General features: G+C 33.7%; 4 protein-coding genes across 9 annotated transcripts in view; 3 read left to right on the top strand and 1 right to left on the bottom strand.

Moving 5' to 3' along the window:
- Positions 1–1,440: 1,440 nt before the first annotated feature.
- LOC128188945 (uncharacterized) lies at positions 1,441–27,779 on the top strand. 2 transcript variants are annotated; one of them, XM_052860278.1, is made up of 4 exons: positions 1,441–1,690; positions 1,811–2,097; positions 19,781–20,068; positions 24,873–27,779. In XM_052860278.1, the coding sequence occupies exons 2-4, from the start codon at positions 2,001–2,003 to the stop codon at positions 25,241–25,243; spliced, it is 756 nt and encodes a 251-aa protein (XP_052716238.1). In that variant the 5' UTR covers positions 1,441–1,690; positions 1,811–2,000; the 3' UTR covers positions 25,244–27,779. The 2 variants fall into 2 exon arrangements, with proteins under 2 accessions (XP_052716238.1, XP_052716237.1); XM_052860277.1 differs by having other exon boundaries at positions 1,441–2,097.
- Positions 27,780–28,398: 619 nt separating this feature from the next.
- On the top strand, positions 28,399–37,328 carry LOC128190089 (uncharacterized). Of its 2 annotated transcripts, XM_052861999.1 has the most exons (10): positions 28,399–28,550; positions 30,817–31,090; positions 31,509–31,619; positions 32,643–32,670; positions 33,048–33,098; positions 33,802–33,858; positions 34,656–34,765; positions 35,019–35,063; positions 35,174–35,293; positions 35,425–37,328. In XM_052861999.1, the coding sequence occupies exons 2-10, from the start codon at positions 30,877–30,879 to the stop codon at positions 36,615–36,617; spliced, it is 1,929 nt and encodes a 642-aa protein (XP_052717959.1). In that variant the 5' UTR covers positions 28,399–28,550; positions 30,817–30,876; the 3' UTR covers positions 36,618–37,328. The 2 variants fall into 2 exon arrangements, with proteins under 2 accessions (XP_052717959.1, XP_052717960.1); XM_052862000.1 differs by lacking the exon at positions 28,399–28,550 and having other exon boundaries at positions 30,004–31,090.
- A 1,350-nt stretch (positions 37,329–38,678) lies between these two features.
- On the top strand, positions 38,679–49,123 carry LOC128190853 (uncharacterized). The gene is made up of 3 exons (XM_052863065.1): positions 38,679–38,688; positions 46,625–47,866; positions 48,842–49,123. The coding sequence occupies exons 1-3, from the start codon at positions 38,679–38,681 to the stop codon at positions 48,940–48,942; spliced, it is 1,353 nt and encodes a 450-aa protein (XP_052719025.1). The 3' UTR covers positions 48,943–49,123.
- A 22,561-nt stretch (positions 49,124–71,684) lies between these two features.
- The window catches only part of LOC128189260 (uncharacterized), a 1,641-nt gene continuing 1,236 nt past the window's right edge, over positions 71,685–72,089 (bottom strand). For all 4 annotated transcript variants that reach the window (XM_052860813.1, XM_052860812.1, XM_052860810.1 and 1 more), the window contains one exon: positions 71,685–72,089. This exon is cut by the window's right edge. In XM_052860813.1, coding sequence (XP_052716773.1) covers positions 71,850–72,089 — 240 coding nt within the window. In that variant the 3' untranslated portion in view covers positions 71,685–71,849.

Below are 72,089 nucleotides of genomic sequence, written 5' to 3' on the forward strand. Positions count from 1 at the left end.
GGTAATTGATATGTCCACAAGTGGAGAATAAGTGTTTATTTAAAAAAAAAATTAAAGAACAAATCTAAACTCTGCAAATGACAAATCGTTTATTTTTAAGAAAACTACGCCGATATTCTGTTTATCATTAGATTTGATAAAATTTTAAAAACCAATGTGTAGCCAAAAATAAAGTTTTGCTGTGGGAATGGAGTTAAATGAATGCGTTTGTCGGTAAAGGAATTGAAATACATTATACTAATGACATGTTTCCTTTTCAAACATATTTTTTAAATAGTAATGTTTTGATTAAAACATTTAATTAAGAAAAATATTAAGAAAGGCAAAGGTGGTTGAAATAAATTAAGTTAGAATTAAATAGGGATGCAGGCATTCATTTAGGAGTTGGTCGCTCAAAATTTAACAATCAGATCTACCTTAATCGTTTGAAATGAAGTCATAAACTATGCCATATATAGTAAAGGAAAATCCTACATTTTTTTCAAATTTGAATATATTATAGTACTAAATTTTTAAACAGAGCTCTGATTTATACAGTGTAAAAAGGCCAAGATAAACCAGTTATCTTAATATTGGTATATGGGGAGTCGTTTATGGAAGATCGTTGTTGTTTCGTAACATTCAGAAATTGCTTATATACGGTGTATATAATTATTATTATCACCAATTAATTACTTCTGAACTTTGCAACATTTCTTTAATATGAAATGCCAGTAACGCAGGTTCATTATGAGGATATATGAGTATAGACGTTTTTATGAAATTAAGTTTGTTTACTGCATGTATGTATGAGCGAAATTAAAACAGGAGAGTTTATGAGTGGGGCTGTAAGATAATGAACACTTCCAGGAAACAATGTAAACAAGCTGTCGGTGTGAGTTCTAGGGAAATATTACACCAATTTATTATACAAGAACCCTCTTAAAATGTGATGAAGCGTCTACATATAACCGAACCTTTTCCTCAAAGAAAATAAAACAATACTATCAAGTTTCCATCTAATATTGGTCTTTGTAACTGATATCAACAAGCTTAATAACAAACGTGATCAACTTGCCTTTAGCTTTTGGACTATGACGTCTTAATGGGGGTAGGTACTAATGTACTACAAGAAAACAGTATCAAATAAGGTTATAAAACCATCTCGATGTCTGACTCTTCATCATTATGACTACATACGGGAAGATTTTATATTCGATTTATTACACAGAAGTCACCCGATTATGCTATGCGATAAAGACGCTGCCAGCAGGCGAAGTCATCTTTAGCTATTTCAGTACTTGGAGTGCTAGTGACATCATTTTACGTGGAGTTGAAGATTGAACGAAGAGTCAGAGGAATACTTATTAAAGGAGGAACTAAAAAGTGTTTCAAAAGTTTATATCCAATGGCATCAAAATGAACAAGTTGATAAAGCATCCTTTGACATTTAGGAGATCATAATCCCTACATCAGGACCCGTCATCTTCTTTTGTATCGCTCGTTTTATGATCATTAGAGTTAATGAGGTAAAATTGAACGAATAAATTTCAATCTATTTCAGACAAAAGCTTGTCGCTCGCTCACAGCCGCCGCGGGTTTTACTCGTGAAGATCAGAGAACACATCACGCTGGAGATCTTGGGTCGGGATCCGGCAAAAGTCGGGATATCTGGAGATGTCCTTTCCTTAAGCCCCGTATTGTCTTCAAGGTACTACGTGCCGTTGGCATTTGTCTTATGAAGTCTTAATTTTGTAAGAGAATCGATTGACGAGTTATTAATTAACACCTTTAAGTTCCGTGCTATCTCGATCAAACCTTTCAATACCAGAGACGAAGCTCTGCAAGAGAAGTGTGGATCTCTGGGTGACCGTATTTGATGTCGTCTGAGGAGTTTAAACAGAGCTCATGACACCACCTGCACGTTACAGCGTAATCACACTGATTCTGGATAAGATTAAAGTTTAGTTCCGTCAGGACCAAGCTGTGCCTTCACTCCCTGGGCATTCGTTAAGGATGGGATGATGATGACGACCATGACAGCGTGGATGATGACGATTGTCCTCCATGCAGTGATCAGCGTGTGCTTGCCCATCAATGCCCGGATGTACGTGCAAGGTGAGTGTTTCACTATCCGGTCAAAATAAGCACTCTGTGAAAATGCAAGGTATATTTGGTTTACCTGTATGCAGATTAAAGTAATATACTTTATAACCCATCACTGAATAACATAATTAAAAATCAAAAGTGTAAAAGGTGATCATAGATATGGTTTTTTTTTATCAGTTAGTGGTGGGGAAATACTGCCTTTTTCTTTGATGTCAAATTCGTATTTAACATTTTTCTCTCTGACAATTTGGTTTTAACATTTTTCGATGGAAATTTAGTTCAATGATTTTTGTTTTAAATGAATGCAATATTTCATGGTTTTTCGAGTCATGTCGATTTATTTACAAAGCTTAAACATGTTTGGACTTTTCTGTCTACTAAGTTTTCATTGGCTGATATTTATAAAATAATGTATATAACGTTGAATTCATTATTAAGATTAAGCTCAAATATATGATTTATAGATAATTATATATTTATTACATTTGAGTCAGAGGTTGTAATATTATCTCATTAACAGTTCCCTATTTTTGTTGATATTCAATCCCTTTTTTACTTGTTCTTTCTATACAATATCTAATCCCTTCATTCACTCTGAATCACTCTGAATGGATTGTCCTATACTTTGCGTTGGTCACGCGTGGTAGAAATGGAAACATTTGGCTTGTATTTTACAGATTTAACCTTTTATTTTAGAAGCCTAAAACAGTTAAGTCGTTTGATTGATTTATTAATTTGAGGTTTTAATTACCGATTCATCAGTCGATTTTGATTGGTTTTATGCTATAAAATACTGCTCTTTTTAAAATAAACTTAAAAATAAAATATGATATAAACATCGTCATGAAGGTTGAATCGTTTTACTATAGAACTCAATTTTTCTAAAAAATGTTTTCTTTTACACAAGATATGTTGCACTTTAGTAAACTACAACAACAGCATGTCCGACAGCAATGGAAAATACTTGAAACAGCTGCCAACGAGAATAAAACAGAACAACATAATGAGCACTATAGTGGTAGTTTTGGGTCTGAGTTTTAGGCGGATGTCGTTATTTGTGAGCATCTTGAGCTGTGTGGTGAAATCCTGAGAGGCGAGTGTTCGGATCGTTGTTCTGTGTACCAAACGGAAGGGGAGAGCACCTGTCGTCATGTTTGTTTTTATTAAATGGCAATCACAATCCATGCAGTCATTAACGAAAAATGTCAGAAATGCAAAATCAGATGTTTTAAAAGGCCTTCACTAGAAGGAATACATCGATGCCCTACAACTGAGTTAAAAGCTTTGATCAGCTGTTATGAGTTGTAGATGGTAATAGAGTGCATTTAAAAACGCGTGTTGAACAGAATCACAGTTTAAAAATGAGTTAAACACAGAGTGTAAGAGGGTGAAAATAAGGATAAATATTAATTGCTTTTACATTTATTATTTATTAGACCCCAAGTTAGACAGGCACGTTGCTGTATCAGGTTTTTGGGGTTTTTTTAAATTATTAAATAATTCATAAATTCACAATTTAACTACATTAATAACATGTTCCGTGTTTAAAGCTGTTTCCTGATTAACTGTACTTCTGGCACTACAATATTCTATCTCTCCATTGACGTTCAGGCACACCTTAGAAATGTTTACCTGTTACCTTATGATGTATGTCACATGAACAGGTGGAGCTAGTATTAGCATACACAGCATGCTCAGAATGCCAGTATTTTCATATAAGATCATTAAACTATGTAAGATTCTTAACATGGGTGGAAACTCAAAGCAAACCAACGACAAGAGCTGTTTGTTATAGTTTATTGTCATTATTAATCAGATCTATAGTTGGTTTTCCTCTGCACAAGAATGAGCCTATTTCAAACAAAAAATACATATTCAATTTACTATTCAATTTAGTATATAAATTCACAAATATGGTAATAGGAAAAGTGTTTGTTTTTTATAATACAGTATCTATTTAACAATTACTTAAATAAACACCATTTAATATTAATATACGAATAATGCTACTAAAATAATATCTAAAACTATTGTTTGAAGTCATGAGCATTTCTCCGTTTGAAGTTGTAATTAACAGAATCAATCAAAATAAATGCGCGCTCCACCCAGTATTACCTTATTGAGACGCACTTGTACGAATTAAAATACTTTGCTTTATGACATGGTATTTTTTTCAAAACAAACAAATACTCTTTTCAATACTAAATAAACAACACCATTTTTGGTAACTTTTTCGAATAGTCTTTTTCTAATAGTCAATTAAAACAACCGTGAACTAGACATCATTGAAATGGTGACCATCTCAAACCGCCGGCTGGAATGCTCACATTAGAATAAAAAGAATTGTATAGGACTTTGCTTTGACCACAACCTCTGGCTTAGATATTTTGCAATTGACAAAGAAGTTACTGCTAACCCCTTACCTACGGTCATTTTTGTGGTTAAATTTGGGCAAGATTGGGTAAGAGGGAGAGGAACTATGGAAATCAAAAAAATCTGCGAGGACAGTCACATTTGACCTACACACATGATTCAAGGTCACTACCAAAAAGCACTTTTATGTATACTGTGAGCAAGATAGGGCCATGGGTAGAGAGCAGATAGCAAAGATAAGAAATTTCAACGAGGTCTAATATATTCTTGCCCTTTGACCTAGAAATATAGTTGAAAGTCACTGCATAACCTTTGACCAATGGCACACTCAAGGTAAGATATGAGCCAAGACAATGATTTTACATATAACCATGGTATGATCTTTATCCTACAGAAACTTGGTTCATGGTCAATTCACACTCTTTACTTACATGCTCTCTGGATGAAAAGTACGAGTCAGACTGGACCAAGTTGAGAACAGCCAAGTGGTGTCGGACGGACGGACGGACGGACGGGCGAACTCATCACTCTAGGGCGCTCTATATCATTAACTATATTGTAAATAGCGCTGCATGTGTTGATGCACACTAAAAACAAAATTGGTCTATTATTTGGTATATATATATAGATTATTACGAAACTGCATCTTAAGCGGGTGCCACTTTGGCACTGGAATAATTATCCGACACAATGTCAAATCCTGGTTATTATGTGTGATATATTGACCTTTCCATATGAAAATAATACTTCCTATAGGAGAAATAAATTTCCTACAGGAAATTTTTAAAAATCCTAAAGGATTCTCTAGAATTTTTTATAGGAAATAGAGATTTCAAATCGGATTTTAAAATTCTACGGGAGTTTTGTACAAATCCTACCTGAATTTAAATTTCTTATGGGAAAATTTTTCCTGTAAATTTATTTTTTAAAAGGTAAATATCTTACCTGCAAGGTAAGATACACGTATAACAAAGTTGCTGTGGATTCTGTAAGCAATGGTCTATCATATGGCATAGTTGAATTTTTCGATACATGCAGCTTAGAAGGGTGCATAAAACGCCACATTGATACTGGCATAATTATCCTGCACAGTGCTATTATCATTATATGAAAATCCCATAAATCCAACACTTTATTGTATTTTTGCTGTCGAAGATGGTCATTTCTGCCTGAACTGATATAAACAATACCTTGCATAGCTGCAGGCATGGTGCTCACTGGTCTGAAAAATTTGGATGGACGATAAGAATGCTACTGTGCGATCTATTGAAAAACTATACATGCATATGAAAGTGCGCTGTTTCCTTATTTAATGTTTCATTTCTTCTATGTGTATATTTTCCTTTGTTTTATCTCTTTTATTTTACTGAAATTGACTCTTTGTCCTTCTGTCTGTCATATTGGATAAGGTCATCAGTTTCTTTGATATCCTTTTGTAATTATCCTAGAAGACTGGTGGATATGTCTTGCTAACAATGTTTGGATGTCCAAAATATTCCTCTATTGGCCTGACTGGTGGAAGTCTTTTGAAAGCCAATTTTTGCAGAGAGTTTAGAGCAAAAGTGAAGACAAATACCATGCCACTTTTCTGTTCGGATGGGAAAGCTGTCCGTCATTTCTGTTCTAAAAAATAACCTTGCTTGGAGTTTTTTTGTTATCAAATGTTATGAAAATGGTTTTAGCTAGGATGTCATGGTGTGCAATTAACTAACACGGACCAGGATCATACATTTATATACTAGCAAATGCTTTGTTAAAATCAATGAAGTTGGCATACAATGTTAAGGTCCATTCATTACTCTGCTTCAAATTTTGCCTTAAGAAAAAGATCTTGTCTGAAATATGCCGTTCCTTTCTAGAACCTTTCTTGTCTGTTACGGCGGTGTGAGTCTGCTGCAAAGGCCATTCTGTTCAATGTGGCTTTGATGCGAATTGTGTTGATAACTGTCTTCATCATCCAGTTATTTGTGTCTGTCAGATCAACGTTCTAACATAATGGTAATATTGATAAGAATGTTTTGATGCTTTTAGGGCGATTTCTCAGTTTTAAGTCAACAAATTGGTAAACGATCAAATCGGCGTCAAAATTCCGAATGGATTTGTATTATAAAGTATTGTAATGGGTATTAGTAAAACTCTATTTTATTAGAGTTTTGTTTCATAAATTTCAAGATCCAGAACACAATGGACGTATAAAGGCATGTTATTAGATATACGGGTACATCTGATTTAAAATAACCACCATAAAAGTTTTACGTTGACACATTTCATGGGGTTCTTTACTGCTTTTTGTGTTCCACTGAAAAACATAAGTTCTCTACAAGCCACAAAAGCCCAAAGGCCACATAGCGATACTCGCATATATTGCTGTAAAAACATATTCCCAACCAAAATGTACTGAATTAATGATGTATGCAATTATAGGGCTTCATACAATACACCAATACTAGTACACAATATTATAAATGCATGCAGATTGTAAATTAGTTCACACTTAATTTAATTCATACATTCTGTGTAATAGTCGAGACACGATTTCAACCTACGAAATCTGTTTTCTGATGTAAGAACAAGTCGACAACTACCGATCCTATAGCTACAGTAATGATGTAAGTACTAAACCTATATCTTGATGCATGTATGATCTCAGTATTTTGAGTTTTTATGTTTTGCTTTTGATCTGCTTTTCATCCAAGTGACTGTGGAAAAGAGTTCCGAGCTCCATGATGGACAAAACAATAAAACAATTCACGACTAATTACGACAATGTTTTCGGCATTTGCATGCTGCGGGGTTTGTGGGAGATTGGTCTCAGGGTTCCGTCTTTGATCTCTTTTGATAATGTGGGAGAATCAAGAAAAAATATCTACATAGGTATATTCCTGTGAACCTGATGAGTTTTCCTCACGATACAGATCACAAGCAGACGACAAATCACACCTTTAATCCGGGTTCTGTCGGAACAGCCTCCAGCTAATGATTCCACGTAATCAGTTTATTCAGCTTATGTAGATCATTGCAATCAACTCGATCTTGTAGTCACAGCTTACACCCAAACATATGACTAAGAGTGCATTTTATTCATGATAATGTTCATCTTATTCAATCAACGTCATTAAACTCAAATCAGCAACGATGCTAATCTTTTCTGAAGTGTTTGAAGTTCCCAGTGATGGAATAAAAATGTTTTCAGGTCCAGATCGACCAGGCAGTCTCAATTTAACAAATATCCCCAAAGTTCTTAGAGGTACAACGTCGTTGTACTTTACGATAACACAGAGACCGCTGCAGTCGTCAGCGTAATCGCTGTATGGTCATCAGTGAGACTGTATTGGACATCTTCTATGTCCATCGTCAGGGAGTACCATCACCAATGGACCTTAGTTAAACGCAGAAAAAGCCTTTTCACTTGTTGACTTCTCTCAGATAGTGCTTGGTTTTTACAGTTAGTCGATACTTCCCCTTTTGAGTGAAGCGACTCCGCCATGTCGGACGTTTGAGTTCTGGTATCATCCCGAGCCCGACCATTGTCGTCTCACAAGACGACGGCTGATTTCCGGGATCGATGTTCTTTACCGCTCGAATGTCCCTTTATTTAGAGTTCTAATGATCTAAGTCAACACACGCCCGTCGGTCTGTTTCTACTTGCTTCCTCTGTGTTCTAACGATTTATTTGGAATCACAGAGTCCCATTGTTTACCTTCTCAAATATGACTATATTAATATTATGCTTTAAAGTTAATATATTGATTGTTTTCAGATACCGGATTTTGATTTCTGGTGCAGACTCGACTGCGGTGGCAGGGGACAGTTTCAAATTTATTTTTACATACTAGCTTAATTAAACTTCAGTGCTATTAAGTAGTTTTTATTTCTTGCATTTGTTGGAATTTGAATGTTTTGAAAATCTTCCTAAGTACTCGGTGTTTTAGGAGGACTCGATGGTCATGACCGTTTTAAGACTGTATTGATCTCTTTTAGAAGAAGAGCTCTGTATAAAAATATAGAAAAAAAAACCCCAAATTTAAAAAGTCAACATTTCTGGATTTTCTCTTTCGTTTATAACTGTTTATAGGTAAACGAATCCTATCTTGAATATTTAAGTAGATCTGACGGTCAATTTGTTGACCGCCTAGCCTCCTTAAAGTTCGACACGAGCACTGACGAAGCGGGGTACGGCAGGTCTTAGGTAGTATGGGCATGGGTATGCAATAAGGTGGTAAGACGTAAGTAACACGTCATCAGGTGGACTTTGTTTCTTTTGTCAGTTTATACGCCCACCAATACAAAAAACCCCTGAAAGCAACAATAGGCTTGTTTATAATCACTGTTTGAATATGTGTACATCTTTCCGCCTCCATGGCAACAGAGAAACAAAATATTGAATTTCTTATTAGAAACGATAAATTGTCCTTTGGGCTACACTTGTGATAGCCGATATAGATAAATGACAAGATTGTCGTTTTATAAGATAATGGTTTGTTTATTTTCAAAACTCGTTACTTAGATGATTGCTTATAGTCTGAAAAATTGGAATTTAATCATCACTTAATGTTGTGTGGTAGCAATCAGCAAAAAGTTCGTATTACAGATTTCAAATTAATAAAACAGTGATCCTTTTTTTTTATATCTCCGCATCCCGGATGTGTGAGAGAGCTTCAGTCCAACTGAGAGCAAATAAATCCGATAAAATATAGGGTCTCATCGCGGTATCGCCTGTACACCAGAAAAGGCACTACGTATTATTAATATCACTAGTAAATCTCTATACACGCCTCGTTAAGGCAGGCTACAAGAAGAATAATTAAGAACCAATGAGAGAGAACCGTGTATCTCGTCACAGGAATCGATAACTAAGCTATACATCTGTGTGATACGCCGGGTTTTATTTTGTTCTTATTTGTATGTAATATATTGATCAAGGACCCCTTGACCACTTGTTACATGAACATTGGAAGCGTCCTGAAATCCTAGAATTTACCGGAGAACCATCAAAGTGAGTACTTCTGCTAATTTAGTAATAGTGTCATTGAAAGGTAATTTGAAATCTGAGTTCAGAATTGCAAAGAAGGTGTTGCAGTTCCAATGCTATTTTTACCTAAGGGAATTGCAGATAAAATGGAAAAATCAAAGTTACAGAATTCGATGTAAATATGTTTTGCATGCAAACGTTATACACAAAAGAGTGTAGAATTTTATTTGGAAAGTTTGTACTAACTTTTATAAAACTATGAAATCGATTTGAAATTAGTGACACAGACAAATTTGGCAGATTTCATGCATTAAAAAAAGGGAATCCTCATTGCTGTAAAAACCTTCCTCCTTGAAACAATTTTGATTTAAGGTCCTCCGATCCTCCGCTTCATACTATATTTTATCATTTCAATGGTATTTATCCTTCAAACTTTATGAATGAAAAGAAATAAAAAGAAAAATTAAGCATTAAATAAAATTGTTTTACTTTGTGGTAGCTTTTGGAATAATTCAATACGTTTTGATTAGAGCGAATTAATGTTTACCGATACTTGTAATCCCACCAAGTCACTGATTTCGTCTTTGTCTAATCGGATTATTTGATTTACACACTTTAACAATATTTTCCAAACTGCTATGAAAAAATGCAAATACTTCAGTAATAAGGTTCAGGTATCCGAGCCAAAAATGAATTTCCGATGGGAGTAATACAGGTAAATATATTTATCCCGCGATATATGACTGCTTTGTTCCCCTCCTGTAGGGCTTTTGTATTTGCTTGGGATAATTAGTTACTTTTTATGCATTAAAATGCATTGATCGAGAATGTTGGTATTAGAACTATTGTAGTGGCTGGCAAATGTATCTACATCCCATAATACCTTAATTCCTAACACCTGCATAGGTCAAATTGTAGGGAAAAATGTACTTATACATGTATGTACAAAAGAAAGCACGTGGGTATTAAATATTAAGAAAGGTAATTAAGGTCAATGTGTGGTAGGAAAATGTTATAGAAAAAAAACCCATTAGAAGGACTTTACCTACATTGTAAATTCTTCAGTCTTGTCATTATATTTTATGTATATAAAGACTTTAAAGAGCACCCCACGTGGATCTGACTTTTAGACATTGTTCACCCAAACGCAGTTGTATTTATGAATTCGATGCCAGCATGGTTCATTCGTTACCCATTTTCAGTGGTTAGACGTTATATACTTTGGTGTCATCGAAAATAAACATGATATAATTGATTTGTTCGTTTATCTATTTTAAGCAATTTGACATATCAATTGTTAACGTAACATATCTCTTCAACAGTTGCTGGGTTTGTATTTGAAAAGGTTGTTATAGGTATTACTGATTTTCTCGTGTATTTGATTTGATGCTTAACTGTTGTAGAACATACTTATACAAATATTTTGATCTTGGGAGTCAAAAGATGAATTTGTTTATATATTGCTACTTTCATACCCATGATTAAACGAGTCCCTTTTTTGATGGATCAGCCATAAAAGTAAATACATTGTAATTGATACCTTATTGATAAAAAAAAAATCAGACATTAAAAACGATGTCCTCTTACAATTTGCTTTGGCGCGATAAGAAACATTTCTTGCGAACATGAGTGAAGATTCATGTCATTTGAAGGCATTTGGTGACTTCTTGGTCGAATTTAAAGAACCACGACAGGACGTTCAACAACAATCAGCCAATCAATCATGTGTCAATTCTAGGCAGAAACCTTTTGTTTCGAGTAATAACCTTTATTCCATGATATGTACTTAACTACGCTAAATACAAGTTTTTAGATAAACATTTGAACATATCGTACCCATTTATATAATTTAATAAAAAAGGAAACTCCTTAAAATATTTAACTTTTGGATTTTTCTTAAAACGCAACTGTATTGTTTGTTGAGTCGGGAAACCCTTTACTGACACGAATCCTTTTAGAAATTTGGTTCCTGTGGTTTTTTATGATCCCACAAAACCCGCCTTGACTGTAGAACCCCGTAACAGTTACTTATTGAAATGTCACGGGTATATTTGGGACATTTTATACCTGATTGTTTCTTCACTCATGGAGAATCGCCGATCGATTTTAACACCGCCTCATTGCGAGTGTTTTGTTTGCGGAGTTCAGCCATTAAACTCCCGCCCTCACCATTTTGTTTCCGTGTTGGATAGGATTGATGCTGATCTTCAGCAGACGGCTTTGAACTATTCTATGAACAGGTTTTTGCTTTCTTTCTATGCGTGTTAAAAGCTAATTGTCTGAGCTACAGAAGTGGATTTTGCGGTTTGATTTCGTTCGATGACTTCGACATCAGATCGGGAGAGTGTTTAGGTCGTTATTAAATGGTAAGTATCGACTCTCAGATAATCTTTAATCTCTTTTCTATGCTGATGAAAATCTCGCAAGAGAAACAGAATAGTGATAAATTAATAGCTTCCTCGTGGAAAACTACTTCATTTTCTGAAGACAAAGGCAATTCTATTTCTGTGCTGATTAATCATCTTTAGGAAAGTTTTCCGACGAAAACATATAATTTATAAAACGCTCATACCCGAGATGATCCATCAGCGCTGTCAATGTCTTGACATGAGCTAGTGCTAATTGTTTCGAGTGATGCTCATACTTATTTTTTGTACATCTCATTGATTTCGATTGACTAGAAATAGCACATGTACATTTTCTTACTTACAACTATATCCAGAAATAGGTATATGATGAAATCTTTTATTTTTGTGGGTGTTTTAGTTAAAGATAAAATGATCTGCATGTAGAAACATTACGATTTCTTTGAGATATCCCTTTAATTGATCCATTTAATAATGATTTAACTGAATTTTAATGAATAAAAGCAATGCATATCTCAACAATTTCATGTTACTAGTATCTAAACTTCAGATTATCATAGCCCTATAATTAAATTTCTGAATGCAACGTGTGCTGCTAATTCAGACATTGCATCTTATTTGATATACCTATCAGGCTTTTAAATCAAGAACTTAAACTTTATTAGATTTAGAGCGATTTTAATTACAATATATAGAAGAAAAAGCCAGAATAGTTTAGCATTACGTAAGGCTGATTTAAAAACTCCATAAATCATGTCAAAATCCTTTTTCTAACGTGGAGGTTTGCTCGTAAATATCTGAGCTCAGCTGTTGAGCCAATTCCTGCTGTAATCAGGCCTAATTGATGCTAATTATAGTCACGGGGAAAGGACGTGCGTTCTGTGAAACTGTTTGGATTTTTTACATAGAGACTGAGCACCAGGGCCATTATTTGTCAGTTGTTATTAACACACTTATGGAACTCTGAAGAAACAAATCACTCTCTTGTCATCTGACTGTTATTTCTCACATTGATGTCATTTTCAATCAGACTGGGCTCAAATAAGTCGATATTTTATCTTAAGTATAAACAAAAAAAATATATTTCGCCAACCCAAGTATGATGATTTTCCCCCTTCTGTCGCACGGCAATTCACATCCGAACTAAGTACAAGTCAATGTTACGCAAGCTGCTTCGCAAAATCCATACCGTTAATGGGTTTGTCAATTAAAATGTCAGTTTCCACGCTAATACAAATTGCCGTCTGTTTGCTGTTGCTGCCGTGGCCTGTGTTAATATTGCATGAAATGCTCGTTAAGCATAGTACTCCGTGATATACCCGGTGATGGGTTATTGTGTCCCAAAGAGTTTGGGTACACCTTTAATGACACTGAATCAGACCTTCGCTACCGACTGACCAGTGATGTTAAACAACTTTATCTAGAATTTCTTAATCTACTGGATGAATGAAAACGTAATGGATTTCCATTTTTTCAACGCTAAAATAAATATATTTGAAATCATGAATCGCGTCTCCGTACTTGTGGAATGCACGTATTCAACGCTAAAAAATCTTCATTTTCTGACACTCGTCAAAATTAATGTTAATTCGATGTCGTTTGAAACATCTATCAATGCATTTATTTAAATTTACATATGGTTTGCTCTCAAGATTAATTGGAAAAGTTTTTAATGATATAGTGTTAAAATTTTTAATGCTAGTATTTAAAAAAATTCGAAACAAAAACAAATAAGTCATATACACTGTCCCAGTTCATTTTTGTAAATTCATTAATAAATATTTTTACCTATTATAAGAACATATTTTAAAGATCAACACTGTCTTTTAAAAGTAATTAATTTCTTCACTGTTTTCATCGTTGCGAATCGACAAAAGTAAAAAAAAAAGTATGTAAGAATTTATTAATAAAAAAATCTGACATTTCTTATTATACCTTTTTTATCTTCTCTGAACACTTTGCTCAAATGCTACGACAAATCTCTCGAGTACTTTCATGTTGTTTACAATTCTAATTACTGGTAGACATTTCCACCATCTTGACAAAATGGAGGAACCGTATCTTGGAATATTTAACGAATTGAAAGGTTGGGATATTTATAATTAGAGAAATAAGCGAAAAGTGTTGCAGTTGAATCCGGGACATACTTCATACTTGGGGGGGGGGGGGGGGGGGGGGGTAGTAATAGCGCCACGGGCTCTGCATATGTTTTGAGATCGTATTCCTTCAGAAAGTGCAAGAAAAATAGGAATAAGTACAAATCAAATCTAAAAGTATACCCACGTTGGTGGCATGCATCTAGTAAGTAAATATTTGCGAGGTCTGTAACTTACAATAGAGATAATAAGAAATCATAACAATCAGAAGACAAATGTTATTCGATTCTTCTCGTTGTTAAAGAGGACTGGTTCTGATTATTATCAGAACTTTTATGATGGAATAGAAATTACGCATGCGTTCATTCGATTCCAATAGTTATATGATATTGTCCATATCAACTACTTCGGATATTTCTGATAAATATTTCAGTCTTAGTCGCCAGCCATGCCTAACAATTCCTCTGGGAAAATCGGGTGAACGCGCTGTTTATTGAATTCAGTCATTTTTGGCGCACTATCTTTACCAACCCCGGAGAGTGAAGTGTGTTAAATTTTACCATTTTTATTTTCGGGTTAAAATATTTTAGAACCATATAATAGGAAGAACTGAAGTTAAATTGTAATTTTTCTATCAAATATTTAAGTGGATATGTTAGAAAATGAGGGACTAGTGCGCGTTTTTGTACACAATAAATTAGTTAAATCAATTTTAAAACAATAGTTACCCACAATAGACGGTCTGTAAATTGTTTTTAAACACGTTTGGAAATGTATCGCTGTCTTTCTAACCGAATTTCCTCACAGTCATAGTTTTTTTTTGCTATCCCTTTGTTAAGTTCTTAGCAAGATTATAATTTTAAATAATTGGTCCTTCACAGAATCTCGCGACAGTCCCTCAAATTTAGTCATTTCTTGACTTTAGTAGTTAATAATGGTCGTTTTTTTATACAAGGTATCTCCGTTTTATATGTGAAGCATGATGTACATGTGTGTATGGGTACGATCGGGTTACTAAAGGCTTAGCATAAATTCTAGACAAAGTGCTTTTATCAGCTGTTGCCCTTGTCCATTTATTCAAAATCAGAGCCTATTTATGGCGTGGTTCTGTAGGTTCTGTATAGCTTGTATACCCGGCACTGTCCACGCATCCTATCATGTATAACTTAATGTTTGATCATTAGAGTGATCTACTCAATAGAAGGATTGATTTGTTACTAAGGCGGCTCCAAGGGGGTTTCAGTGAGTGTCTCTTAATATTGCAGTCTTTGGCGAACATTGTTGCTCAATGTCATTAAAGTTATGCAGCAATATCACATTTTAGACTTCCCCGAGGAAGGTCCACTTAGATCAATTGAAAAACGATAGCAGAGGAGTAGGTATTATTATAATTTCCAGGGGGACGATTGCGATACGTCTCTGATAGCAGAATTCGAAAATGATGCAGCAACAGTCGTTGTTTTGTTCACTCTCAGTCCCTGATGGACGATATTTAATACATTCATATGGCACTTTTTGCAGTGTAGTTCGTCATAGATAGAATTAGTAAACCAACCTTTCGTTTAATTCTGCGTTGGCGTTTATTGTCCACCTCAAAGCTGTATTAACTTTTATCAGGGTGCTATGATTTTTTTTAATCAAGAAATCAATTCGAAAACGCAGTGTTTGTCTATTTATTCCTGAACAATTTCTCCGTGAAATTCTAGTTTTTGTAGAAAAATGGTGTCCTTTACTAATTTTATAACAAGTCATTGTGTACATAACAATTTCAAACAGTCTAGACTGAAAGTTCGTGAGGAGCAATATCCTGGAACTTTTCACAACTTTTACATGTCGGAAAGTGTGGTTCAATATTATAACGCTCACGTGTTAAGTCTTAATTTGATTAAGAAGACTATAACCTCAACGCATCACTGTTGCGATTTAATGGCATGCTTAAATGCTTTTTCCGGACTATCTTTGGATCGCCTTTGAGAAAATAGTTTTATTTGTATTCAGTTCAAGTTCAAGTTCATTTATTCGCTCAAAACCATTTCAAACATATGGTACATGAGGACAAAAATAACATTAAAATATACATATAAATTGGTCAGAGGTAAACAATTATATTAATATAAAGGTTATAGAGTTAGGAAAAGTTATACAAAGTGAAACTCATGGAGGACAGACTACCTCGTATATCTTTGTTAGGAAAATACACAATTTTCTCAGCAATTTCAGGTTACATGTTGTCATAAGATACGAAAATTTTAACACATTAGGTCTAGCTGAAAATATTATGTCTATAAACTTGTTCCGGACTTGTGATATTGACATCTTGATCATAAGGACGTTGTTTAATTGTTGGGCGTTGATGTATTGGAAGCCAGGTAGTCAATAATCGCACCAAACAATCTTATATTGAATTTACAGTTTGCCACAATTGATTTAGCATGAAAAAAGCAACATGCATTCTGATACATCATTGATTTTCATTTTACGCCAGATGTAGTTAAAATTTACAAAAGTTTTAATGCTATCTAAAGGTGAGTGTTGTGTTTGACTTGTTTGCGTAAGTCAAATAAATACGAAGAGGTTACTATCTTTCAGGACAAATGCAATTATAAAGTATGTATTATTTAATCATAAATTTAACCAGTGCTCTCTTTTCTCCTTCTCTCCACTACCTCTTGTTCTTAAACTGGTATTAGAGACGTTTTAGTTGTTTTCTTGTATCACATCAGCTGTAAATTGGTTGATTGGCAATAATTGGACGGAAGTTAAGAACCAGAAACAAACAAGAAGAGAGGTTAACGGTAAATTTACATTTGAGAATTCGTTTATGCTGTGGTGGCACAGAGAGGCAATTCTTTTAATTTCGTTGGCAAGTGAAACCCTGGATCTACTTAAAGATTCTTGCTTACAAACACATCAAGGGAAAGATAATCTTTCTTGGTTAAAAACCTGAAATTTATAAATTTGAATATTTTGTCTTGGCATATAAAACCATTTTAAGTGAAAATAGATTTCAAGTGTATAAAAGGTAGAGTTTCGTTATTCTTATCTCCAACCTTCCTAATTACACTACATATATTTCTTCAATGAAAATGAATAACATTCTAAGTGTATATTTTACGATATACTGAAATGAAAATAAAAATTGAAAATTTTTGAAACATTGGATGGTTTCCTTTCTTCTATGTTTGATAAAAGAATCCATGTTGCATCAGTTTTTGACATTTTTAAAAAAATGGATAAAAAGTTTTGGACAGAAAGAATAACATTTATCAAACTATTGTAAGATTGCCTCAGGTATTAAAAAAAATAATTCAACATTTGACTAGCCAACATCACAATTTTGATCTATCAGCAATAATGAAATCAAACTTGTCAGTCAAAGAATGTTTCTAGAAATGAATTAATATAACTGCTGGTATTATCTGTTTTCAAGTTATATAATTATGCCCCCTTCGAAGAAGGGAGGGCAAATTGCTTTGCTGCTGTCCGTCTGTCTGTCTGTCCACCAATAGTTTCCGTTCATTTTCTTCGCAGAGGTTGAACGTATTGAAATAAAATTTGATATAGCCTACAAATGTATTATGATAATATCTAGGTTAAGTTTGATTTTGGGTACGATCTTGCAGTTTTTCACAGAGTTATGTCCCACGGACTAAAAAAAATCCAGTTATTTGTAGTTTCCGTTCATTTTCTTCGTGGGTGTTTCTAAGGGAGGGGGCATAAGTGTTTCACAAACATCTCTTGTTTTAATTTGATGTTGCCAACAGTTATGGATGATAAGAATTTTCAGAACAGTTGCAGAATCTCGACCACGCCGACATGCGCATATATATACATATGGGTAAGTTGGACAGCAGACTTTATTACGTTATGTCGCCTTAGTCTATCAGCGAATTGTTTCAGTGTAGTCTCTATGTTTATATCACAGTTTCAAGAAATGTTTCGCACAATACGCATATGCCAGCGCGACTGCTAATTATTATGTATCTGTAATAATTGATCTCTCGCTGTGAATGAGGAAGAAGCATGGGAAGATGTATGCAAATATCAAGCTGTCTTCAGGATTAATTTTTTAGGGGGATTGTACAAAAACATTTCCAGAATTACGTAAGGAATGTTTACAATGAAAATTCTGAAAAACTAAATTTAATTTACAACGCAGGAGAAAATATAAGGACTTGCAGAGACTAGAGAAGCTCTTGAGATGCGGAGGTCTGTAACCCGATGACGACAGCAGCTGGCGCTAGTCCGAGAGGAAACACCTGTAGCATTGATTTTAATGTTCCAGCTTTGTTGTATAAGGTCACGGTGTATTTATTGCTATTTTTTAAATATCCCATAGGCTATTAAATCTTTTGATTACTGCATCAAATGACCATCACGTGGTTCATTGTAATGACTTCCAATTTGTATGATTGACAGAACAGTTTCCTCTGGTTTGTAAGCGTCGATGAAAATCGATTGAGCAAATTTCATACTACGTTTTGCAACCGCAAAGATTGGAATAGTTGCTTTCCGTTCGCCCGTCTGTCTGCGCAAAAAAACTGATTGCCACTCATCGATGTTATGGCTAAATGACTGTGTTAATTTTATCATATCTGCTTACTACATTTTCAACTGTGTTTTGTAAGACAGCAGGCAGAAATCCCGTTCCCACTCGACCAGTTTTGATCGGATACACGAATAAAATTCTGAAAGGATCAGAAGCGCTTAACGACTCAAATACGTCGACCTTCCTTAAACAATTTACTCTGTGTCAAAGTCATATACGCGATATTTGTAAAGTTATTCAATGTATTTCTTTGCATTTCATTCCTTTGTATATGGAAAATATGTAGAAGATTTGTATTGTTGTTTACTTATATATAAATACCTCTATCACAATCTGAAGAATCGCAAAATCCGTCTCGCTGTTTGGTTGTAGGTGTATGAGGGTGGATAATTAGAAACATGCGTATTAAATATAGAAAACCTTGGAATCAACCCTCAACAGGTTGTCATTCCACAATCTAACATTGCCTATACGTGCTGGGCGTACCCAAAGACGTTGCTTCATAATTCAAAAGATATTCAATAGTAATACAATACAGCTGATTTAAATATTAAGTCAATTTTATGGGCAAAAAACTTCAAAGCATTCAGCTTCTTTATTCTTTTCTTTCTTTAAGAATCTTATATCCAATACCAGATTATGTTAATCAACTGATTACTTTAATTTTGAAGTCAATAATAGACAAAAGCGTCAGGATCGACTTTTAATCACAGGATACGTTGACTTGTTCTGCGTTGTTCGTAGAATAATGCAACTTTTTGATAATAATCAATCCTTATATTTTCATTTCTGTCGGGGCTAGTGCGTCAAGTAATGAACGATGCTATCAAACTGACGATGTACATTGACATCAGGCTACATTCCCCGATGAACTTTATAATTTTCTACTTTTCTCTTGTTCATAGAAAGACACGATCAGACATTTGTGATTCTTAGATAACACACAGTCTGCCTGCACTTCCTGTGTGTGCTTGTATATAATGCAAGATACTTGTGTACTTTTAGCAACGAGAAGAAAGCTTATATCATTTTGTATATCTAATGACGTGAAGCATTTTGTAAATAACACACAGCTTTAGGGATTTTATCAGACTTCCTCAAGATCTGTTTCAAATATCTCTTTCACCATTGTCTCTTTTCGATGATCTCTTTGGTCTCGGGTACTGTGTGGACAGGTTTTCCAATTTCCGCCGGTTGTTTACGGAGATATTAAGCGCCGTCAGACAAACGGGAGTTGACAGTTATCAATAGCGATTTCGGATTTGATGAATAATAGCACTAAGAGTTCGGCTTAACTATCCACTTTTCTAACAAAACAGCACTGATTTTTTTATAGGACTTGTGGCGCCACCTGTTGTTAACGAAACCGTAGTGTCGGGAACGGAAGTGAGGATTTCGTGGGTGATCACGGAGAGTAATTTTACCGCCGCCGCCTTTCGGATCTACTACGAAGCGTCTGAGCGCCAGGAGAGTGTGACTAGGACCCTCGATGGTGGCCTCCGGTCCGTGACGCTGCACCACCTCTACCCGGTGACCACCTACAAGTTCTTAATGGTCACGATCGCGGAGAGTGGACTCTTCAGTAACGCCAGCGAGTCGGTGGAGTTCACCACCGCCGATCCAGGTAAGTCAATCTTCGGCCACACCGGCGGATTTAGATTAACTACTCATCCAAGTGAGTCGATTTAAGTTATAATCCAGTTTCGGTTTGATCAATTTAGCAAGATCTTAGAATAAGTTTAGAAACGATAACGAAAGAGTTTTAACTTAAAACTGACGAACTCATAACTTCTTAGTGACCTTTCTTTGGGTGTATTTGTGTCCCCACTCCCTCCTTGGACCTATAACAAATTTATATTCTAACCTCAAAGTACATGTTTGTATTGTGAAACGAAATATTTGTTCTTTTATTACACAATTTAACAGACGGAATTCCTGAAAAACTCTACAAGTTGTTATAATTCATGGTATTAACTGACATGTACATGTAATACTTTCTAGACCTGTGGTTGTAGTCTATCGACGTATAATAGCTTCTTTAAAGTTACCAAATGCATATTACAAATGTACAAGCTAAAGATCATAATTAAAAAGAGCGTAAACTTTTGAAATCTTATATTTTTACATTTGTAAATTTAAATTCTATTGTTTTCTAACACTGCATTATACATGTATACATGTAAATGAGTCAGTTTTGACAAATAAGATTCCAAATAGAGTGTATCCTGTGGATGCCCTGGGCTACAGTAGACGAGGTTTTATAATAAACAGGATCACACCTGCGGGTGTTATACGTTAATCATTCATAGAGCAGGATTCCCGGAAGGGGACTGTTTGCGTTTCTCTACCAGCTGTTGCTAGGTATATACTGAGAGGAACATCCGGTAACGAGAATATATAACACATGCACCAAAAACTTGATACTAACTCCCCCGGATTTCTTCATTGCTTCTATGTTTTGTAATTAATTATGGAATAAAAGATATTAAACTATTCTTTTTTCTTTCTCGTGGTTTACTACTCACCTTTCCATTTTTTTTCCAAGTTTTTTTTAATGAAATAAATCAATTTGATCGTAGAAAAACCCTCCTTAATATTTTACGACAAAACCTCTGATTTTTGATAATACTGCCTTTGATGGTGTTCTTACATTTTTTGCTGACAGTCTAAAATCTTTATCCACGGACATCAGATATATTGAAATGTAAGAAAAACATTGAACATGACGGATGTTACAGTAATTGGGTTTCAACACAACATCATTTTTATCTGCATGTAGGAGACACAGCCCAACGTGGATTATAACTTTGATGAACGTTGATTTTTGGGTGGAAGTTCTTATGATAATAAGAATATAGTCTTTTACATCTACATGTAATTAGACAAAATAACAATATACTAGCTTACATTGTGGTCCTGTATTCTTGAGTCATTTAGAAATATCGTAGGCCAGTATCGTATATACATATATTATATAAATAGTGCCTGTTTGGGAGGGTAAGAATTGAAATTGACACCCCGAGAAAACCATTGTCAACATCCGCTTTGCGTCGGTTGACAATGGTATTCGAGGGGTGTCAATTTCAACTCTTACACTCCCAAACAGGCACTATTTATTTTATTCTACTGAATGTCTTAACTTTAAAGAAAACTTTACTGATTTTATATAAAAATGACGTGAATTCTCTGGCGAACCGTTCGCGCACGTTACAATTCGTTGTGTTACCCGTTAACAAGTGCGTTGCTAACGCTGAGGGTGATAGAACGGATTATCAACTGCGTCTAAACCAATCAGATTTCACTTTGTAACATGAAAGTATAATAAAATCAAATATCAATTCACAATTCCTAATACACCATTGAGAAAGCAAAACCATTTTGTTTTGTTAGGTAAGAAAATAGGATTGACTGTTTTATGCACATATAAGTATTCACACTAATATTGAGAATTCCATTACAAAATTCTGGTTAAGTTTATACTTTTTCCCACGGATAGTAAGAGACTGACACTGCAGTTTTTCGACGAATCGAATGACAACCATGGCAGAGAGGGTCGTTTGTCGCTTAATATTATGAATGGTGACTCCACGAGAGGCTTTATTCTGCTTAGTCATGTCCGGTAACGTTGTTATGAAATCATCCTCTAATTATTAGTCACATCAAACATGTTATAAAGCAAGAAAATTGCCAATAAATACATGACTTAAGAGCATTTTCCTATTTCTTTTTAAAGAAAATATGGTATTTTTTAGACAAATAGTCTGTTCATAATGCTTAACGTAGCTTGCGGGTTTGCTGACGTCACAATAGGAATCGACGTAAAGAGTTGACCGTCATAGTAAACTCATAATTTTATTTTAAAATGACAAATGAGATATTTAGAAGTATAAAAAAATATTCTAAAAAGTTTATATGCGGTTTATGACTGTTTATATAAAGATTTATAATATCAAGTGCTGAAAATTTAAAGATGTCACATACATTGTCACATTTTGTTCTATAAAGATAAAGAATGAGAGTGCGTTAGAACTCTTCCATTTAAAGTCATGTTTTAAAATAGAATGTATGCATTAACTTCGGATTTTTTTTTTACAATTATAACTTCCGTAATCTGTACATTGTACTACCGATTAAATTCTTAAATTTCTTTTGGCTTGAGATAACTGTTTTATTCGATTACTTACTTATAATGTCAGTAGTTGCCTGGCATTTTATTTTTGCATTGATTGACTCAGAGTTTCATAAAAACAAAAATAGCAATTTTCTGTATCTTTACAGCCTTACATTAATTGCAATTTTAAATAACATTCACAATAATATCTAATAAGCATTAACATGTTCTAAAATGTGTTAAACAGCTAGTCTCAATAAATGCATTTCAATTTTGGTGTTCTACGAAGTAAGGAAATGATGACGTCAGGCTAACGTCGTAATGAAAATATAAGGTTTTGAGAAATCTTTTAAATCTTTAAAGTTTTTTTGCCAAAAATTGGCCGAGAACACATACTGATATTTTTTTATGAATTGATTCATAAATTTATCTCCTCTGTTTTTGTGTTGAGTATGATTAATTTCGTCTGAATCGTTTAAAAGTTTGGAGCATAGTTTTGTAATGCGTTTCTTGGTTAAAATGTGCATTTTACTATATATTTCATTGAAATGGCGTTGCTTGATTTTATCAATGACACTGTATTTGAAACACGATAACATTATTACCGCGCAGACGAATCTTATATAAATTTTAGAAATAAAACCATAAAACCTATGGATCACGTGGACCAATTTTCAAGGTAGGTTTTCTCACAAGCAGGTAAACCCGCGAGCTACCTTAATGTCTTTATAATCTTTGAACATTGACACGTTAATATTATTAGATATATACTGTGTCATATCTGTCTCCACAACAAAATATTTCAAAACAATTATAATCGTATGGTGGCATATCTCTGCCCCTTGTGTGCAAGTTATTTTTCGACTAATTATGTCGACATGCAAGATAGTTATGTTGACATGCAAGATAGTTATGTCACCATGCAACATAACTATGTTGACATGCAAGAAAACTGCAATCAAATAAGAGTTATAAAAAATCTCAAATATCGCCAACATGTGACATCCAAGATGCTAGATACACTAGTACTACCTATTGATATCAAAATGCAACTTATTTATGTTAACATGCAACTTCTTTATGTTAGCATGCAACTTATTTATGTCGACAAGCAACTTATTTATGTCAACATGCAAGTAAGTTATGTTAACATGCAAGATAAATATGTTGACATGCAACATATTTATGTCGACATGCAACTAAGTTATGTTGACATATAACTTATAAGTTATTTATCTTGCATGTAAACATAACTAAGTTGCATGTCAACATATTTATCTCGCATGTCAACATAAGTAAGTTGCATGTTAACATAACTAAGTTGCATGTCGACATAAATAAGTTGCATGTCGACATAAATAAGTTGCATGTCGACATAAAAAAGCGGCATCTAGCAACTTGGATGTCACAGGTGGGCGATATTTGAGATTTTTTGAGATTTTGTATAATTCTCATCTGATTGCAATTTTCTTGCATGTCAACATAGTTATGTTGCATGTCGACATAATTATCTTGCATGTCAACATATTTATATTGCATGTCGACATATTTGATAGAAAAATAACTTGCACACAAGGGGCAGAGATATGCAACCATAGTAAAGCAAGGTTCATTGTTTGTTTGTTTGGTTTTTTTTTTTTAACTTTTTCTTAATCATATGCATATTATTTTTCATTGACTAAACGTCTTTACGCGATATTCAAAATAATAGATAGCAATCTTATGTAAGCTAATTTTAAAATTATTTTAAAATTGACAACGTTATTGAAACTGGCAGCTAAATCTTAAATCGTTTCAATAATTTTAAAATCAATATATCAAAGAAAATTTTTTGAGCAGATATCCTTTGCGTTTCTGTTGTCGAGATTTGATGACAGTTTCCTTTTTACATCATTCAATAAATTAAGTTAATTATGATATCATAACAGATGACATAGACTTTGCACGCGATATTTTACAGTAATAGACTCGACGAATAATAAAAGGCTAAAGAAAAATATGATCAATACAATCCTACAATAAATATTGTTATTATGTAGAAGGAATAAAAAAAACAGTTGGCTACAAGAAAATTCACGACAGATTAACACAGCAGTATATTTGTGTAACCTTATTGCTCTCCGCTTTTTTATACACTTAATGGAGATCCTTTAGTTATTTTTCGAAATTTGATTGAAGGGTTGTTTGCTTGATGTTCACCTATTATAGACAATTTTGTTAAAAATTACATACATGGTACAATACTGAGTTAATGTGAATGATTTTTGGAATCTGTGAGTTATTTTAAATTTAATATAACAAACGTTTCTTGTTTCAGAGGAGACAGGTCGTGTTCGAGTCGACACATATGGCTTACGACCGGAGGAGGTCATTTTTATTCTGATAGTCGTTGCTGTGTGGATCGTTGCCATGGTGCTTTTTTACAAACAATGGGACAGTATTCGGATTCTCCAGCCCAACGAACCCCGGTATAAACACAATCCGAAAAACCTCGAGAGTATACGAATAGTGAAGAGACCACAGGATAGTGTGATTTATAAAAACTACAGCCGGAAGTTGTCTATCACGATGGATGAGAGAGAAAAGCGGCGGTTACAGAGAATGAACACGGAGCCAGTGCTCCCCAGTGTGTCTCGCTTGAGTGCACTACCCACAATTCACATGGAGGAAGCAACGACAGAAATGTGACGTCATTTTCTTTTTCGATAAATCATTCATATTCTATGTCGTCATCTTTTCCGAGGAAGACTTTGTTATCCATTGTAAACAGTAAGGGAAAACTGGGTTTTGTCGCCGTTTTTTTTATCATTTTGTTCAAAAGTGATGTTTAGTTTTTGATCTACAGAGAGAAATCTGATGATTTTATATGACAATTGACGCGTCAGTTCTGTTGGGATTTTGTAAATCATTTACAACTGGCTTGTGTCAAAAGGCAGATAAAAGGAAATTTCATGAATGGACTCATAATTCCTTACAATGTAAACAAATATACACAAGCATTTGTACGTAGAGAAGGAATGCATTTCGTTATGTCTCTGAACTATTGCTGATATATTATTTTTGTACATTTTCATTGAAGATGACTGCGATTGTCTGAATTTTCTTTATTCATTTTTATGGTTTTATGTTCTTTAACGATCAAGATATTGGTGAACCATGTCCTCTTCCACCCCACCTCTCCATGGGATGTGGGGCTAAAAAGGTCTGATCATTTTACCCCCTGTTTTTACTTTTGCTGTCTCGAGCAATGCAAAACCCGAACATGATACTGCGACTTCTGCCATGCATTTTGCCTCATAGGAGAATTTCCTATCGATCAAATGAAGCAGTCAGATTGGAGCGAGCAAATCGCGTGCAGGTTTCAAGCTAATCACCAGCCAATATAATTATACTGAACGTAATTAAATCCACTTGATCCGTGATACATTTAAGTGCATACTCCTATGCAGACATGTACACGCAGTGGCCTGTCCAGGTTATAAACGCACGATACTTACCACCAGTAAAACACGATACTTACCACCAGTAGAAGTGCAATTAGCCACCAGGAGGTGCATATAAAACGTGCAATGATGGAGACTCAACAACCCCCCCCCTCTCTCTCTCTCTCTCTCTCTCTCTCTCTCTCTCTCTCGTACGCGTCGCACTAATTTTTAAAGTGTCAAATCTTAAAATTTTGATAAGAATATATTTCAAGTCTTATGAGACATTGTTTCCTGAAGTTGTGTTAGAGAATTGTATACATGTATGCTTGGTTTTATTTTTTAACGTTCAAATTGATTGTCCATCGTATTCAATTGCAGTGTAAACATGTAATGGCAGAAAATGGAAGTATTATTATAGCCATTATTAATTTGGATCATATACATGCAACCATCATCAATCAAAGTACCGAAGAACTGACGGGAGTTGATTTTATCGATGTTTATTTACTTTAAAATCAATGATATGTTATTTTGCATGAGAAGTACAGGTAGTTTAATCTGTATTTGAATTACGCACATTTTATAATATTATTATTTTCGGACTTTTTCGACACAAGAATGTTGATAAAACCCCATATGAATTTAAAGATAGAATAAATTCAATCAAACTATGTATCAGTGATAGAAATATTTCTGGAAAATTTATGGATCCAAACAGTATTGAACCCTCGTCTCGTTCAACCAAACGCTCGGCTGTCGCCGTTAATCTCCGACAATCAAGAGAGACTCTCTACTTGTCGGAGATTTACGGAGACAGCCGAGCGTCGAGTTGAACGAGACTATATTGAACTCTGGCGTAAGAATACATACAACTAAAAAAATATCTAAACTGTTCGTACCATTTAAAATCTGACTATTTTCAAGGTATTTATGAATAAGTTTCCTTGAAAAACAATGCTTTTGGCATACATTATTTCGAATTGATCAATTATTCTCAAGAACTAAGTCTTGTCAGCGGCGATGATTTGTACTGTGGTCTAAACACTGTTTCACTTTCGGTTTGTCAGAGTAACTGCATAGGAGAGTTGACTAAAATCAACTCCCAAAAAGTAAATGTACGTTTGATTCCTTTGCTAAGTTCGACAACTCTTTGAGGATTCCTCTGTGTAAATTTAGAATTTTTGGATTGTAACATATAGTGGGATGGGCTGACAAAATATTTCGCCTGCTTTTCAATGTAAAAACTGACTTCAAAAAGTTTAAACTCCTGTATTTTGAACAAGTTTTTTTTTGTAGGCAAATTGTGTTCATTTAAAAGAAGCTATTGATAGAAGTTTAAATGCATCCTCAAGCTATTACGTTACGAGTTTAGGTGTATTTGTTCATGAACGTTAATTTACTTAACGTTTGTGAGGCTATTGCATTCCATATTGATTGCCATCAAATATTTTCCTTATGTTGTGCCTTGTACATAAATTACATAGTTTTCTTCCGTGAAACTCAGATAAGTAAATAATTGATGATCACCCATCAAGAAATCTACTTTAGAAACCACCATCTTAAAACGTTAATCATCCTAATTTTTGACACCTTATCCAAAATTAATAAACGACTGTTACATGCTGAATACGCTATTTCATTTAATTGTCATTTTAGTGTTGTATTTTCCATTATCACACGTGGTTATCACGTGATCTGTAAAATGGCGACCGTTCCAAAGTTTTACGTTATTTGTATGAAGGGAGAATTGTAACATGAAACTGTTGTTATAAATATCAATAAATTGTTATACTTGTCTATACGTTTATGTTGTTCTTTAGTTATAATTACTGATCACGACAAAGGGAAGGAAACATTGTAAATCATGTCGGAATATCACCATAAACACATTCATCATTTGGCTGAAAACTTATTTTAATTTTTTGAACTGACTTCTTATTGTCATTTTCCTTTGCATTGTGCTTTTCGGTCATTTGCATTTGATACAGAGAAATGGAAAATAAAGAATACTACTTCATTTCAGATAAATGTAGATTGGAAATTGATAAATAGATAAAGATGATAAGATTTCGAAAGCTAACAAATAGAAGAAAGCTAACAAATAAATGGTTGACGGTTTGTTTGTCATTTTTTCATACACAATTTTATTGATTAAACTGCAAATGCAGACATGTCAGTATCATGTGTAGCTACTGTCACAGGCCACTTCATCATGATGGCTGGAGAACTGTACTTAGTATGGGAATGCAATCTTCATTCTTTTTTCACATCCTTGTATTGCGGAAATGTTAAGTACGAAAAAATTAGTCGTCAACTCAGAAAGCTTAAACTGTTTAAGTAATTTGATACACAGGATAGAACAATTTAAAGGGACTTAAAATGGTTTTTGAAAAATCGTATTCATCAAACTAAAAAAATGAAACTGAAAGTAAAACGTACAGAATCCTCAAACCTGAATCAATCCATAGTAATAACATGTAACAGGAAAAAGTGAATTAATTGTATGACGAAATAAATTCAGCTTGGACGGACGTCTCCGTTGTGTGACAAAACTTGTGGACCGTGATAAGGTATAATACCCCCAATCATTTTGTTAACACGTTTAACGATACATTGTACCTGTATTCAGGACGTACCTGTGAAACAGGCCTGTTTTTTTTAAGATGTAGATTGGCATATTGTAAGATGTAAGACAGGGTGAAGATAGTGAGCCGTGATACGATGCTATTATGTTCTTATTCACCAGTTCAACCGAACATAAATTATTTATAAAATAAAACGCAAACACAAAATTTATAGGACGAGCTCGCATGCGCGAACGCAACAGGCTTTAATAATCATATGCATGTATATAGTACAGATTTAAGTACATGGCTCTTTATCTCCTCATTCTACAGAAGAAGAAAAAATCATGTAAAAACAAAACTGACAGAAATTCAATGTTATAATTTGGGAGGGGTGGGTGGGGATAGTACGTTGCAAAGTTGCATCGAACTTCTTATAACTTAAAAAACCACGAATTCTACTTTATATGTGTGCAAGTCATGCGTAGCACGAATTAAATCACCCTATTCACCCGTAAACACCCGTGAACAGCCAATTGATATGTAATATCGACACGTCCACTTAATTCAAAACAAACACACGTGTTTTCTGTAACTTTTAAAAATATATATACATAATTTGCCTTAATTGTTTGATTTATTTAAACAACATATCAAAAAATTTTCGATCGGATTTTAATAGTAATATTTGTATATTTATATATAGAACCTGCGCCCTTGTCCAAATGTTTGTTATTAAAAAAAATGAAATAGTTTTTCATACAAATTTTACAAGAAAGTAATAATCTTTCATTTTTTAAATTCTCTTGCATTAGAATTAGCTTAGAAAACAGTGTAAATTACAAAAGTTTTCTCTACATATATATAATCAGTAAAATCATGCCCATAAACCATTTAAAAACACCCAACGATGACCAAAAGTGGCATATTCACAAGATGAGCAGAATATTCCCCTCTCTCTCAACATCTAAACCTTAAACACGAGGTCATGATTTCACAATCCAGTAGAGGCCTCATTCTTCATCCTTGTGAAGCATTCAGTTTGTATGGTGATTGCTCTTAACCAGACATGAAGATTTTTAAAGGTAAATGCAGAATCACTCTGTGCGCCTAAATAAACCCATGTTTTACAGCGTCCAAAAAATATATGCTCTACTATCGCATCAAGCTGCTTCAACTAACTCTTAAATACAAATCAACAATGCGTATAAACATTTATGCTTTTGAAAGGAAAAATGGTTTACGTTAATATCTGTACAGCATTCTTTAATGTGAACAATCAACTTCGTATCACAGTGAAAACCCCCTATAAAGTAACATTTTTTGATTTATTTTTAATTTTCATAATAACGTCAATACAGTATATTCATTTAAAGTTTGAAAATGTCATGAGTTAGAGGTAATAGAATATATCTAAATCAGTCAAAATATAATACACAAATCGAATTTGATTAACAGTAGGAATTATTTTAAAAACTGTGTGTACTACTTCTCCTTTTTTTAAGTTAGACAAAATGGGGAAAAGGTTTTTGAGTAAAAAGATAATTCTTTAAAAATTCTGCAATAGATTTTCCATCTAAAATTGAACTATAATATTTATTTGGTTATTTTGAACTTAATTATTTTTTAAAAATGACCATGTTATAGACTTTGTTTATATGGAGCCACATGCCAAAATGCGGAGTGTCATTATTTTCCTTTAATTTGTCATGGAAAGTACTATACAGACTCCAGGAAAAGTTAGGAACATTTATATCATTTCGAGGTCGATTTATGAAACAAAAACAACTATTATAGTTTGCTAACCGTTTCTTTTTTTGTTGATTGAATACTTTAAAACTTAAGCATATTGACAGTTTTACTTCATTTTTAATTCGAGTATTAACGCGGATCGGAATGTGAGTGATTTTGTAGATCACTGGCTCAAACTGTGTTAAGATTAGGCAACACCTGCACCATATTTCTGATGGCATTCGTGTTGACTGTGTGTGCAATGTTTGCCAGTGACCAAGAGTGGTGGCTGTATTTGCTACGGGCATGAAGAACTACAATACACCATTTTCTTAATAAGTTCAGAGATTTTAACTTGGAGATCGACTGAGTTATCGAAGGAATACGGAATCATTCTTTGAGTATTATGAGGTGATAATTTAGGTCGTACACAAATCCATTAAAGCCCTCAGCCCCTCGGACTTTATTGGATTTGACCACGCCCCGACCTGAATTGTTACCTCATAATAATGAAAAAAATCCTTATTATGTATAAATCCAGATTTTACAGCACGCCAATTGCCATATACATTTATGTTGCCTTTCCTATTGTTGTCGTGGTATGTGGTCCTTTCGGATTGTTGTCCTGTTGTGTACAGTGTTTGTGACCTCTGGAGTCACGTTTGAGTACCGGATTCGATGTCCTGATACTGCAGAAAAATGGCGAGAGAACTCGGAAAGCTATATTTGTGACGGCGACACCGTGTATCATTGTATGCAAAACAGAGAGGGGCGTTATGTGGTCTTCTGTGCCTCCAGCATTTGGATACAACCAGGTATCTACTTACGATATCATGTTTTAAGGTGTAATTGAAAGTTCTTTATACATATTAGATTGGTTTAAATCATCATCATCCCTCTAAATATAATAGAACCTTTTTAGGTACATAGAGGTCATACTCATGTTAGAGGTATTTTAAAAATGTATAGGTGATACACCCCAAACTTGTGTCATACAACTGTGCATTATTTATTTGCACTGTCTACTAAAGAATTACTTTAACGGAACAGCAAATTCCTTTGATACACAACAACAAAATATCTTATGAGCACAAATCAAGTGGCATATATTGACTGAGAAGCCTGTTATTCCTTGAACATATCAGGAGGAAAGATATAACAAAACAGAAAAACACATTTAAAATCATGATGGCAAAATTTACACATGCAATGGCCAAGTTTGTATTATTGCAGATTACTGTCCTGAGTTTAACAGCCGGGCGTCTGCCATTGATGTGATTCTGTGCCCAGGGGACCCAGAAAGATGTCCAGAGACCGTGTACCTGTCAAATGCAGTATACCAATGTAGGTCAATGTGCTCAGTATAAGTTGTCTTTACAGGTGAAATGTATCAGGCCGCATGCCAGTATAACATGTGTAATTTGATGTGTTTATCATCGTTTCAATTTAGCTATCAGGATAGGATAACGGTAATCATTTTCACAAGGCACGGCTGTACAAGCAACAAACCTCATTATTCATGTTGTTATTTTTAACTTACTTGTACATACCAACTGCTTAATCAAGTCTTTCTGTTCTCCGTTTCTTTTTAGTTTTTTATGCATGAATCCATTTACTTGGGAAAATGCTGAAACACACATTTCTTATATAAAAATCTACATTTTTATTTAACAAATAAGCAGTAAGTTAAAAAAATTCACCGGGATCAAATCCTGTTAAGCCCAAAGGGCTTCTCAGAAGACCAACCAAGTTCATATCCTTGTGAACTTTTTAACATTGCTGTTTAATACTTATATTTACTGTTACAAAAAGGCAAATCGTCCCAAATTGCTAAAATTACATAGTATTTATGTTTACAATAATCCACCGGACAAGCAATAAGCTTGTGACGTCATGAAAGAGTCAACATAAAATTGAATGTTTTCGTTGATTTATAAGGAAGCATAAAAGCAAATGTAAATATTTTACTTGATTTACGGAAGTTTCCTAACCCCATTGATTAAGTGAAAGCAAGGTGGACGCGCTCATGCGCTCTCACACTACTTTCTTAAAAAGTTTAATTTTAAAATATGAGCCTTGACACTTCAGAAAAACTTGTTCATACGTATAAAAGAGGTACATGGACGTCCAATGAAAACTGAACTCTAAAATTACGCTGATTCAATTTAATAAAACCTCGACACCTCAAGAATTACTTGTATATTTTACATGGGCGTCCAATAAAAAGACTAGCTATGAAAAACTTCAAGATAAATTGACTAGATCAAATAGTCACATCTATACATCTTACCATAAAAAGGATGCAATAGTATTGTTTCTCTTATTATGAAAGCTTCTCCTTTAAAAAAAAACGTAATTTCATTACAGTTCCAAGTTGCTATCGACCAGAAAGCAGGTAAGCTTCACAATTTCGATATCACTGTGAACTTACATATTTCTTCTTTGAAACAAAAGATAGATCCTTTACAACTTGACATAAATGTAAGGAAAAAAGTAAAGATGTTTCAAGTAGTTATAAGAAAAATTAGAACATAAAGCTGTCTTGATTGTAAAAACGGTTTCTTGTCATAATGAATCATTTTGCAAGGTTTGTAACTTACTTTTTGCAAATTTAATACTGATAGGAGTATTATTTCACCTTTCGAAATAAATATAAAAATATCAGAAACTTCCCGCAAAGAAAAACCTTTTATATGCAATGTGCATATACTGATTGTAATAATAAAACAGAAATTAAGTACTCTTCTTCGAAAGTCATATCGTTTATTTTAGCTTCAGAATAACTACACTTTTACCAGCAACCGCAAAAACAACAACTTGGAAGTAAGTCAATTTTCAATCAATCTTGAAAGTTTTTATTTGACTTTTAAAAAATAGTCTTTTTAGATTTTTCCTGTTTAAATGCTGTTCTTTGTTTTTATCATAATTTAACAAATGTTTTATTATTTACAAGTGCATTATTTAGAAACATTCCCTGAATGTGGTATTTATAGAGGATGGTATCGCCATTTGAAAAAAAACCTTTCGAAAGAAATATTGCGCTTTGACGCGTTATGATTGAAATAGAAGCTAGGAAAAGTAAATCAATAATTTTCAAATGAAATATCATGAGATCATCATAAAGTTTAAGTAAGTTCCCATTTCATTGATACCATACACAAATTCATGGGAAGCAAATACTCCATTCGTGTGAACAAAATTTACTTGGGTTTGAAGGTAATTTGTGAGATTTTTATCTACATGATTGTTTCCTTTCATGAGAATTATGTTCATGTTTACTATGTTAAATCTGTAGCTATTGTAAGAGCCTAAACGCACAGGCACCTGACGTTTTATATTTTTCTCATAATAAAAAATATATACCTTCTACCTAATAACAATAAGAAATATATACCCGGTTTAAAAATGGCGGCGATGTGTACATTACGTATTATTAGAAAAAGAGGGTATATATTTTTGATTCTGATGACGACAGGTAATGATACATAAATTACTTTTTCTTTTCTTTTCTTTTTTTGATTTTCAGTCCAACCTTGAGTACCAATGTTTCACAAATTCCAAGAGTACACAATGAAAACGATGGGTATGTGATGCCTTACCTATTGGTGTTGAATAGTAATATGAAATCAAGTTAGTGTATGTAAATATAGACCTTAAAGAGGCATGGTCACGATTCTGGTCAAAAATTATTTTTCCAATTTTAATATTTACAATGCTTCAGAAAGGCATTTTAAAACGGCAACCCAAATTAGTGTGTCTTTTGTTGCGTTACAAGGGAGTTACAGAGTATGAAATTCTTCGCTATGTAAACAAAGCGTTTGTTTACATTTTGAATGTTAAAGTAACAATTTCAGTTTTCAACCTAAAACGATTGAGTTAAACATTAGGAACTGTTTATCTATATCTAAAAAATAAAATAAAACGATAGACAAATAAGCTGAAAAAAAGAAGATTTTTACTGGTATATTGAACCTATATAAACAAAAACAGGGCACGAGCCTTGTTTACATGACAGAAAATTCTGAGCGCTGTATCTTGCTTATAACTCTACGAATGACTCTCAAATTTAATTTGATCATTAGAAATGCATTTCTAAAGCATTTTTACTAATAAAAACATTAAAATAGAGTTTAACCAAAATCGTGTCCATGCCCATTTAAGGACAAGTGCCTGTGAAGGATAACTTTTTTTTTTTTTACATCAGAGTATACCCATGTGTTTATAACATAAAACCTCTAATATCACACTAAAATATTTAGATTAATATTGAGGAATAATGGTAGAAAAGTGATAGTTACAGCGCAGTATGCTTTGTTTTGTCTTTGTTTTTTAAATTGCTCTTGTTTTAATATGTTATTGGTGCTTATATATTTGTTTAAGGTCCGTCAGAGGGATGGTGGTATCTATCATTATAGGAGTCATCGTTCCTTTTGCCGTTTTAGGTTTTCTTTGTTTCTGTTTTAAACATAGAAAGAGAGAAACCAGCAAAGGTAGTCTCATTTTTAATGGCGATAATTAGTGTTAGCAATTTTTGCGATGAGTATGTGCTTGATCAAAAAAAAATTTCGTTTAATATGAGGATTTTTATTTAATTTGAAATAATCATTCTCGGGATTTTTGTAAAATCGCTAGACATAAGAATCAGCTTAAATGGTATGTGAACAACATACTAGTACCTTATGTCATCATATATATACACTTGACATCAAGGGTAAATACTGACCGTTACAATTTCTTTTTTAGCTATTCCAAAGTATGAACTCAACATGCAACCATTATTTATAGAGGGTATCTACAACGTTTATAGTATCTACACCAAAATGCTATTTATATTATTATTTAGTTTTTGTAATTGATCAGTTTATTGATAATTTTTTTCTTAATACCCCATTGTGTAGAGGAAACCTCTTTACTCAAATCTGAGGACGACAGACATACTGAGAATCAAGAGATTTTTAAAGTTGATGAACAAACAAACAGTGAAATTAAAGATACTATTGGAGAAAAAAAACCTGAAGGTATTAATTTAGAACGAAATGTCTAAAAAAAAAAAAGTTATCTACCATTTAGTAGATTTTTTTTGATTTTGTTGTAATGAACGTTTTTCTATATTTTTGTTAAAACAGCATATTATTAACGTGTGTTTCAGATTTATTTTGCAAACCAAAAGACTATAACAAAGTAGTTGATACTATAAAAAGTGACGGCGTTACACTGCTTATTGGGAAATCTGGAAGCGGCAAAACAACCATGGCAAGCTTCTTAGCAAAGACCGAGTTCAAAGAATACAAAACTACTTACATGAAACCTAAAGAAACAAACGTTCCGAAAGTAAATAAAGAAAAAACGCTCATTCTATGGGACGACTGCTTAGGTGTGTGGAATACGACAAATAGGACAGATGACCGAGTGTTTGAGTCTTTGATACGACTGATTCAGTTAGTGAAAGATAACTCTGAGAAGATGAAGGCTATTGTTTGTATTGACAGTTCATCCGTCGATGAAAATCAATTAAACAAGTTAAAAGATGATGTATTTTGTTCAGATTTAGACAAATCCTATGAATCACAATTGGAAAAGGAACATTTTAGATATTCTTTAAATCTGAAAATACCAGTTGTAAGAGTTTCTGCGGATGTTGGTTTCCCCTTACTCGTCCATTTAATTAAAATAGGATTTTGCGCTCAAGAGGAGAGTTCTTCTTCAAGGCTTTTAGAGGAACCAGTCGCTTATATACGTGATGACATTGACAGTATTTTAGTTAAACAGAGTGAAGATTATGTAACGTTAATCTATGCTATCAGTAACAGTTCAACAATTCATTTGAAGAAAACTAATAGAAAATTATTGTACAAAATACAGAGAGAATGTCATGGGATTTTACATAGAAAGACTGGCGACACACATCCATCAAGCGATTCAGAAGCGGAGGAAAACACAACTGAAGGGACTTGTGAAAAAGCTGATCATAATAGGAATATAAACAATGATTCTACAGAAGGAAGTCGTGAGGAAGTTGGGTCTGAAGGAAGTGAAAACCTAAAACTAAATAACAGAACAAGTTTTTTTGATAAAATACAAGTTAAAGGTACAGAAAAGGGTAACGTAACCAAACACATGAAAATTCATATTACTGACAACTTGCTGAGATATCTTGTTGTAAGTGATGAAACATCCGTATACAAGTTTCGTCATCGGTTCCTGGCCGAGTGTATTCTGCGCTATCACATCGAACACGTAGGGAGAGAAACTGTACTGATGGAGGGCCCCGAGGAAGTACGAACGGCTGTTGAACATCTATCAGAAATATATCAGGAGCAATCAAATAATACTTCATGTTGAATTGTTCTTATTAATTGTTGTAATTGATCAACGAAATCTAATATATGTTTTCACTTCACATTAGTTAAGATTAATACCTGTGCCTTTTTTGTCCATTATAAGGTCATTATTTCTTATTAGTAAAGAAGAAAATGCAACAATATACTCAAAAGCAGTGTAATTCAGATGTGGATTCTTAAGAATTCCAAAGAACTTGTAGAAAATTTAAAATCCTAAAAATTTACTACAACCAATAGCAACAAAACATATGTCTTTTCTACACTTTATACAACCAACCCTACGATAAATCAAAGTCCAGGCTTAAAAAAAAATGGATCACGTAAATTTTTCTACCTTGTCATCAGTCATTTGCAAAACTATTTTGCTAAAAACCATTTGAATCGTTCACAGCAGTACTCTCAAGTAGACATGAAAAAGATGCTTGAGTTTCTGATAGACAACATCTATGTTGTTTTATGGAAATTAGATCTTCCAAAAATATGTTGGAATTCCCATGGGTACCAACTGCGCCCCACTGTTAGCAGACCTATTTTTGTATGTATATGAAGCAGAAATTATTCAAAAACGTGTACGTGAAAATAATAAATCACTCACTATGGCATTCAGCTCAACATATAGGTATATCGACGACTTATTGTGAATTAACAGTTGTTACTCTCCTACCTACGTAGAATCGATATATCCAAGTGAACTTGAAATAAAAAAAAATACCACAGAATCTGCGTCATCTGTTTCATATATATTTGGATATTTTACTTGAAATGGGCATTGATGGTACCCTAAGATCAAAACTTAATGATAAACGTGATGACTTCATTTTTTCTAAGGTCAACTTTCTTTACTTGTAGCAATATACCTTTATCACCTGCATATGGAGTTTTTTCTCTCGGTTAATTCGATACTTAAGGGCGTGCTCTACAAATGAACAGTTCATGTTAAAAACAAAAATATTAATGTGCACTGTTGCTAGTCAACCTATAGTAGCATTAAATTTTACTTTCAAATGACTAGGTCAATAACCTACGTTTCATGCTTAAAACCTAGATTGCTTTTTAAAAAACCGTCAAAATTGTCCACTCTAATCAAGTATTCCTTTACTTTGAAATTATTTTTCACTTGAAGAAATCTTGCTCACTTGAACTTCAATCTAGAGCTGATTTAATCTAGGATGTTGCTTCTTATATATCCTAAATCTATCAAGTGATTCCTGAGAGTTTAATGACACATATACAGAAACAACAAATAAACATACATGTAACTTGATGAAATTCGTAACTAGTAACTGATTTCACTATGGACGTAAATTTGAAATTAACAAGACTTAAAGTCAAAGAGCAACCTTTAAAAATACCCGAGTCATTGCATGGTAATGCCCTGTATGTAGTAACAATGATTAAAAGAGATATCATAATTTGAACGAAATATCTTAATTGTCCCCCGCCGCAACGCGGAGCGGTGATATAGAAATGCCGGGCGTCCGTCCGTGTGTCCGTTTGTCTGTGCTTCCGTGTGTCCGTGCGTCCGTCCGTCACACTTTTTTGTAAGCGCTTTAATGCCTACAAAGTTTGACGGATTTTCATTAAATTTATACCAAATGTTTATACTACTAATACCTTGGTCAAGTTCGAAAATCAGCATTGGTCGATACTTTTTGTTGGAGTTATGGGACTTTGACCACAATAATGACTCCGTTTTATCCAAAAATTGACCTTGTAAGCGCTCTCATGCCTACAAATTTTGACGGATTTTCATTAAATTTATACCAAATGTTTATACCACTAATACCTTGGTCAAGTTCGAAAATCAGCATTGGTCGATAGACTCGATACTAGTATACTGCTTGACCGGCGGGGGACCCAGGAATTCTATTCTTGTTTATGATTTATGTACATTTATGTATATAAAGGATAACGTTTGCTCAGACAATAAAAACATTTTTTTTTTGTATTATAGACCTCTGGCTGGATTTTTAAAATTGTGTTTATATTAAGTATAACTAGTAAATTAACTCTTCAAAGAAGAAGAGGAAATACATTAAAAAGGAAATAAAGTTAAATAGTGATGAGCACAGGTAACTGAAAATTAAAAACCAAATTAAAAAAATTACGAAGTTCAAATCATTTATCATTTTCTGAATTCTATCCACTTTTGATTCAATATTACAAAAATAAAATTCCAAAATCTTATGATTAGATCTCAAAACCAGTAAAAATGGTATATCTCTTGTCTTTATTCTACTTGCAATTAAAATATACGAGATCAATGGTCAATTTTTGATGCAGACTAGAGTATTTTTCAGTTTTCCCATGCGGTATGCTACTATATGTATACTAGTGAATTGATACACTTGAAGAAATCAACTAATTTAAGTGAAACTATTGCTACTTATTTAATCAGAGATTCCTTTGTTTTACCCATATGTCTACATATTTTGTTTTTTTTAAATTTTCTTACAATAATCAAATTAAATAATGTATATCATTAATTTGATTAATTGCTATTTGTGCACTATGTTGATGACATTGAACTTTGCAATAATCCGATTTAACAATTCAAACTCTGAGAATAACTTCAAACTTTAAATGCTTTATAGGCAAACATGCATCTGTCAGCAAATACTTCAGGTTCTGTGATTTTGAGAGAACATCATCTCTTTGAATGTTTTGCTACTCAACAAATTTGACAACGCATAATATTTACCAAGACAACATCAACTTTTAGGAGCAACACTAGGCAATCTTTAGTAGGAGCTTTTAGAAAAAGATATAGTATAGCATTGATATACATGTATATAAAGCTATCATATTAACAAATAAGCCAACTATGGCTTTTTGTATTCCCGTTGTAGCAGTCATTTGAACGTTAAATCTAGTAGTAATTATACACTTTAGAAGGGAAGAAATTCGTTCCTTACTGTGGACCCTCTTATACAAGCATCTGACCACAAAATGCAGAGCTAAAGGAGTTCTTATTGTAACACCTTGACACCCTTTGACTTTGCCCTTAAGCATAGACCAGACCACACCTGAATCTGCATGTATATACAAACAATCTGGAGGCGATCCAAGGTATCCTATTTCAATTTGATTTTCAAAAATTCATTTATTGCTGCCCTCAAGTGGATAGATCTTGAAACTGAATTATGATAGAGTTTGTGTAAATAGTATTATCATTAAGCAAATATTTTTGTTATGATGTTGTCATGCAACCAAATTTCAGAAATCAAACAATGTATGGACGTAAAAACATAACGATGGACTGAGATAATGTCTATTTTTTTCATCTTGAAAAAATATTTAAGAAAATGCTCATACATATTTATATTTAAAAATAAAGAAATTCATTTTCACCCCACATTTTTTATAGATGTAACATTTAATATTTGACTAAGATTCTAAAAAAAACTGGTCAGTTTTAAACGATCATAGACATACTGAATGACAAATTTATACAGGAGATATGAAATATTACTATAAAATAATTATTTTTCAAAAGAATTTCTCAGAAATTGCGATGTTTCATGCATGCAATTAAAAACGTCATTCTAATAAATGCTGCATTGGGAATAATATTCACCTGTCGATTTATATGCCAAAACAAACACTGAAGTCGGCCTTTATTGTTTTAATCGGAGCTAATCTCAACAACGGTGATATTTCTTCGATTGGTCCTGTTCTGTCAATAACAATCCAAAATTTATCAAATTCATGAAGATTAACAAAGAGTTTTGATAAAGACTCATCTCAGTCCGGAGAATCTGTATCCCACAAATAGGAGCTCAACCGGACAATATTTAAGAAGGATACTTGTATTCTTTATAACAAGAAATCAAAGGTAAAGTCCTTATTTTTTCATATAATCATAAATCTTAATTATATCAGGTAAATATAAAAAAAAACCATTTAAGGTGTTCCATAGAAAACCCATCTCAACATTCTGTTTCCTTAACGAGTTTTCTTCAATTTGTCTTTTTATAAAAAATTTAATATAAAAGGTTTATTCACCATCAATATTCTGATGAAAATGTATTTGATAAAACAGCCAGCTCTCAAAATTGAACTGAACTGTAGATGTATTCGACAGTCAAACTGAATTTTAGGTGCACCAATAAGCATTACATATATTATTTGACGTTTTATGTATTTCGTATCTGTGCTGTTTGCAACAAAAGAATAAACAAGAGGCCCAATGGGCCACATCGCAACACTGGCTTTTTATGGTCGTTCAAAGGATATTGTGCCATGTGGCTCCTCGGTAGATTAACCAAAAATGAATATCCGAATTTTACAATTATTTTAGCATATACCTAATCTTTGGCATATTTACCTTAATGGACTACCATTTTTACCGAAAATAAGATTATATGCAATAAAAATAACTAAATTTTAAGTTGGTGGTCACGGTCAACTTCCAGTTCCCTCTATTTTAGCCCCCCCCCCCCATCACTTTATAAAAAGATTTAAATACATAAGAGCATAAAGGTACACTTTCTCCCTCCACTACTAACTAGTTATTGTATTTTATTTTAAAAAAAAATACTATATGTGAAAGAAGAAAAGTGTACCTCAATGCACCAGAATTAATGCGCTCAATTCCTCAAATTAAAAGCTTTCACAAATTTAATTGGCCTTCTCCATTATAAACGATTGTCATTTACCAGGCATGGATTCATTTCGTATGATGTTTCATATCCTTACTCACCTGATTGAAGAATAAACTTAACTGAAACATGTTGTCACATATGTTAAAGAGCTATAATTCAAATCAATGTATTGGCAGGCATGCCGCTTTATTGTACCAAGGTCCACCGATTATTTTCATCTTTATTAAAAAACAACAAATGTCTGCAAACAAATATGATTTTCCGTTGCAATGATTTTTTAAGAACAGCGATAATGCTTTTATTCTCATAATAATAATGTGTTAGGTCTATGGAAACTGTTTAAAAGACGTTGTTTTCGTATACTTGTGTTCAAAAAACTACAAAAAGAAGATGGGAGAATAAGATGGTACAACTGTCCATTTGGTTTAGTCGTAAAATACAACTTCAAAATTAACATTTTTTTTTTATCAAATATATTTGATATGTTATAATACAAGTTTACAAAAGGGTAATTTCTAACTACATTCAGTTTGAAATTTTTCAAAAAATGATAAGAAAAAAATAATTAGGTTTATAAACCCTAAAGTGTTGGTGGTATCGAACCTACAACCTAAAAACCTATGTTCTTTAAAGTTACCTAATGTCTGGTGCTCTAACCACTAAGCCATTTTATTCACAACAAAGTGTGTTGTTAAAATACTTTATGAGACGTTGGCCACGAATTTACGGACTTGTATTATTTTTCTAAAATGTTCAATTGTTGGGCTACAAAATAACAATTTTAAAGTATAGTGGGTCATCTCTCCACATTTTTTGTTGATTAAAATCGGTTTAAAGTCCATTAAACCGCATTTAGACTATACCAAAAATATGGAGCTCAGACCCACCATATAAAAGAAAAGGCATTGAAGTTATAAAAATGACATAATTTGGAGGTTTTGAGACACATACTCCAGTTTGAATCAACCTATTACAAGTATTTAAAATACTTAAGGGTTACAAACTGATGTTAAGTTGAATATGCATCGTTTTTTATTATCTGTAAAACAATTATTAGATTTAATGATATTTTAATTTTGCAGTATCTAATCATTCCTCATATGGGCATTTTGCACGCCTTATTCACCCATCTTCTTTGTGTAGATTTTATGCAATTCATCGTCGAAGAAGGTGCACCAGAAAGGAGTTACAGCATATCATCCTTTTGGCAAGACATTTCTATTGATCAATCAAATTTCAGTGTCAATCGTAGAATTATAAGCAAGATACATAACTTGGTATTTCCTATTCAGAATGAACAAAAGCATGGCCTCATTTATGTGAGCAAAGCTCTGTATCTTGCTTATAATTCGAAACTTGACACAGCTGAATACGGTTAGTAAAGAGAAAATTGTAAACAATTAAAACAAAAGAAACATGCACTAAATTAAACACAAAGAAAGAGCACAATATATTTTTTCATAATAAATTTATACCTTTATATTTCTAGCGGCAAAAACAATCTCCGTTTAGATTGAAAATGCAGAGAGAATCTTAACAAAACACGTTTCATTATAATCAACCATAACGTAGAGATCGTACCGAATTACCAATAGAATGTATCGTATTTATAATATAATATGTTGTTAGTGCATCAGATTTTGTTTATTTTGCACAGGTAAACAATTAACCGTCTGATTGACCGAAGTCTATATTTTGATACGTAAAAATTCCAAAATACAGGCGATATTTCCATAAAGCATAAACGAAATTCAAATCAACGTAAAAACACGGTCACGAGTGAAAATGTCAACGCATGGAAAAATTTAACCATAATTCACTACACGAGATCGGCACAAATATATTTAGGCATGTTTCAAGTATCCCTTCGTACGTAAACCGTTGCACAACAGGCAAATTTATCTTTGTCAGTTTGACCCGTTTGTCATTCGTCAACATTCAAACATGGCTGCTTTATATAAAGAACTTTCGTTTTCGATATGGAATACCGAACCCGAAGTTGAAAACTGATTATCTCTTTATTTTTATTTTCGTAAGTTACTCAAATTTGACACAGAATTCGCCGATAATTTTTCCACTTTTTATTTTCCTTTACATAAGGATTAGTTATGCAAAATTAATTTGAATTTGACTCAGTAGTTCTTGAGAAGAAGATTTATTAAAATGCAACCCCTTTTCCTACAGTTTCGATGTTTTCTCCGCTTTGAATAAAGATCGGTCTTTCATTTCTGCAATTTATTTTTGCCTTCTCATAAGGATGCTTTGTGTCAAATTTGGTTGAAATTGGCCCAGCGGTTTTAGAGAAGAAGTTCAAAATGTAAAATGTTTACAGATGGACAGACGTACGGACGGACAGACGGACGACGGACAAAATGTGATCAGCATAGCTTTCTTGAGCTTTCAGCTCAGGTGAGCTAAAAAAAGGATATAACTGCTCGAGATATGAATACATATAAATAAAGCATGTGGTTGTTTGTAATATGACTAAGGTGGCTCAGTGGTCAGCAACTCAACTATTATAACTGCCTGACATTTTTATATGCAAAGATTTTAGCCATATACTAACATTTGGTGTAGAAATAGAAAACACACAACGAGTTGGATAAAAATCATATACCATCGCAAATCATGAGAGATTCTTTTCTCACATGTTTTATCAAGTATTTTGTTTATCCCAACTTTTTCTGTAAAAATTGTGATTTTGAGCCGCACAACACATTATTTACAACACGTCAACAACGTTACGCATGGAAAAAAAAGTTCCTTGAAGTTTAACAAACAGACATTCATTTTCGAACATTTTTTTAATGAATTCATGACAAATAACTGAAACAAGATTATATGTTTCAAATTTATATCTCAACACCCCTCAACTGAATTAATTATTTACTTTTTCATTCTACGTCAATCAACCGTCTAAACCTACGTAATGATTAACTATGACGTCACGTGGCGTAAGAACACACAGTGGAATATCAAAAATTTATCCCATGAGTGATATCCACCGTATATTGGGATAAACATGTGATAATAAAAAATATTTGTTCATTATTTTCAGTGGTATTTATGCTTATTTAAATATATTTAACACTGTGCTGGATTATTATGCCATGGTGGCATGTTTGCATCCGTCTAACGTGCAACAATAATATTATGTATTAGACCATTGCTTTTAATTATGTGACATGGTTGATGTATCTCACTGTTAGGTAAGATATATACCGTTTAAAAATAAATACCTACAGGAAAATAAATTTTCCGATTGCAAAAACAGTTTTCATATAGCATAAATAGACTTCTATACAAATTAAAAGAACCTTTTGTAGGAATTTAGATTCTGACAAGATCAAAATAAAACACCAATAGGATTTTAAAAAATGCTATAAAGACTGATACTATAGGAAAACTACCTGCCTGAATAATTATTTTTTAAAAAGTACTTTTCTCCGATAGGATATAATTCCTGTATGTTCTTTAAAAAATTCTATATAATTTTTAATATTTCTCTGATAATTTTTTTATACTATGGGATATTATTAATTTTTTAGGGTAAATATCTTACCTGTCAGGTGACACATGCTAAAATAAAAGTGGCTATATACTTTGAAGGCAATGGTCTATCATTAAGTATGTATGGATTTTTACGAAGCTGCATCTAAAGCGGGTGCAAAAACGTTACCTCGGTACTGGCATAGTTATCCGACACAGTGTTATTTATATGGATTTTCATAACTTTAATATTCGTTTAGATTTCCAAAAGAGTTTGATTGTATTTTTTTTCAGATGAAGATCTACCTAATATTGTTTCCAATGTATTTTGTGCTGTCAAACCAAACTTCAACTTCCACATCACCTTTAGTAGAATTTACTAATCTTAATAATGCAACAACACCAACATCAAGCACAAGCTATATTTTATCAAATACAACGTTAATATGGAGTACTGCTCTTGACATAGGCAACTATTCAACTGAATCGTCTGTAAGCTTAACACCAATAAGTGGATCAAGTACAACCACGCAAATCCAAACAGAATCTTCCACGGCTAACTCAACATCAGGCATTGCAATCACAGCCAGTAATGCATCTTCAGAAGCAGCAGTGACACCCACATCATCTCCAGCGAACGTAACTACATCATCAAATGATGTAACTCAAACAACAAAAGTAACAGCTGTTCAAACTCCATTAACACCATCAGCACCAACATCAATATTAAAACTCATAATAACAACACAAACAACTGAAAAGTTACGCACAGTAAATCCACAAGCATCCATTCGTTCACCTTTACCAACAATATTTCTATCAACATTAGGACAAACACAAACAACCACACCACAATCATCAAAATCCTTAGCAGTGACGTCATATGTATCACAATCATCAGAACCCACAACATACACACAAGCTATAATACAATCACCAGAACCCACAACATACACACCAGCTGTAACACAATCAACAGAACCCACAACATACACATCAGCTGTAACACAATCATCAGAACCCACAACAAACACATCAGCTATAACACGATCAACAGAAACCACAACAAACACTTCAGCTGTAGCACAATCATCAGAACCCACAACAAACACTTCAGCTGTAATACAATCACCAAAACTCACAACAAACCTATTAGATGTAACACAATCATCAGAACCCACAACATACACATCAGCTGTAACACAATCATCAGAACCCACAACATACACATCAGCTGTAACACAATCACCGGAACCCACAACATACACATCAGCTGAAATACAATCATCAGAACCCACAACATACACATCAGCTGTAACACAATCAACAGAACCCACAACATACACATCAGCTGTAACACAATCATCAGAACCCACAACATACACATCAGCTGTAACACAATCATCAGAACCCACAACATACACATCAGCTGTAACACAATCATCAGAACCCACAACATACACATCAGCTGTAACACAATCATCAGAACCCATAACATACACATCAGCTGTATCACAATCACCAGAACCTACACCAAACCTATTACCTGTAACACAATCATCAGAACAAACAACATACACATCAGCTTTAACACAATCATCAGAACCCACAACAAACACCTCAGCTGTAACACAATCATCAGAACCCACAACAAACACTTCAGCTGTAATACAATCACCAAAACTCACAACAAACCTATTAGATGTAACACAATCATCAGAACCCACAACATACACATCAGCTGTAACACAATCATCAGAACCCACAACATACACATCAGCGGTAATACAATCATCAGAACCCACAACATACACATCAGCTGTAACACAATCATCAGAACCCACAACATACACATCAGCTGTATCACAATCACCAGAACCTACACCAAACCTATTAGCTGTAACACAATCAACAGAACCCAAAACAAACACATCAGCTGTAACACAATCATCAGAACCCACAACATACACATCAGCGGTAATACAATCATCAGAACCCACAACATACACATCAGCTGTAACACAATCATCAGAACCCACAACATACACATCAGCTGTAACACAATCATCAGAACCCAAAACAAACACATCAGCTGTAACACAATCATCAGAACCCACAACATACACATCAGCTGTAACACAATCACCAGAACCCATAACATACACATCAGCTGAAATACAATCATCAGAACCCACAACATACACATCAGCTGTAACACAATCATCAGAACCCACAACATACACATCAGCTGTAACACAATCATCAGAACCCACAACATACACATCAGCTGTAACACAATCATCAGAACCCACAACAATCACATCAGCTGTAACACAATCATCAGAACCCACAACATACACATCAGCTGTAACACAATCACCAGAACCCATAACATACACATCAGCTGTAATACAATCATCAGAACCCACAACAGACACATCAGCTGAAACACAATCATCAGAACCCACAACATACACATCAGCTGTAATACAATCACCAAAACTCACAACAAACCTATTAGCTGTAACACAATCATCAGAACCCACAACATACACATCAGCTGTAACACAATCATCAGAACCCACAACATACACATCAGCTGTAATACAATCATTAGAACCCATAACATACACATCAGCTGTAATACAATCATCAGAACCCACAACATACTTATCAGCTGTAACACGATCAACAGAAACCACAACAAGCACTTCAGCTGTAATACAATCACCAAAACTCACAACAAACCTACTAGGTGTAACACAATCATCAGAACCCACAACAGACACATCAGCTGTAACACAATCATCAGAACCCACAACAGACACATCAGCTGTAACACAATCATCAGAACCCACAACATACACATCAGCTGTAAAACTATCACCAGAACCCACAACATACACATCAGCTGTAACACAATCATTAGAACCCACAATAAACACATCAGCTGTAACACAATCACCAAAATCCACAACAAACACACCAGCTGTAACACAATCACCACCTTCAATAGTGACATCGTCTGTTTCACCACCAGCAAGATCGACAAAACCTACTGCGTCATCGACTAAAACAACCGAACTGAAGACGTCCTTATCCGTGGAACAAAACATAAAAACTACACATCAACCCTCTCTGGCAACAATCTCATCTAGTAAGTGTGAATATAATGTGAACTCTGCGACTACTCTCTCTAAGTTTGAAAATCATCCAACAATTACATTGTAGCATACCCATATTTAAATCAGTGATCCTTATAAAAATCAGAAATTCGCGAAATGACTCTTACAAATTCATAAAATCCACTGTTTAAAGATAGGCATTATATTTAATTTATTTACACCAAACTTTAAACTCTAACTTGCAACCAGAACAGATGTATCACTTTCTCAAAAAAAAAAGAATATAATAAGCAAATACCATTATTTGAACACAGAAGTCATTGCATGTTTCATAAATGATTCTTTAACGATATTTAGAATTAAAGGACTATGTGCGGTATGGTCAAATATCTGCCCCCGATTTCAACCAATTTTTAAATTGTATCGTATAAAAATAAAATTTTCACAAATCATTGTATAGAGGATTCCTATAACTTTGATGTTGATTTTAGTTATCATTGCTCATTCGCTGTTTATCTATGACGTCACCTAAATGACCCAATTCCCGCAAATTTGCAAACAAATGAAAATATTCTCATTTTTGCTCTATATTTTGCATTCGGAAGTATAGAGCGCAGGTCTGCTCAAGTGCGATTTTAACATATGTTTTTCTTCAGATAGTTATACACATTATACTAAAAAATGGTACTTGAGCAAGCCTGCGCTCGATGTTTCCTAGTCGAAAAACAATCGGAAAACACCCATATTTTGCCACAAATCATCAATTTATCAAAATAATGCAATCTTCATGACGTCATTACTACATTATGACGTCACTGTGGTGATAACCTTTTACACATTTATTTCCAACATGAGTTTAATTAACTATCTTTCACCTTATTTTCAAGGCTCTTTCTTAAACTTTAATTTTGGGGGCAAAAAATGCATAAAACCGCACTTAGTCCTTTTGGTTAAGCATTCCATCTTAAAACTTCTCACCATTTGTTTTATGTATGGCTTGCTTTCAGGTACAGAAGGACAGAACAGAGCTGTTAGAATAAGCAAAGGCTCATGGGAAGTGTGGATAGGGTGCGCTATAGTTCTAATGACATTACCAAGTCATCATTAATTGTAGTACATAGTACACGTGATAATGTAGAAAACAGCCTTGTAGTTTTGTTGGTAACTGCACGTTTATACACATATATTCATGTCATTTCAAAATAGGCCTAAATTGAGAGAGAGAGAGAGAGAGAGAGAGAGAGAGAGAGAGGAGATCCCTTAACTTACAGGCGGGCGAAAACGTACAAGTCAGTGATATACATGTACATTTCAGATTAAATTTGAAAGAGTGGTTTTTGTTGAACACGTAATTAAATCGTAATGATTGGTGCTGTTTGTGGGTTTGTTTGTGTTTTTTTTTTATATTTTTAATTTGTTGGATATTGTTGTTGTTACTGTTGTTCACATAGTTGTTAAAAACTAAAAAGATATCGATTTTATGGTATTTTTTGCTATTGTGTGAGAAGTGCATTATTGTATATGAACGAATATACATATTTTCCTAACAAGATGAAGTCAGTTTGTATTTCAGCTAATAGTATGTTTTGCACATCAAATATATTATAGACCTTCATGGTTTTATCAAAAATCTTTTATAAAACATTTTCATAAAAAGTAAAGGAACATGTATTGTATTTGCAATTATGAGTACATATAATTATGTAAACTGTGATAATGACGGTTAAAGAAAAGATTAGTTTTTTACGTGAGGAATCAGTAACGAAGCATCCGGTAATTTTTGCAGTGGGGAATACAAATATTCATACAAGTTATTTGCAACAGTAATAATTGTCAAATATTCTCCACAAACACCGCCACTGTCTGAAAAGACAAATGTTTGTACTTTGTATTTATGTAACGAAAACAATTTTACTAATTGGAGTACTTGTATATTTCTTTATTGAACATTATATAAAAGACTTCTACAAAGACAACGTATTCTTTTCTTTTAAGGATATATTTCGTACATAGAAAACATATAAAGAACATACAACCTTACAAAAGGATATATCAATCAAATATTTATATAACAATTTTGCCATATGTATTATATTTCATTTAAAATAAATCACGCACATTATGTTGCCGAATTTATTCATTGAGTATCCAGACAATGTGGACCCTATCACGGCCAGTAGAAGACAAGTACCAAGCAGGGCCGATCTATTGTATCTCCGAACCTCTCTCTGTGAGGGAGCTGTAGATCTGCTCCCAGATCTCGAATCAATAGAAGCTAAATTAAGATGTCATCATTTTTGTAATCCGCATGAATATGCGAGTTAGTCAGCTCCGTTACTCTTTTGCTTCTGTTGGTCAATAAGTTCCAGACACTGACAGCAGCTAGTGTCATCGTTTGACAGAAAATTGCACATCTTTCCTCTCATTTTCATGCGCGAAGACCTGACGTACATCGTCAATGACTCTTAGCAAATTGTGATAATTTTCTGTGCATGATTGCGGATTGCATAGGTCTATTAACAAGTTTGACAGAATTCGGGGACCAGCATATTGATTTTGGAGGAGAACGATGAAGCTAGCAGGTGCGCTCCTGGTCATGGGGATTTTGGTGGTGCTGACGGGGGCTAACGATGGTTCCACTACTACCCTGGAGGATGCGGGGGAGGAGTCGAGCACAGCGGCGGGGGACACAGGTAGGGAGCTCCTATTGTTGTTTGGGTACCACCATGTATTGATTAGTTAAGGTCTTCCGTTTCCAACGGAAGACCTTATAGTGATTGTAATGTTTCTTTTTATTATTATTATTATTATTTTTTTCCCCTTTTTGTCTTATGAATTTCTCAGAGATGTCTTGATGAATTGTTCTAAAATTTTCAGGAATGACTGAAAATATAAACATCTAGAGGTTTTTTGTAAAAGATTTTCTAAACTCACTTCCGTTCGTCCGTTTCCTGTCCCGGGACAAAAAGCTTGTCACCTCGAGATGTCGGAAACGATAAAGACTTGAACATCCAAACTTTGAGGGATGATAGACCTATAGTTGTAGATGTGTTTAAACATTTTTGTTTTGTTCGGCGTAACTTCCGGTCGTCACCGGAAGCTCTTCAAAATTTTTTGTTTTTACGTATTTAATTTATTTTCCATAGAATAAAGATATGAGTATAGATCCTTACAAATGTCATCTATACAATGTTAAATAAACAAAAAAATTCTACTTCCGGTGAGATATCTCGATTATCTCAGGAAGCTTTTTTAAAACATATTTTGTACCCGCAAGTTCTCAGGTACTGTACGTGATCAAGACACGAAACTTTCACTAATCATAGACATTTGATTGAAGATGTGTTTAAACAGTTTCATTTTGTCTTCCGTCACTTCCGGTCCACAGCGGAAGAGTTCAAACAAATCAAACTCTTTATCCGTTAAAATGTTTTTATTCGATAGTTTTAGCTACTTCGATGAATAATAATGTAAAATAGGAAAGTAACAAGATATAAAAAATTTAAATTTCATTTAGCACTTCCGTTTGTCCGTTTCCGGTCCCGAGACAAAAAACCTTATATCGACGAGATCTCAAAAACGGTAGCGACTTCAACAACCAAACCTTGTAGGATTATAGACCTGTGTATGGACAGGTGTTAACACTATTTTGTTTCATCCGGCGTAACTTCCGGTCGTCACAGGAAAAAGACTCAATTTTGATATTTTTAAAAAGATTTTGGTTATTTAGAATTGAAGTAACATTTTAGCTATAGAAATACATAAAGTCATCTACACCTGGTAAAAAAAGTTCTACTTCCGGTGAGACATCTCATATATCTCAGATAGACTTCTTTTTTAAAAACAAAGTATAAATAAGATCTCAGAAACTGTGATAGATCAAGACACAAAACTTATATATATTATTTGATAGATGTGTTTAACCGTTTTTATTTTGTCGACCGTCACTTCCGGTCCACACAGGAAGAGTTCAAACAAATCAAGTTTTTTTAAAAGTTTAACTAGATTTCTCAGATTTTTGTCACTGTAAGCTAATTAGACACGACACTTTCATGATTGATAGAAATTTGATTGGGGATGTGTTTAACGGGTTTAATTTTGTCAAAAGTCACTTCCGGTTCTTACCGGAAGGCTTCAAACAAATCATGTTTTTAACAAGTTTAACTAACTTTCTTGGATGTTTCATCTAGCCTGACAAACAGTGATGTATGCTGAGCAAATGTATGACAAATACCAGCTTTTTTTTTTTACCACTTCCGTTTGTCCGTTTCCGGTTCCGAGACAAAAATAATTGTTCCAAAGAGATCTTAGATTTGGCAGAGACGTGAACAACCAAATTTTGAGGAAAGATTAACTTATGATTGTACAAATGGTTAACATTTTTGTTTAGTTCGGCGTTACTTCCGGTCGTCACAGAAAGTACTTCAGAAATTGATTTCTTTTTCATTCTCGTTGTTTTACATGTTAGTAACGTCCGTATATATCATTCACAATAATTATCATATCCACTTTTTTCTCTGTTAGAGAAGCAATGTCTTACAGTTAAATTGATACATGTATATCAAAACGGAAGACCTTTTTGTTGCTTTTGCAACAAGAGTCTAGTTATTATTATTATTATTATTTTTTTCCCAGTTTTTGTCCACAAGATATCTCAGAGATGGCTGGATAGATTTACTTGAAATTTTCAGGATTGATAGAAAATGATCTTATCTCTAGGCGATTTTTTCATTTTTTGAAAATTCATTTCCTGTCGTCCGTTTCCTGTCCCGCGACAAAAAGCTTGTCACCTCTAGATCTAAAAAACGGTTAAGACTTAAACATTCAAACTTTGTGGGATGATAGACCTATAGCTGTAGATGTGTTTAAACACTTTTGTTTTGTTCGTCATAACTTCCGGTCGTCACCGGAAGCACTTAAAAAATAATTTTTTTTACGCATCAAATTTTTTGTCAATAGAATAAATATATAAGAATAAATCTATACATAGGAAATCTCTGCGATGTAATATCAACAAAAAATTTCTACTTCCGGTGAGATATCTCAATTATCTCAGGTAGCTTTTTTAAACACATTTTGTACCCGCGAGATCTCAGAAACTATAAGCGATCAAGACACGAAACTTTCATGGATGATAGACATTGGATTGAAGATGTGTTTAACCGGTTTCATTTTGTCGACCGTCACTTCCGGTCCATACCGGAAGAGTTAAAAAAAATCGAGCTGTTTATCAGTACAACTTTCTCCTTTGATATATTTTAGTTAGATAAATGAAAAATAATGTACAAAAGGCAAGTATACAAGAAATTTTGAATGCAATTTACCTTGAACACTTCCATTTGCCCGTTTCCTGTCCAGAGACCAAAAACCTGATTTCGACGAGATCTCAAAAACAGTAAAGACTTGAACAATCAAACTTTGTGGGATGATAGACCTATGTATGTACATGTGTTAACACTATTTTGTTTTATCCGGCGTAACTTCCGGTCGTCACAGGAAGTGCACCCAATTTTGATATTTTAAAAAATATTTTGGTTATTTAGCATTGAAGTAACATTTTAGCTATAGAAATACAAAAAGTCATCTACACATGGTAAAAAAAGATCTACTTCCGGTGAGACATCTCAAATATCTCAGGTAACCTTCTTTTTTAAAAACAAGGTACCCACAAGAAACTGTGATAGATCAAGACTTATATAGATAATGGACATTGATTGAACATGTGTTTAACGGGTTTCATTGGGTCCTACGTCACTTCCGGTTAATACTTGAAATGTTCAAAAGCAATAGAACTTTTTTTAAAACTTTTAACTTTTTTAAAAACATTTCACTCAATGTGATGAACAGTAACGTACGTAGGTAAATGAACTAACATATCTACTTTCCGTTTTTTAAATCACTTCCGTTTGTTCGTTTCCGGTCCCTAGAAAAAAACCTCCTCAACGAGATATTATAACTAACGAAAACTTGAAGATCCAAACTTTGAGGAAAGACAAAATGTACATGTATCCATTTTCTGTTTACAAGATAACTGGATTTTTGTGCAGATTAATACATGAGGAACGGAAGACCTTTTTGTTGCTATAGCAACAAGAGTCTAGTTATTATTATTATTATTATCTGCAATAATTACTACATGTAAGTCCGTCAGCAGAGCTCTTGAAATTTAGTTTCATAAGGCAACATTTGTTTTGTTTCAAGCAAGCCTTTATTTTAGTGTTCGTATGTAAACCTTCTCATCAAGAATTATCGATGTAATCCATCTAATAAACATGAATTTTTAACATTTCTCTTGAATATATCATATTTTATGGATTTCATTTTCAATTTAAGTCATACGGTAAGTTATGTACATTGTAAACAAGTTTAAGTCTTAGGATACAAATAAGTTTAATTAGCATTCAATAATGGTAAAAAACGGAAATCGTAAATAAATTGATATATGTACATGTACAGTATTATTTGTACATGTACAATATTATTTGTACATATAGAGTATTGTTTTTATTGTTTCCTGGTTTTTGATTTTCGTAGAGGGCTTTTAAGCTTATGGCATTTACAGATGCGAATATAAAATTATTCAAAACTAATTATTTAAAATATCACACATTATAATACTTCCGTCCATATTTTTAAGTGATAATATACTTTGCCCTATCCTCCAACCCTCTTTCCACCAGAAGGTAGAACGCTTCAGACAGTGCGTCGACACAGAACAGGAGGAAGTAGGCTACTGACGAATCGATAACAAGGGCTTATAAGATCTGCATCTGTCTGTGTAGTGTGCATGTGCATTCTGAATAAGCGCCCAACAACGCCACCTATCGAGGGCAGTGGTTTCTAATGCATGCCATAACTCCATATGTGTTCCACTATGTAACTTATTGCAAACACAACTGTCGCAATATATTAGACTCTAAGAAATTCTATCATCTTTTTAAAAGAATATCTATTAGATTATTTCATTTCCGTCTTGCAGGAACCACTCCTACACCCGAACCGGAAACGACAACCACGGACAATTCTGCAGGGAAAATGTTTCCATTAAGCGTCGCTTTCATTCTGATCTTACCGTTCGTCCTCGCTTTGGGGGGACTTTAGATACAATTATTCTGGATTACACAACCAGACGTGGCATAGCAAAGCTCAAAGGATGCGCAGATCAAAATCAAATCAATTCGCCGGCTTAATGACACATTGTATTATGTATTAATATTGTGGTTTTTAACTTGAACTTGCATTCATTTTGTATACTCAGTACTCTTAGAACTTTTGATATAAATAAACATCTTCAACAATTTCAATGTCTTTTTGTCAGTTTTGAAAAAATTTCGTTAACAAATCAAACTGTTTCATATTAGAAATTGAAACATTTAGAGATGCATTTGTAGCAGTAAATATAAACCTTTGCATATAAAAATGAATTGTATGCAAAAATTTAATAAACCAGGGATATATTGAAAACTTAATTTATCATAATATAAATGTTAATTTAATGATCATGTATAAAAAGTATGTTGTTTTACAATATTGGGGAAAATACAACTATCAGAAAAATGAGTTTGCAACACTTGATTTTGATAGATTTTTAATCAAACATAATTTATTTACAATTATTAAATGGTCTATATCCTTTTTGCATAAAAATACCTTAATTAGAGGACAGAAAAACCTCGTGGATTCTTTTTCCAGAGTAGGATTTCTGTTTCTCCAGAATAAGAAATGATCATCAACAGTTTTGTATGCAAAATTGCCAAAATAAAAGCATTAATGAAAACGTTAAAACTCTAAACTTGAGCAATTCTTTGGGTTCATTTCCCAGCAAGTCCTTCTTCCATGTGAAGAAAATGAGTTCATACAAATTGGAGAGGTCAAATGACCTTTAAAACCCTAAGCATGTGGTTAATACTCCACTTTTCGTCTTATCTTGCTCTTCACAAGTATTCTCTTCTCATTATCAGACAGCAGTCAATCGCGGGTATATTTGATAAACTCGTCTCCAATTTGCAATGCTATATGGAACTTCATTATATGTGGACATTTTTGTAAAGATAAGAATTCTTTTTTTTCCTATTGCACAAATTCTGCTTCCATAAACAGCAGCCGCGACGGAAGAACAGTGCTACCAATCGGCACTTAATGAGTTCCTCCAACAGTGCATTGATTCATCGTGCAACTCAGACATAACAAAATTTCTTGTCTTGCTCACTGGCGATTTTTAGCACTATCTACCAGTATGCAATGCATTAAATGAAGTGTTAATCTAAGGGTAACAACTTTCTGTGCGAGTGCTTTCATTGATTTTGAAGATATTTAATATCATCATAAAAAAGGTCAAATGTTATAAAGAACAAAATAACACACAAACAGTCCACTAAATTGTGATTCGTTGAAAAATATTTAATGATGTTGCGTTTTAAATTTTTTTTTCAAAATTTTAGGCTGTACTATTTGTCCTTTAACAATAATAAGATTGTGTTTTAGCTCACAATCAAACCTGATCTGGAGGTTCACATTCAACATATCAAAACATTCTAGATTAATAATTATAAAATTGTACTCACATCAAAGAACACATTGTCATGTAAAGCAATCACTAAAGGTTGTGTTTACTCTAGCAGATATATGGGTTCTAAGGATTAACAAAATTAATTTTAACAAATGTCCAAATTAGTCTCAGTATAACAAGACGACATTTTTTTAAAAAATCTTGTTTTCATTTCTTGACTATTTTATAAAATGTCATACATGAACGCGATGGAAAACTTAAACAGTTACTTGCTCTACACTGCAACGTAGTGAATACCAAGTAAGTACCTTTATCATTGTTTATAGGGGTGTCATTGACTGCAGTCATGTCATTACTTAGTCTACTTTCAACATAAGAAAAGAGATCCAAAATTTGATCAATCATCAATGTGTAGCATACTACTAGTAAAAGACGAGGTTTAGAAGGTTTGAATATAGTGATTATGTTTGAGTGTGGATTATCTTGGTTAACTCAGTAATGTGGGTATCAATTCTGGAGTTGGTTGACTTTTGGCACTGTGATTACTGAAGTGGTCGCTTTTGTGTTTTGTTTACTTTAGTTGTTTGTGCTTGCTATGGAAAAGACTATTCGGTTAACAACATACCCAGTAACAGCCAGATACACCAATATTATATCAGTCTAAGGCTGATACAGTGTGTAATATGGAAAAGGCTATGTATTATTATTTATATTACACACATTATAATACCATCAAACATTTTCTATGCCTCGATTCAACCAAGACAGTAATACAGCGTGAATAACGCCTGACGTTGTTTTGTAATGAATGGATCATGACCTTAAATCTTTACCTATTTCTGAAGGGGAAAAGCCAGACAAGGCCCGCCAGGAGTTTGATGCAGATCATAATAAGCTCTACAGATCGATATCAGCCCTGCAGAATCTGCATCAGCCCTGGAGGTTGATACATGTACTGTAAAGTTAGCTGTATCGCAAATACAAACCCCTTGTATTTATGACTAAGTTATATCCCATGTAAAGTTGTAAACGTTTGTAATGTTCAGAATATCTAAATATTCTTGTCTTAGTTTGGAGGACGATATCAGTGTTTCCTGATCGAAGAAGAAGCAACCAACCTAGCATTTGTTTAAATAGAAACACAAAACATCAGGACAGAAAGCGCCGTTGACATACAAGAGAGATGTCGTAGATTTTTAAACATTTCGTTTTTAGTTTCTGCTATGGTCATAGTGTCATTTGTTGGTTCACTAATTGGCTTTAGTAGTGATGGCACTGGGAGAACATTCTAGTTTCCCTTATTCAGAAAAAAACATTCTTAACTTATTACAGTTTGCCGTTTGGCACATAGGATTGGACTGGCTTTAAAGGACGTCTAAACCACTTTATTAAATTAGCGCAAAACAAAAGAACGCACCAGGGTTAAGAAGTCCCTTATTTATGTCATGAAAATATTAAACTTAGAATGCAATTCGTTTAAGTTTAATGCAAGTTTTGGATCTCAAAAGAACAATGGAAGATCAAGATGGTTTCCTCACCTCAAGAAGGCACTGGAAACACTGTATTGGACTTACACTGCGTTCATCTCTCAGCTTGACAGGTCTTCCTACCTGAATGCAAAAGCTGGAAGCATTGCAAAATTGTTGCACGGTCTACTTGCCTATTATAGTCTAAGCCAAAACTGTGCTATAATACTTTAAAGGCATAATGTACACACAGACACATATAAGTAGGCATTTATAAAAACAATTAAATATTTTACTTTTAACAGCAATTTATCAATTCTATGCAGGACTGTCAGTGATATTGCATATATTGCAGAGAAGAGATATAACATTTGCAGACGCAAACAATGAACCTTATTAACAAACAAAATTTTTATACAGTTTGATGGAATAATTTTAAATCTTGTTTATACAGCATTAGTTAAACAAAATTTCCCTAAGCTGATTGTTAATCTTTTATTAAAAATTCATTATTTTAGTTCATTTATAGCTCAAGTCAGCAGAAAGAGTGAAAAGAAACCAGGATTTATCAGAATACAACGATTTAAATTAAGAAGCATTGACTTCACAGTGATTGGAAGCCGAAGAAAATAGTTGGTTAATAACCAACCAGGTTATGATAATATAACCTGTCAAAGTGTTATATTAGAGTTGCTGTGTTTTTTATTCCACATTTACTTTTTTAATTATTTCATGTTTTCAGGAGGCAGCATTCTCAGTCACAGTTTGCACAAAAAGGGATCAGATCTAGACTTTATACCGTAGAAAGAGCGGAAAAAGAGAAGGGAGATAAATTTGGGAGAAAGTGGTATGGAAGAAATGTGAGGAAGAAGAAAGTGAGATTAAATCATTTTCGGAATTTCTAAAATCTCAAACGGAATCAAAACATACAAACAAGAGGTCCTAAGATAATCATAAATTATGTCGTGCCACCAATTTAAAGACAGTTGGTTAAAACTAACATCTCTCAGTAACTTCAGTTCGACGGAAATTAAAAGTTTAACAAAAGTAAGTAGGTAACACCAACACCCTAAACTGGACGAATATTAAAGCAGTCCTGAGAAATATACCCTCGGAATCCATATAACATATTTTTGTATATATAAGATCTCTGTCTTTTTATACTTTGTCGATAAAAATCATAAAATGACCAAATAAGTGTATTGAGGAATGCACGCTTATATAACATTGGGATGTTCAAAACATTGATTTTCATCCCAACTGGCTTTCAACAATATTTCTATGTCAACTGAGTAAATTCAGGTGACTTATTGCTATCCGTTTTCGTCCGTCGTCGTGCAACATGCGTTAACAATTTTACATTTTAAATTCTTCTTAAAAACTACAAGTCCAATTGTTACCATTTTTGTGAGGCATTTCTATGGTTAGAGGAATCTAAATTGTGAAAGTCATGGTTCCCATCCCCGGGGCACCACAGGTGGGGCCAAATATGCAAAAAAAAGCCAAATTTTCAAAAATCTTCTCTACTCCCACACATGTGAGGAAAAAACTGGTTGCATAGTTTTAAAATCCATGAAGCCCTCTACCGAAATTGTGAAATTCATGGCCCCTGGGTCAGGGGTTCTGGCTCTTGAGTGGGGCCAATATGACCATATAGTAAAAATGTATTGAATCTTAGAAAATCTTCTTCTCTACTCCCATGTTAAAAACTAAATGCATGACTATGATGTCCAGCCCTCTACCAAAATTGTGAAATTCATGTCCCCTGTGTAAGGGGTTTAGGCTTTAGGGTGGGGCCAATATGGCTATATAGTTAAATGTATTAAATCTTAGAAAATCTTCTCTATTCTCATATATATTTGTTAGAAACTAAATGCATGATTATGATGTCCATGAAGCCTTCTACCAAAATTGTGAAATTTATGGCCCCTGTGTCAGGGGTTCGGGCTCTAGGGTGGGGCGAATATGACCACACAGTAAAAATGTATTAAATCTTTAAAAATCTTCCTCTTTACTCCCGCACATGTGGGCAAGAAACTGAATAGATGGTTAAGATGTCCACTAACTCCTCTACCAAAATTGTGAAATTCATGGCCCCTGGGTCAGGGGTTCAGGACATAGGTGGGGGGGGGATATAGTGTTAATGCATATAATGTTTAAAAATCTTCTCTATTCTCACACATCTGTATGAAAAACTGACTTCATAAATATGTTTACGAGGAAGTCCTCTACCGAAATTTTAAATTTCATGTCCCCTAGAGTATGGGTTTTGACTCTAGGGCAGGGCCAAAATGGATGTATAGGTGTTAATGCACATAATGTTTAAAATTATCTTCTTTACTCCCACGCACCCAAAAGGAAAACTGAATTCATGATTTTGTAGACCAGATCTTTAAGTTTTTCACCAAAATTATAGGTTTCATGGTTATTTTTGAAAGATTTCAGGCAGGGGGGTGGTCGTCATTGCAGATTTATAATTTTTCTACTCCAGAATGAAAACTAATTAAATGCATATATGAGACTCCTCGACAAGTTTGTGTATGGGTTATATGCTACTTAGGTGACCGTTAAAGCCAATTGGCCTCTTGTTGTTAAAATCTGAACTAAAACGTGTGGAAGGAAGCCTAATATGGGGGAAGTCAACTATATAGTCATCTTTCCACCCGGGGGAAAGACTACTTAATAGCCAGTTTTCCGATGCTTTCAAACGCGACGCGATTAAAAAATGAAGTATGTAGGGATTATATGCGATGTGTAATATAATAAATGTAATTATACGTAACGTGTAGCTCTATTTCACTGCCTTTTAAAAATCATAAATATGTTGACAGTAACTTAATCCATCTATCATTATATTATCACAGTGCAGAGTTTTGTTTTTTTTGTCGTGGAGACAATTTGAGCAGGCTAGTCTTCATGGCGAGTTATTTCGCCTTCCCTATGACATGTACATAGGGAGTTTTTCCTTTCATTGTATGTATCTCACCTGTTTGTAAAGGATAATACAATTCTTTATTTATCATCATTCTTAATTCATATACACTCTAACATACATTTAGTTCCGTCTGAAGAATTTTCCAAGTCAATACCAGTTCTGACTTTTGCTCTTTTTCTCCTGCTACCTTATAAAGGACCATTGGGTTAACATGGTTTTTATCAAAATGAAATATTAGAATTTATGTAAGTTTCTTGTCTTTTTCTTTGCTGTTTATGTGTATGTGGCGACGTAGTGGGTTTTCTTTGGCTTGTGTCATACATGGTCATAGAAACCACCCGTTAGCAACGAAAAACCATGCAAATAGTTCTTTAATTATGAACACAAGCAAGTAATCTTCGTTTATATACAAAAATAACAAACACAAGCAGCCATGATCTGAGTTTGTGTAAAAATTAAATATGACTTTATAGTGAACATATATATTTTTCGGCAACTTGAGACTCTCAGGTAATCTATTGCTATTGTCTGTAAACAATTTTACATTTTTAACTTGAAAACTTCAAGGTAAATTGTCACTTGGCCATATTTATTAAATGCTAGTACAAGTTCTATTTTGGAAAATTGACTTTAATTTCTTTTGTATTTTATGCTTCTATGCATTTAAATGAAACTGAGTATTATAAAGGAACGATTATCAAAGGCCTGTGGGTCTCTTCTTACCAAACGTTTACAGTTTTTGGCCCCTGGAGCTATAATCAGAGATTACTTACTCTTGCCTCCTCGCTTCCCGCCCCCTCTTTATGAATACTTTTTGTTTTAAAAATCAATTTAAAAATGACAGAGGTAACAGAGTTTTGGTTTAGGGTTTGAACTCCAAAATAAATCTTGAAATGCATAAATGACACCCTCTGACAGGTCAGTGTAAGGGCTATGGGACTCAGGTGACCATCAAGGCCTGTACACATCTTGTTTGTTTTTTTTATACATAACTATCATATATATATTAATATAATAGTTCGTTCAAACAGCATAGAAAATTCTTCAGTTTCTACTGGGTTTTTTATTGCAATTGATAAAATTGGTTGAACTAGTAAGGACAGACATGATGTATGAGAACATTTTATTCGCTTGTCAAATGTGCATGTCGCATGTCTCAGACTTTCCATACATGTGTTGATTAAATGAAAACCCTTTTCTTATCTTTTATTTAGTTCAACGTTTTACAACAGGGCTGTTATACTGAATGCCAAAAAAAAAAGAAAATAAATCTTCAGCTTCGCCAGGATAATAAAATCTTAAAGGTAAAGGAAGAAAACAGAATTTATTACACCTTTGGTTATCAATGTTTTTTTCTTTACAAATCTAGTCTCAACTGGTTCGTAACTGATTTTTTCCTTTCTCCGTTTTGATGTTACATAAACTACTCCAGCCAATAATGACTTTAATTTATTCAATTTAAATCCTTTTAAAATCGATCGAGAAGGTCAAGAGAATCTCATAAAAAGTTGACTGGTTCGGGTTGGATTTCAATAATTAACTTGAAACTGAAGTGAAATCTAGATTGTTGACGGTATCCATTTCATAAATGCGTTCTACAGTGCAATCGTCCGTTTAGTCGATTTTGCAAATAAAAAAATCTTTACAATGATCAAACCAAGTTAATGTAGTTCATTTTCTAATCTGAATTATCACGACAGCTTGTGAAGCTGCATGTAAACAACACCAATACAACAGAAAAAACAGGTTAAGGGACTTAACACGATTTGAGACGATAGTTTCATGTTTTATTTTTGTGCATAAAGTGATTTAAGTCAAGTTACATGAGAGATACAAAGAAAAAAAGTCTTATAGATGTTTACAAAAAATGTAAAGTAAAGAAATTACAAATTACAATAATTGACAAAATAACTTGTAGCAAACCAAGTACACTGATTCAATATGTTCATAAATATTTTTATCAACAATAAAAAGCAAATCAGATTTGAACTTATACCAAAATAACAAATTTGCAAACAATAACAAGACAAGAGATTTGTTTACAGAACAAAAAATTCTAACCTCTGTAACTCGCTTGTAACTCGATATTTGACGATCAAATTTTGACAAAGTATTAAAAACATTGATATTGAACATTCTAGACAATAAAAATGAAAAAACAAAATTTGAGCTTAAATCGTGTCTTAGTTGCTTTAAGACCATGGTTTTATATTTTCTTAAAATATTTCTCGACTTATTCTTATCACTGTTCTCACCCTTTCTCAATAAAAAATAAGAAAATTCATATCACTACATTGTAAGAAATGTGTAAACCAAACTTTTATTCCACGATCCTAAATAAAATATACAATTTAGAAACTTACATTAACTTTTAAAAATAAGAATAGTGGAGAACAAAGATCAAAGAGGTAGAATAAACATCAAGGCACAAACTTAATTAAAATAGGGTCGTTAAAGTTCTATTACATGTATACATGTAAGGCATAGTGTTAAATGTATTTAAAAATGTTCATCTTATGATCCCATCCTTCCACAGCTACATGGGTATATGTAACCTTATACATTTTCAGATCTTAACTAGGTTAGCAGTGGGCTTCTTGTATGAATTAACAATGTGTTTCCCGATGGCTTTGCAGATGCTTGGACAGTAATGTGTAAGATAAAGTGGCGGCAGAGCTAGGACTTCCTGGTAAAAGCAGGTACAAATGTTAACACTCCGTGCACCCATACTATGGTAAAGCTTAAGAACGACAAGGACAAAGAAAGATCTAAGTGCATTTTTATTTTGTGTTTCAAGGGGCACTCGCTGTTGTTGACTTGTTATTACTTGACTAATACCATTTTATGTTGTAACATAAAGGGGGTTTTTATTTTTTTTTTTCTCATTGCGGATGAACTAGTATTCTCATCGATTAAAAGTTACATGAGATTTTGCCAAAAATTGGTAACAGATCAGATCTCTTCATTGCTGGCAGCGTCTGTTGATGTAGGTCCTCTATCTTTCCAAAAGTATGAAATACCCTTGATTTACAGTTTTGATTTTAAAAACTTTAGGACCATACCGTTCATATTTATTTATTTGGACGTTCCTTTTAAAGTTTTAAATACTATTAAATATTTTTTAATCAGCTATTCATTATAATTTTTTTCAAATATTTTATATTTTTGGCAATAAGCAAATAAGAACAATATTTGCAAAATCATATTCACATAAATATTCATAGTAAGCTCTTGAAACAAAGTTTAACGTTTAATCGTATTTGAAGTAAACAAATTAGTCGACACAGTCTGGTTATGCAATGTGCTTTCACGAACATGCGCTACAGAGCTCCTTCTCTGACACATTGGTTTTTAAGTAGTTAGAATTCCACGACTTCATTCAGTTAAAAAATAAACTTCCGCAATCCAAGTAAAGAAAAGATATTTCTTTTATACAACGGCGTGGCATTCTTAAGATTTAGATAAATCTTAATTAATTTTTCAGACACATACATGTATATGTACATGTATTTAGTTATTAAAACGATCATTCAAATATTTACTGTGAATTGGTCAACAATTTCTATAATTCAATTCAATTCATTGGTTTATTGACATCACCATGTTGGCATACAGTCAAAATGAAATAAAATGACAGACAAAAGAACATTATAACATAAAGGCTACAGCATGCAATATAATTGCAATATTAAAAAGAGAGAAGTAACGGAGGTCATTAGAGAGCTTAGAACCGGGCTCCTGTGCTACTTTAAATACAACAACAGTTTGTTTACAGATTATTTCCGTACATCCAGCGCTTATCAGCTTGTCGTGAATCATAAGGAAGAGTATTTTTGTGTTTTCCTTTCCCTATCAAATGCGATTCATACCAGCGTTTTGTCAGTCTCGGACTGGAGGCCGCACTTACGGTAATGAGAGCCAAATGCTGTAGAGAATTTCGGTTAAGAGCACCAATATTGCACTCTTTTAACCAACAACTGAAAATAAATTTATAAGTAAACCATTCTGCAGACACAACAAAACACTTGGCATATCTTGTATTTTTTATATTTGTTTGATTTATAGTTTATATGCTTTATGAACACATTTATTTTTTGGATGCAAAACATCGCGTGCTTTTCGTTAAAAAAAACCCAAATGCTGCAAACTTCATAATAAAAGGGAAAGCGCATAAATATTTGTTTGAAGTGACAATTGTTTATTTTGTACTTATCTTTAAATGTTTAAAGTTTGGCTTCACAATAACGGTTCCGTTTTGGTTGCCCTTTTAAAGAATCTCTGCATGTATTAGTCTTGATCAAGAGACTCGTTTGGAGTTCAAATGTTTACAATAAAACTTCAAATTAAAAACAAAATTTGGTAGAAGAAAGTTTGTTGCTGATGTAATTTTTTGGGAATGCTAGCTACCTATAAAGCGCAAAAGAAAGCAATTTATTGTTTTTATTTACATCTGCCTTGATTTTTTTTAATCAATTATTAGTAAATATAGAATTTGTGTCTAACTCCAATTATAGTAATTATGTACAACATGTATGTTAAAATCTGATAAATGTGAATGAAAGGAACAGACAATTGAATTCTTATACTTTATTCAAAAAATAGTTAACAGTTTTCACAGCCCCCCCCCCCCCCCCCCACATTGTAACACGTTGCTCACTTTTTAATGAGTATTCTAATGAAAATCTCATACTAGGGTATATTTTTATTCGACCACAACAAATCCTTTGTTTTCTAGACTTTTCTGGAAGAATATTCTATTATCTTTTTTAACCAGTATTATGATAATTTAATTATAAAAAGAAAATATATGCATTTTCAACCAACAAAAAAAAAAGATCAATATTTTGAATTCTGTATATGTACATGCATTAAAGAGAAAACCATCTGCAAAATAATTTCGTTTTACATTATGAAATAAGTACGGAACAGTTAACAAATCTACAAGCTGAATGCATACATTTTCCTTGAAGCGGTTTACAATAACATTATGATAAAAATTTTGTTCGAAATCAACGATGTATTGTTCAGAGATCAACTGATGTTCAGAGATCGACTAATACAGAGATCAACTGATGTAATGTTCAGATATCAACTAATGCAATGTTCATAAATCAACTGATGTAATGTTCAGATATCAACTGATTCAATGTTCAAAGATCAACTGATGTAATGTTCAGATATCAACTAATGCAATGTTCATAGATCAACTGATGTAATGTTCAGATATCAACTAATGCAATGTTCGTAGATCAACTGATGTTATGTTCAGATATCAACTAATGCAATGTTCATAGATCAACTGATGTAATAAGTTGAAATGTTTTACCCCTTGTTTGAATAAAAGACAGAAAAGTTTTTGTTTGTAGTCAAGGTAAATTCTTTATTGATACCTGGCGCAACTTAATTAATGCATAAGAACAGGACAGTGCCGTGATGCCGGGTCATGCATACCTCTCCGTACAAAAAAGAGCCGGGCTAATTGTAATTCCGTGGACAGATTTTAGGATCAACCTGATAAAGTATGAATTAGAGAAGAAAAATAAAAGGCCCATAGACTACATCACGCTATTAAGAACATTTCTTATAAATCTGTTTAAAACTTTCCTAAGAAAATAAAACTGACTGAATCTCTATCAGAAAAGAAAAAATTCATATGTAAAAATGATATATAAACCATAATTAAGGTGTGACACAATTTTTATTTCTCCGATCTTTCCCCATTGTGTCCATTAGGGGAATGAACTTGTTAATCGTAAATGTTTTCAAAAGCGATATTTTTAACTGGGTTTTCCATAAATTATCAAATAACAAAATCCAAGTAATATGCACTTGAATTATGTATGTTCAATTGATATGCAAAACATCAACTTTATATCTTGAAAGCTGCAGGAGGAGTTATCTATACACGTGTTGTCAACCGTTTAAGTATGTCAGCGTTCTGGATATTTCCTGGCCAGGTGAGGGATACGCTCTACTTGCTACAGAAGTCGTCGTTCGTTATCAGAGCTCTATATCTGGTATTCTGAGCGGTTATTGTAATGTGATAGGTAATATCAGTCAGACAATTGTCAACACTAAGATCCTTTACTACATACAATTATGAAAGTTGTAACTATATATAACACTGTACCTTAGTTTATGGGACGTCACAAAAACAACAACAAAAACAAACTCAAGTCCTTAACGATATCAAGTAACAAAATGATGATATATTTAGATTTCAAGGGGAATATTTACAATCCATTTATTTAAAAAAATGTTTACCCTGTAAATAAACAGATTTGTTGTAATGCAACGTTCCCACTATCACGATTTGCAGTGCGATTGAAATCGAGGTCGTTTACTAAAGAAATCGTAGTAATCGCTTCAAATCTCACTTAGTCTAGATCTTAGGGTACGCCATGGGAGTCGTTTTAATCGTAGACTGTCGAAAAATGTTCTAGAAACACTACGATTAATTTTCAATCGTAATTATTCGTTATCTCCGTATCAGATCGAACTGCATCGTTATATACGCGCAGCATGTCGCAATTAATCCCACCTCAGCTGGCACGTAGCATCAGGGGGGGGGGGGGGCTGGCCCCCCCCTCCCCACTTTTTCTTGCAGCAACAAATTTTTTAAAATTTACATATAAAAAAATGAATTTTAATGGAGTTGCCCCCCCCCCCACTTTTTTGGAGGTAAGTAAAAAATTGATATGAAAATAAGGAAATGAGGAGTCAAATTGAAGTTACCTCCCCCCCCCCCCCCCCCCGGATTAGAAATTTAATGATTTGGAGGGAAAAAAAATTTTGGTACGGAAGAATTTTTTTTTGAAAGTATAGTTTAGTATACCCCCCCCCCCCCCCCCCATCACGGATTAGGATTTTGAAGATTTTTAAAAACTTTAGGTTTGGTTTTTTTTCTTTCTTTTTTTGCTTGTCAAAAATTTTTGGATGGGTCTGCCCCCCCCACCCCCCACTTTCAAAAACGATGCTACGTGCCTGCACCTATCGTGTTAATCTGGATCAATCTTGAATTTGGAAACCACCATGCTAAATAGATGCAAAGTCGGGTCAAATCGTAGCTCAAATCTTAATCAGCTTCTATCTTGATTGTAATAAAAATTTTCAGCACCATGACCCATCGCAACAAAGACCATGTGTTCCTGGTGAACGTATCATAACGTATACGAAAATATATTCACGTACATAAGGGGGCTCAAATCGAAGACTCGTCTCGTGATGTTCGGATTAGATCGAGATTCAATCGAGAATTCTGTGGGGACAATCACAGGGGCCAAGCCCGTTTTAACATTAATTTCAATGTAACCATAAATAAAGAAAGGGGTCAAACTCTTACCCAGATAAAAAGAACTATCAGATCGCTTCAAAAGCCTAATAAATCAATTAATTTTTAAAACAATCGCAATATGCATGTATTTTTCAGAAAAGTAATGTCTGAGGTACACTCATACTGAATTTCAAGTTGATGGGTATTAAAATAGCGGAGATATACGTCATTATTCTCTAGAAGTCGCAAGTTTATTTTTACTCGGACATTTACCGGTCCAGGGACCACGATGGGATTTTGCCTATGACAACAGCAGTATTGCACTAAGTCGAGAAACAATCGCACTCATCTTTTAAAATCTTACATCAAACGCACGCTACTTACATACAAAAACTCCTATAAATTTCCTTAACTACTCTCCATACTGAACTTTTATTATGCAACCACATTGACTTCTGACAGGGCCAGCCATTTTGACGTCTTCGAGAAAGACTAATTCTGATTGGACCATCAGGAATATTAACCAATGAAATTGAGTTTAACATTAGCTATCACAATGGCCGGTCTGGTCAGAAGTTGATGTGGCTGCAGAATAAAAGTTCAGTTTGGAGACTATTTAAGGAATTTAAGGATGTAAGTAGCGTGTGTATTGAAATTAATGTTAAAACGGGCTTGGTCCCTGTGGGGACAATATTTCCTGAACTTATTTTCTCGTATCCAAATGGACAATAAGAAAGCGGCAGATCGCGTCTCCTGAAATATGTCTATCGTGACTTATCGTATCAAAGATCAACAAATTGCATAAGCACATATCGGCTCTCATCACCTCGTACACCTAATCTTAGAACAATAGATATTTTCCTCGATCAGTTGCGATTTGTCGATCGTAGTGTTCTTAACTGATTGCAGGACAGTGGGATCGAGCCTTTAATTTATAGTACAGTATAAATGAACAATATTTGACACTTTAATTCAACGTTACCACGATTCCGAATCTCGGCGCGATTGAAATCGCAGTCGTTAACATAGTTATCGTAACAAAACTCAAAGAAATCTTAATTTCTTTCGCAGCAATCGTCTTGATCATAGAACATTTTAATTTTCAAAAATTACGATCAGCAGGATTAAATCTCAATCGCTATAACTCGTGATTATCGTATCAGATTGCGTTGCATCGTTAGAACCATTTAAACAAGACCTTGGACTTTCCGTTGGACGTAGCTATCTATTTCTTGGGTCAAAACAAGTTGAAAATGACGCGGTTTCAAGTGAAATATGCACCGATTGTCTTAGCTCAAAAGCCAGACAAATCAAATTGATTTCAAAGAGCAATGGCTGAGTGGCCAGCTTTGAAATAGACAGGCCTACATCACATCGCTGTTTGACACCTCTACCCAAAGTCCAGGCTCTTGTTAAAATGGTTCTAAAAAGGGCAACATGTTGCATTTAATCGTGCCACAACCCCCTCCAATGGTGATGATTAAAATCAATTTTCATTTGGTCAAAACATACACCACGCTGGACTGAGTTTATTTGTAACGTGTCAATATGGTCAGTCGGTCTATATAGATATATCCTTCGGGGTCAAATCGTAGCTCAAATCGTTTTCACTGTTTATCATAATCGTGAAAAGAATCGCAATCATTATCGTATCCTATCGCAACAGAGCACATTGGCTTGTAACGATCGTATTGTAACATATACGAATGTACTAAACACGTATAAAAGCTTCCTAAATCGCAGGCTTGTGTCGTGATGTTCGGATCAGATCTAATTCAAATTTTATATTGACAGTTTTTCCAGAATGCATGTTATCAATCTTAAAGGGTCATGAGATCGCATCAAATAATATCGTAGGCTTAAAATTTTCAACGAAATTCCATGATCATATACGATTTGTTAATCGGGGTGATTGTAGCAGATGGCGCCATAGTGGGAACCTAGTATAATCTGAAAAAAAAAGAAATATCTTTATAAGTGAATAAAACAATTGTGTACCCTATTTTGCAAAGGTTTTATTACAAAGGAGGACATAGTTTTTACATATCTTTAATATTACTGATTTTTTAATTCTCATCTGAATTTTTAACCGGGTTTTCCAACGGAAAAATCCGGTTATTGAAATTGTGAAAATGGCGGGCGGGCGGATGGGCGGGCGGATGCCAAAAGGGTACCCTCATTGTACGGATAACTCCTCCTACAGTTTTCAAGATAGGAAGTTGTTCTTTTGCAGATCAATTGTACATATATCAGAGGTGTGCATATTGCTAGCATTTTGATTTCCAATAATTTATTGAAAAAATACCAGCTTTTGAACTTAGTCATTTTTTGGCAAAATATTGCATATAGGGAACCCTCATTGTACGGATAACTCCTCCTACAGTTCTCAAGATAGGAAGTTGTTCTTTTGCAGATCAATTGTACATATATCAGAGGTGTGCATATTGCTAGGATTTTGATTTCCGATAATTTATTGAAAAAATACCAGCTTTTGAACTTAGTCATTTTTTGGCAAAATGTTGCATATAGGGTACCCTCATTGTACGGATAACTCCTCCTACAGTTCTCAAGATAGGAAGTTGTTCTTTTGCAGATCAATTGTACTTATATCAGAGGTGTGCATATTGCTAGCATTTTGATTTCCAATAATTTATCGAAAAAATACCAGCTTTTGAACTTAGTCATTTTTTGGCAAAATATTGCATATAGAGTACCCTCATTGTAAGGATAACTCCTCCTACAGTTCTCAAGATAGGAAGTTGTTCTTTTGCAGATCAATTGTACATATATCAGAGATGTGCATATTGCTAGCATTTTGATTTCCGATAATTTATGAAAAAATCACTAGCTTTTGAACTTAGTCATTTTTTGGCAAAATGTTGCATATACATGTAGGGTACGCCATTTCACTGGATATTTTTTATATTTTTTATTATTTATATTACCAATATATATTGGTTGACATGGATTATGGATACAGTTTACATAAAAGAAAACCCGGTTTGCTGTCACATTGACAGCTTTTCACTTGTTTGCTTAGTGGTTTAAAAGACATATATATGATATAGGCCTTATATTGGCCCTAATTGAAAACCATCATTAAACTGTAATTATTTGTTCTCTTTGTACTGATAAACGTGAAGTTTTTTCATAGTTTTCAAAGAGCCATGGCTGAGTGTCTAACAATGAAATAGACAGGCCTACGTCACAGTGCTGTTTGACACAACTACCTAAAGTCCAAGCTCTTGATAAAATGGTTCAATGACATCATAATGTTTACATTTTTCCTCCTGTTTCGCTTTTTTAGCATTTAGGATTTTAGAAAATATTGCGCGATTGAGAAACAAAATATTCTCATCAAAGATGTATCTATTCGAGGCTTATAAGTGACCAAAAATGTTCATTGCTTAAAATGTCGCTCTGTATTTCCCATTAAAAAAAAGATATGAAAATGTAGATTTTTGGCTGTTTTTGATTAAATTACGAAAAGGGTAACTTCTGACGTCATATACTGTGATTGCAAATAAATAAAATAAATAGGTACAAAATATATCTTACACCAGCTCTTCTAAAAGATAAGAAAACAAACTGGACCCATACCATATATAGTCCTTTGCCATTTAAAAATAATCTTTCCGTAGTAATTTTCAAATGGAAACATTGGGTCTTATGTATCAGTGTTTTATTTTCAAATCTGTCATTTTGCTATATTAATAAACAACTTTTTATTCAAAGTTTAACATTTGTGCAAATAAACATGACATAAAATTCGTTTCGTAAGAATACAATAAATTAAAAGTTATACAAAAACATGTACAAAAAGTCATTAACATCACTCTACTGACGTAACAATAAAATGGAACCCCTCAATTATCCATTTGACCGTTCTGTAGCACCTTATCATAGATTTCGCCAACAGTCCAATGAGGAGCAAGAGTCCTTTAGCCTCCATCGCCTGTGGCGACACGGACTGTCCAATGAGAGTCCATGACACATAACAGTCACAGTTGTTATGGAACACGGAATACTGCCTCTCCCCCAGCCTCCGCCGGGCCTTCCGCACACAGTTCCA

This window comes from Crassostrea angulata, chromosome 6 (assembly GCF_025612915.1).
Source record: "Crassostrea angulata isolate pt1a10 chromosome 6, ASM2561291v2, whole genome shotgun sequence".
In the NCBI taxonomy this organism is placed as follows: Eukaryota; Metazoa; Mollusca; class Bivalvia; order Ostreida; family Ostreidae; genus Magallana; species Magallana angulata.

What these genes read in the sequence shown, in the direction of transcription:
- LOC128188945 (XM_052860277.1), top strand. Translation starts at nt 2,001, where the DNA reads ATGATGATGACGACCATGACAGCGTGGATGATGACGATTGTCCTCCAT. An exon ending in TGCCCGGATGTACGTGCAAG is followed by an intron (nt 2,098 to 19,780) that starts GTGAGTGTTTCA and finishes ATTTTTTTATAG; the next exon opens with GACTTGTGGCGCCACCTGTT. An exon ending in GTTCACCACCGCCGATCCAG is followed by an intron (nt 20,069 to 24,872) that starts GTAAGTCAATCT and finishes TTCTTGTTTCAG; the next exon opens with AGGAGACAGGTCGTGTTCGA.
- LOC128190089 (XM_052861999.1), top strand. Translation starts at nt 30,877, where the DNA reads ATGTGGTCCTTTCGGATTGTTGTCCTGTTGTGTACAGTGTTTGTGACC. An exon ending in GCAAAAACAACAACTTGGAA is followed by an intron (nt 33,099 to 33,801) that starts GTAAGTCAATTT and finishes TTTGATTTTCAG; the next exon opens with TCCAACCTTGAGTACCAATG. An exon ending in AAAGAGAGAAACCAGCAAAG is followed by an intron (nt 34,766 to 35,018) that starts GTAGTCTCATTT and finishes TTTCTTTTTTAG; the next exon opens with CTATTCCAAAGTATGAACTC.
- LOC128190853 (XM_052863065.1), top strand. An exon ending in TCTGGCAACAATCTCATCTA is followed by an intron (nt 47,867 to 48,841) that starts GTAAGTGTGAAT and finishes GCTTGCTTTCAG; the next exon opens with GTACAGAAGGACAGAACAGA.